The 56181-nt window shown below is 35.3% G+C and overlaps 1 long non-coding RNA gene across 1 annotated transcript; it reads right to left on the reverse strand.

The window, feature by feature from the left end:
* Positions 1-18416: 18416 nt before the first annotated feature.
* Positions 18417-34359, reverse strand: LOC143239590 (uncharacterized). The gene is made up of 2 exons (XR_013021248.1): positions 34148-34359; positions 18417-18977 (listed from the first exon to the last, which is right to left on the reverse strand). It is a non-coding gene; the product is annotated as an uncharacterized LOC143239590 (long non-coding RNA).
* Between the last annotated feature and the right edge of the window lie 21822 nt (positions 34360-56181).

Here is a 56181-nt window from a genome sequence, read left to right on the forward strand (position 1 = left end):
CAACAACTAAGGATCAGTTAGAATCTGGTAGATTGAGATATGAAGCACAAAATAAACAACAGCACAGTATCAGTTAGAACTTGGTAGATGTAGATATGTAATACAGGATGAACACCAACTAAAAAATTAGTTTAACCTGGTTGATGTACAGGATCAACAACAGCTCAGGATCAGTTAGAACCTGGTAGATTGAGATATGTAGCACAGGATAAATAACAGCCAAGAATCAGTGAGAACCTGGTAGATTAAGAGATGTATTGCAGAATGAACAACAGCTAAGAATGAGTTAGAACCTCATAGATTGAGGTAAAACGTAGAGAATGAACAACAACTAATCTAGTGTACATTATTTGCGTTGTCATTATTAATGTGTGACGGTAACCTGAAAACATTACTATGATGTTAAAACTATTGAAACCAGATTATACATGGTGTACAGCATGTACAACAACTAAGGATCAGTTAGAACCTGGTAGATTGAGATATGAAGCACAAAATAAACAACAGCTAAGTATCAGTTAGAACCTGGTAGATGTAGATAAGTAGTACAGGATCAACAACAGCTCAGAATCAGTTAGAACCTGGTAGATTGAGATATGTAATACTAAATAAACAACAACTAAGGATCAGTTAGAACCTGACAGGTTGAGATATGTACCACAGGATGAACAACAGCTAAGAATCAGTTACAAACTGGTAGATTGATATTTGAAGTTCAGGACAAACAACTGCTAAGGATCAGTTAAAGAAACCTTGTAAGTGAGATATGTAATACAGGATGAACAACAGCTAAAATCAGTTAGAACCTGGTAGATTGAGATATGTATTACAGAATGAACAACTAAGATATCACTTAGAATCTGATAGATGTAGACATGTGGTACAGAGATGAACAGCAACTAAGGCTCAGTTAGAACCTGGTAGATGTAGATACATGGTACAGGATGAACAACAGCTAAAAATCAGTTAGAACCTGGTAGATTGAGATATGTAGTACAGGATGAACAACAACTAATGATCAGTTAGAACCTGGTAGATGTAGATACGTGGTACAGGATGAACAACAACTAAGGATCAGTTAGAACCTGGTAGATTGAGATATTTAGTACAGAATGAACAAGAACTAAGGATCAGTTAGAACCTGGTAGATAAGAGATATTCAGCACAAGATAAACAGCAACTAAGGATCAGTTAGAACCTGGTAAATGTAGCTGTGTCGCATAGGATGAACAACAGTTAAGGATCAGTTAGAACTTGGTGGATTGAGATATGTAATACAGGATGAGCACCAACTAAAGATCAGTTAGAACCTCATAGATTGAAATATATAGTAAAGGATGAACAACAACTAAGGATAAGTTAGATCGCTGATCTTCGACTCTGTTCGAGGTGTTCTGAGGCCACTGCGGGTAGTCGGGCACCAGGTGATCGCTATGCCGACACGATCCTCTAGGGACGTCGAATCGAAGGACCCGCCGCCAACCGCCCGGGCACTTTTTGCAACGGCTACGTCTACACTTCCAGCACACTACTTGCCTCTCTTATGAATATATAAGCACCTATACACGCATCTAAGAAATACAACACCAGCAACCTTTTTTCCAATTTACTAATTTTGTACAAATGTAAGTAAATATGAATCTACAGGTGCATAAAAGAAATTCAACACCCTTCAGCACATCTAACAATTTATTAAAATCGCTGGAATACACGAAAAAAAGCACATATGTGTGTACAACTACAAAATCAACACCTACAAGCACATGAACAAAATAAGCACCTGCATGTTCCTCTGCGAATTTCTGGATCTGCACGAGAATTGATAAAATAATCTATACGCACAACTACAAAATAAACACTAGCAATGGCATGTGTGAAAATAAGCACCTGTTCCCGTGTTTACAAATTATGCACTTGCACGTGCTTCTACGAAGGTAAGTTCGTGTGCGTGCATTAACCAATTTGCACATTTGTGTGCAAATGTGCTAGAATAAACATTTAAACGTCCATGTACCAACTTACACAAACAAACACCTGGGCAAACAACTATAAAATAATCTGTGAGAACAAGTACCAATTTATACACCTGCACGCATATACAAATAAAGCACCTTAGGAGATACTACAAAATGAACATTTGCATATGCATTACCAATTTATGCACCAGAAATAGCATATACTAAAATAAACACATGGGCGAGTTATGAAAGGAGATATCAAAAGAAATATGTATATATGTCATATTGAAAGAAATAATGGTGTCTGTAACTGTTTGTTAACAACAGCTTAGCATTCTTATGTTAGTTTCTGTTAAACTATGTTGAAGCATACTAAATAACCCTATCCCTCTGTTAACAGGATTAAAAATTATACATTTCTATATTAGTTCCTGTTGAACAAGTCAGAAATTGTGTTATCATCAAGATTAAAAGTGATGTAACATTAACAGTTGCCTGTTGAAAAGTCTAGGAATATGTTAAACAGTTTCTTTCAAGGTTAAACATTGGTTCATGTTATACAATCTTGGAGTTAAACAGCTGATACCAAAACTAAACGTTAGTTATTTTCAACAAATTTCAGACATAGTAAACAGCTGGTTCAGAACCTAAACAAACATGAGACACACAGTTGCCACCACTTCTAAGTATTGCTTCCTGTTGAACACAAGTAACACATATTAAAAGCTGTTACCAAGATTTGTTAATTTCTTCTGTACTCTTTGTGTTGAATTTCTTTAAACAGAGAATGAGATCGTCATTGAATGGTTTGTAAAAGATGATCTCATTTTGTTTTTTCTCAGTCTCTTAAATATACAGATCTTTTTTAGACATCATTACTGGCATTTCCAGATCGACATTTGCTGCTAACGTACGTTACTAATGCACTCTGAACTCTTTCTATTTACATTTTAATTCTTTCTATCCTTCTTGGTACAAACACTACCTTTAAGGGTCAGCTCCTACATTTGAGATGTCTATACTCTGACATTACAAACGACATTACTCGTTATTTCTAGACATCAGAATTATCTCAACAACACCAATAAAAAGGCTAAACTTGCCACATTCTTTATTGCAAGCTGTCTCTGGTCTAAGGATAAACCACATAGTGACAGAGATCCTTTAGTCTTTACATACCTTCCTTCAACTTGACAGAGTAGTAGAACTCTCCAATGCAACATTACCTTACTGACAAGAGAAAACACATCTCTCAACACTTTTATTACTCTACTTTCAGTTTCTTTCAAATGTAAAAGGAATTTCAAAGACTGTCCAGTACATTCCAAATTACGGACAGAATCAATCACCTTCACTTGTACAAACTGACAGAACTGGTCTGTGTTGACAAGCTATTTGTCTTGCATGTGATTATATCACTAACTTATCACATCTCTCCAGTTCTACCTTTCATGTAAAGGCCAATTTAAAACCGACTGCATTACTTTTTTATTTGCTTTACTGGACGTAAACATCTCTGACTTGTATGCAATGACACCCTAAAACCCTCAGATCCCAAACACCTCAACTTTCCAAATCACAATGGCATTGGTGACATGAGTGTACTGGTATTATGACATGATCCCCACAAAAAAGTATCATTGCAAAATCCAAGAACATAAACTTATATTTAACTAAATTTTTGCACCACATGGAAGTAATAAATGTTTTTTAAAGTGATTATTATCTTCCTTGTATTTCACTTTTCCACTCCTGTTACCATGACATCATATACATATATTCCCTGATCAATATTCTTTTTATTATAAAATTATTTTTTTACTTGTGGAAAAATGTTATTTACAGAGTTGTGAGAGCGTCATACAGTTTTTTATATATTTTTTCGTTTGTGTATGTTATAAATGAAACTAGTAATAAACTGTCAATGACATGTATAATAGTTTTTATTTTCTTTATACAAACAGACAAAGAAAGATAAAAACTCTTGCAGATCAATTAAAAGCACAAAAAATGTTTGTTCTGAGATTTTTTTTCATATAATTTATGAACAAACTTATATAAATTAGTGACAGGTTATGAAGACTGTGGAATTAGTGTATCCAGTGTAGTTAAACTGAATGAACAATTATCAGTGTTAGATTTTACTTCTTACAGTATAGTCACCCTGGATGTAATAATGTCTCCACTAATAAAGAATATGAAATTGAAAAGTCCCCTTATTCATATAATGCTAATCATAGTACAATATATATGCACCACTTACATATTAGATTTGTTTCTTTTACATAACTTCTGTTTGTGTATGTATGTGGTTTATTAAGAAATTCCCAACTTTTAGTAATATGTGCACTGTTGCAACAAGGAAAATATATAGAGGATAATGTAATTTAAAATAATGTATTCACCACTAATTGATTCATTGTTATTGTGATATAATGCAGTTTGCAACTTAATTATTCATATATGTTTATGTGAAATTTAGTAGTAGAGTAACATTTATAAAAATAATTTATATGATCCCAGTGAATTAACATGCAAAGTCCATCCAATTTATAAGATTGAGATTGGAAAAGGTCAGCAAAGTACAGTGATGTGTTTTTAAACTATTTTGATACACCAATTGCTTCCACAAATTCCAAATAAACTTTATCATAAACCTAATTTTGTTGGTGAACAATAAAATATTAGATATAACTGCATGTGTGTGAAAGTCAGCACCTGTGTGTGTAATCTTATAGAAGAAAGTACATTTGTTTTTATTCATGACATTTACTTTTCTTGTAACGTTTACAAATACATTTGGGAACACAAACTCATCCACATAAGAAAAAGCCTCGAATTAAGACAAGTAATAATTTTGTTTTAAAATTTCTCTGATCATCTTTTCTGGTAAAATTAAAAGCATGGTCATTTCTACACATAACAAAAAAAAAAAAAAATTGTTTCCATAAAACTAAAATTCAGAGATTATACAATTAATCTGAGAGTTACCAATGGGGGTCATCAAATCCATTAGTCACAAAAAGTTGGGTACACTATAAACCAAACACCTGAGTAAACTGAGGGTTCAGTACATTATAAACAAAAATTTAGAGTATAAAGAGGGTTGGGTGCATTTTACTGAGACAATTCTGAATAATTACTTCAAGAAATGTTGCAATAACCATAGCAGATATAAAGAGCAGTTGAAAGGCATGTAAATGAAGGACATTTATGACTTGTTTGGCGTCATAGGAACAATAATGCTACCAAAAATGGTCACATTTAGAAAGGTTATTTAACACCCTTTTCTACACAAAATTTTGACATTGGAAAACAAAGGAATACATGTACAGATCAACTTGGAACGTCAAAACCATCCAAAAGAGACATGAAAGAAGTCATACCCCTCAGCCATGGTACAGAACGTGCAATATCTTGCAACAGATGAGAAAACATCAACATGGATGTCAGTCAGTAACAAAATGCATTTTCATCATCATGTAACATAATAAAGAGTATGCCCATCTCAAAAATGCCAGAAGTCACATTTGAAAAGGTACCACTATTTTATTTTATTACAAACAACCTCAATTATTACCTGTTGCAAAACTCAACGGTAATATCAATGACACTTAATACTAATAATTAACACCAGAAAACACTCAATGTTAATCAATAATTAGACATAACACCACACAACAGTAATTAATAATGACTAAATTATACTCATTAAATCAAAATGTTCGTGTAAAACGACGCCATGGATCCACTTGAAATAAAGAATCAAGTTTGCCAAATCTGAATAATGAATATACTCGTATAGTTCAGAGTTGTTAGCCAAAATTAATGTGTAATCCGAAGGTCGCGTATTCGAATTCCCGTCACACCATAATGCTCGCCCTTTCAGCCATGGGAAAATTATAATGTGATGGTCAATCCCACTATCCATTGGTAAAAGAGTTGCCCAAGAGATGGCAGTGGGTGGTGATGACTAGCTGCCTTCCCTCTCGTCTAACACTGCTAAATTAGGAACGTCTTGCGAAAATAGGCCTCGAGTAGTTTTCTCGAAATTCAAAACAAATTATATTGATTTAATTTTGGTTTTAGTTGCTGTATAAGTAAAGCTTCTTTGAATTTGCGTTTTTGTATTTGGTTCCCTTCTTAATATCTTGTTTTCTGTGGTTATGTTGTTTTAATTTCATTTGCAGTGTTCAAAAACGTGTGAAGATGTTTTCTGTTTTGTTTTTTTGTAGGTTCATTGAATCTAGTTTCCATTTTTCTTCTTGTTTCTGTAGTTTTGAAGTCGTGGCAGTTATTGCATTGTATTTTATAAATTATGTTGGTGTTGTGTTTTTACATAGTATGGACTTCAGTTTTGTACATGGTTATTGAATAGATTTGGTGTTTCCTGGAATGTTGTGTTTTGTTATGTCTTTTTCCAAATGTTGGTTATTTTTTCGCCGATGTCGGGAACATATGGTATGCAGCAGTATATGATTTTGTAGTTTGTTGTATCTTGGGATTTATTGTTTGTTCTTGGTCTATGTGTGTGCCTATTCTCAGATAGGAGACACAACAACATGTAAGGATATTTTAGAGTACGAACAAGTTTGTATAACTGCAGAGCTGAGTAGCCAGACACCATAGAATGTAAGGATGTAGTTTTGTAAGGACACTTTTTGATAACTGTTCAGCTGTCTAACGAGATACAACAGTATATAAGAAAGATGTAGTGTAACAACAAGTTTGTACAACTGTAGAGCTGAGTGACTAGACACAAGAACATGTAAGGATGTTGTAGAGTAATAACAAGTTCGTATAACTATATATCTGAGTGAATAGACACAACAACTGTACCCCGGAGTTACTAGACATAACAATATGTAAGGATTTTTAAGAGTACCAGAAAGTTTGAATATCTGTAGATCTGAGTAACTAGACACGTCATAATGTAGGGATGTTGTAGAGAGATAACACATTTGTATAACTAAAGAGCAGAGTGACCAGACATAATAGAATGTAAGGATGTAGATTTATTAGAAAAAGTTTAGATAACTGTGCAACTGACTGACTAGATACAACAGTATGGAAGGAAGTTTTAGTTTAACAACTAGTTTGGATAACTGTACAGCTTAGTGTGTTGACAAAATGGGAAGCAAGGATGTTGTATTATAAGAACAAGTATTGATAACTTTAGAGTTGAGTGACTAGACACAACAACATGTTAGGATGTTGTTCAGTAAGAACAAGTTTGGATAACTGTAAAGTTGAGTGATTAAACACAATACGTGTGGATTTGAATAAGAACTTTTTATAATTGTAGAATTAGACACAACAGTAAGATACAAATTTATAGAGTAACAACAAGTTTGGATAATTGTACAGCTTATTGATCAGAAACAACAGAATGTAATAATCTTATAATGGAAGAACAGGTTTCGATAGGTGTACAGCTATTGTACAGGTGATTGACTAGTCACAACAGTATGTAAGTATGTTGTAGTGTAAGAAATTTGGATAACTGTACATCTCAGTGACCAGACTCAACATAATGTAGGTGTTTTGAAGCGTGCCTACAAGGTTGGATAACTGTAGTTCTGAGTGAGTAGAAAGAACAACATGTAATGATATTGTAGAGTAATAACAACTTTGTATAACTGTAGACCTGAGTTACTTGATACAATAGCATGTAAGGAAGTTGCAGAGTAACATCATCTTTGGGTAAATGTAGAGCTTAATGAATACATACAACAGCAAATAAGAATATTGTTGTATAAGAACAAGTTTGAATAACAATAGAGATGAGTAACTACACACAACAATATGTTAGGATGTTGTAAAGCTACAACAAATTTGAATAACTGTAGGGTTGAATGGCTAGACACAACATTATCTAAGGATTTTGAAGAGTAACAACAAGTTTGGGTAGCTTTGGATCTCGGAAACTAGACATAATATGTAATATTGTTGTAGTGTATGAACATGCCTGGTGAATTGTACAGCTGAGCAAATAGACACAACATATAAATGTTGTAGAGTAAGAACAAATTTTGATACCTTTACAGCAGAGTGACAAGACACAGTAGTATTTGATTATTTGTACAAAAACTAAAACATTTGGATAACTGTACAGCTGAATGAATAGACACAAAAAGATGTAAGTATGTTGTAGAGTATGAACATGTTTGGATAACTGAGGAGAGAAGTGATGAGACACAATAGAATGTAATGATGTTGTTCTGTAAGAAAAAATGGGGATAAATATACAATGACTGACTAGATACAATAGTATATAAGGATGTTGTAGTGTAACAACAAGATTGTATGACTGTACTACTCAGTGAGTAAACACAACAACATATAAGGATGTTGTAGAGTAAGAACAAGTTTCTATAACTGCAGACCTGACTTACTAGACACAATAATATGTAAGGATATTGTACAGTAACAATAAGTTTGGAAAAAGTGTTGCGACTGCTCCTTGACTAAAAATAATAATATATTAGGATATTGTAAAGTAGGAACAAGTTTGTATAGCTGTACGTCCGAGTGATTAGAAACAACAACACGTAAGGATGTTGTAAAGTAACAACAAGTTTGTATAACTGTATTACTAACTGACAAGAAATAACAGTATTTAAGGATGTTGTAAAGTAACAACATTTGAACAAATGGAGAGTTGAATGACTAGAAACAATATTATGTGAGGATTTTAAAGAATAACAAGAAGTTTGGACAACTCCAGATCTGAGTCACTAGTTGTGGATTAAACAAAACTTGTGGGCTATTTGTAACTTTGAACAGATAGAATTATAATAAAAAAAAGTTTGGATAACTGTCCAGCTGAATAACAAGACACAAAAATATGTAAAGATATTGTAGTGTGAGAACACATCTGGATAGAATAGAATGTACTTTTATAAGAACAAGTTTGGATAACTGTGCAACTGACTGATTAAATACAACAGTATGGAAGGAAGTTTTAGTTTAACAACAAGTTTAGATAACTGTACAGCTGTATGACTGGACACAAAAGTATGCAAGAATGTTGTAGAGTAAGAACACATTTGTGTAATGGTGGAGAGGAGTGACCAGTTACAATATAATATAATGATGTTGTCTTCTAAGAAAAAATGTGATAAATGTACACCTCACTGACTAGATACAACAGTTTGTGTGGAAGTTATATTGTAACTATAAGTTTGTTTAACTGTACTACTGAGTGACTAGATACAACAGTTTGTAAGGAAGTTATATTGTAATTACAAGTTTGTTTAACTGTACTACTGAGTGACCAGATACAACAACATTTAATAATATTGTGGAGTAAGAACAAATTTGTACAACTATAGGCCTGAGTTACTTGACATAATAACATGCAAGGATGTTGTAGAGTAAGGACACGTTTAGATTTTGTAGATCTCTGTGACTAGACACAACAACATGTAAGGATGTCGTACAGTAAGAATAAGTTTATTTAACTGTATAGCTCAGGGTCACAAACTTTTTTCACAGGGGCCAGATTACTTGGGGAATGAGAAGAGCGGGCCACATGATAATTATGTTCAACACTCATAAGCTAGAACGAAAGCTCTCTGTAAAAGACTTAACACTAAGTTCAGGATACCACATTAACCACGTGGGAGTAGCATGCAATACACACATATAATAAAAAACAAACAGAAATAAAACCAACATTTTTATTTACCAAAAGGTTATCAAAGAAGGTCACATTAGCAAAAAACAATTGTCACATCGCACATAATGAGTACATATTTCAATTTCACTAAGCCGCAAAAGTTAGTGAGATTTATGAAATTGGCATTTAGCTTTCGAAATATCTTCAATATTCGGTTTTGAATTGCTGCACCCAATCATTAGAATTGCTTTCAAATGTTCATCAGTCAACCTTGATCGATGTACCAACTTCACATACTTCATTTTTGAAAATGCTTGTTCGCAGACATAAGTTATTCCGAACATTGATGGCATACCAAATGCGAACTGCTTCAGCTTTGGAAAATCATCTTCAGGTATGCGGCTGTAAAATGCAATAAGTTGTCCCTCTCTGTGTTTTGCTTTCAACAAGTCATTTCCTTGCAAATCGATGACCTCCAGCTGAAGTTCCACTGGCACGTCATCAATGATACAATCAAAAGGATTTTGAAAAGGAGAATGTCACTTTCGATTCTGACGATATTCGAAAATCTCTCTAAACTCACTTAAATGCATTTAAATGCTTATTTAAATCATCAATAATCTTTTTCTGAAACTTCAGGTTGACATCTTCTGTGATTCCAGCATGAAACTCATTGAAACACTGAAAATGAGAGAGGTTTTCTCCTTTCAAATGTGCTTCAAACAATGACAGCTTTCTCCGAAATCATTTAATGATTCTATAGAGAACACAGGCAAGGTTATTCTTCCCCTGAAATTTCAAGTTCAATTCATTCATGTGATGTCAACCAAAAATGAAAACTTTGACAACCAAATTGGATCCGACAGAAATGGATCGGCTGTGTATTTCTCGACAATAAATATATATATTTCTCTTCTCAGCTTATAAAAACGAGACAAGACTTTACCGCAGCTGAGCCACCTCACCGCCGTATGATAAGGCAAGTCACAGAAATCGAATCAATTTCTTCAAGAAACACCTTGAATTGGCGATGATTAAGTGCATGACTCCGTATGCAGAAATGACTGAAACCAGACCCTTCTTTACTCCAGCCATGTTTTTCCCTCCATCAACTGTTCACCTCTAAGCTGATTCCACTGAAAGTTTATAGTCTTGCAAAGTTTCATGCACTTCCATGAAAATATCCTCTCTAGTTGTTCTTTCGTGCATGCTGCAAACTGATGTCAACTCTTCCATGATCTGAAAGTCCAAATTAACTCCACGAATGAACACGAGAAGTTGTGACGTACTCGAAAGATCAGTAGACTCATCCTCTGCCAGAGAATACCATAGGGAGTTCCTAGCTTTTTTGGCGTATCTGTAATGCGATGTTTTCTCCAAATTCTTCTGCCCTCTATACAACTGAAGTTGCTGAAAGGCTAATACTTTCAAAGAAATTGGCTTTTTTAGGACACAGCTCATTTGCTGCTTCCATCACACTGTTTGATGAAGTTACCGTCAGTAAAAAGGTTTTCCTCGCTCTGCCATCCGTTTCAGTATTTTGTAACTTGTACGAGAGACAGATTCATTTTCAGCAAACTTTCTCGTGAAGAGATTCTTTTGAGATTCAAAAACACGTATCATGGATTCAAATTTCTCAGAACGGAACTTTCCTGAAAATTTCAAATATGTTGATAGATGTTTTGTTTCATAGTGACGCCGAAGACTATACTCTTTCAAAACGGCAACACTTTCGGTGCATGTCACACAAGTAGCTTTCTGGTTTTCTTGTTTCCACAAAGAAGTAGTTTCCTCCCCATTCTTCATGACACTCAGAGTCCATTTTTCTTATTTTAAAAGCAGTCATAACGATGGGTGAAAAAAAACAGGATCTGAAAATGAAAAGCACAGAGCAGTGTGAGAAAAGTGTTGTACTGGTCCAAGAACGCACAAACCAAATGTATTGAAACGTACGTTTCCCACGATACTTACCTAAGAACTAGTTACGAATAAGAGATATGAGCTTGCTGAAGCGGTTAACCCTCGGCTGCTGAATTTACAAGACGAGTCGATAGGACGAGGGTTAAGTTTGTTCATGTTTTCGAAATCCTAATGCTCTCATAGATACGTGCCTCGATATGAATAAACGGACAGCAAGGACGAAAGAATTTTCCTATTGGTTAAATATGTGCGTGACAGCCTAGTGTCTTTTTATCATAACGTCTTGTGTTTGCCAGCTTGAAGCGACAATCGGTGCGATTTATTTTGTTATGACAGTCGGACATTTGATGAAACGCCAAATTTTATTTCCAAGCGACTAGCTGCTAGCGGGCCAGACAACATGACCTCGAGAGCCGTAGTTTGGTGACCCTTGGTATAGCTTATTGATCAAACACATTAGTAGGTAAGGATGTTATAGTGACAGAACAAATTTAACTGTACAGCGTATTAACCAAACACAGTAGAATGTAAGGATAATGGTACAGCTGCGTGAATAGACACAACATCATATAAGAATGTTGTAGAGTAAGAACAATTTTGTACAACTGAAGTAGATGTCAGTTGTTTTTGAAAGTTTTTTTTTTTGTTTATGAAAAAGATTAAAGATAAGTAAGAGGCCTTTTTTTGTTCTTTAAAATCTATAGCTTGCTGTAGTTGTAATGACTAACACATCTATAAAAAGTATTTATTTCGTATAACACTGAGTATTATTTCAAATATAGCAGTGGCAGTGTTTTTTAGTGTAAGATACCAGCTTTATTATCATTCACAAGATTTACACATATGGTTTACTGTTGTTCTAGAAGTCTTTCATGTAAGCTCATCATATGACATGTGATGATTAGAGATATTCAAGACCTCTGTTTTGTTTTCTGCAAATTTAAAAAAAAATTTCTGTCAACATAAATTTTTGAAATGCAATCCCATTGTTGCTTGGCTAGTCTGAGGTACGATGAAAGCAAGAAATTTAAGTGTGTTACGTTAATGCTGTTTTATTATTTGATGTATTGTAATCTGTTACAGTTGTCATGAACTTGCAGAACAAATTCCGATGTTCTATATTCACAAATCCACCACTTAATGGCATCATGTGTCTGACCTCTTGTTGGTTCTTTGACATCAGTAACCAGGTCCTCACTACTTTACTCCAGGTGATTTAATATTGTTGGTTCTGTTTCTCTATTTGCATTTCAATTGCTTTTCATGACAAGTTGGCTCAATATTAGCAGCAAGGTTTCTTTGCATATCAATTGAAAACCAAACTAATACAGTAATGTACTGGAAACTTTTCTACAATGATATTTAAAACTAGATGTGTTTAAAACTGACAAGCTATAAACGAAAGCGATCAGAAGTTTTGTTTATCAGTAAAACTTGATTGTAGAATAACACTAGTAATTAAACAACAATGTTGAACAAGGCGTTAGAAGATGTTTGATATAGACGAGTTACACGGATTGTATACAGAGTTATAAATACCAAAGAAAATACACCTAGTTTACCTTATTTTATGCACATGTGTTAATATTTGAAATGATTTTGATTTATTTTAAATAGGTAGCTTAAAATACAAAGTATCAGCCTTTAATAAAATATAAAAAACTGTGTTTATTTGATTGTAATGAAAGCTATAAATAGATAGTCGTGTTCAACACCTCACGAGTATCGACACCTGGATTGTCATGAAACTGAACACTTACTACTGATCCACCAATAATGGGTGTGAAAGATGTCTTGTTTTTTTTCCTTTTTCACAGACAGTGGTTAAAATGATGTTCAACATAAAGCAGTGATTAGATAATTATCAATTAAATAACGTGTCTTAAAACATCGATAAATGAAGGTTTAATATCTCCTAATTAATGATATTTACGGTGTTTTGAGTTTGTTTTTTGACTCAACACAATAAATGCATATTTGTGTATGTTTTCAATCTATATTTATAATGACAAAATTCATGTTTGTTTGCACTCTTAACTTCTCAAAGTAGTCTACTGAGCCAATGCCAACCAAAATTTTTATGTCAACATTATGATATGACGGATTAGAACGCTTTATTGGTGCTTTCTTTCCTTAGTTTATTTCTTTCTTGTTTTTATTTATTCTGATAATGTAGTTTGTCATAAAGATTATTTTATAGAACATTTATGTATATATACACGTGTTTATATTGCAGAGCCTAAAGCTGATATAACAGCCGTTTGGATATTATTTTACTTCCATAAAAGAAGGTAATTAATTTGCCTTGCTCTAAGTAATAAAGTGACCCACAGTAGTTCAGGTGACGATGTGTAGAACTGGTGTACATTGTGGTATTCATTCTATTATCTCTCAAACTAGTTGTACTTAATACATTGGAGACGTGCTTGGCAAGAGATGGAATAGGTTGGGCGATGTGGGCTACCTGCCTCCACTCTAGCCTGTCTCTTCACATTTGGCGCAGATAGTATTGATGTGGCTTTTTGAGAAATCCAACGAGTAAAGTTTTGTTTAGGTTTTGTTTATTTGTCGTTAAGCACAAAGCTTAATAGGCTAATAATATAATAGTATAATACGCTATCCGTGCTTTGCCCACCACTTGTATCTAAACCCGGTTTCTGGCGTTGACAATTCACAGCCATATCTTTGTGCCACCAGGAGCCAAGAGAACTTTCAAGAGACACTGTGGTTTTAATAGAAAATCCATACCTCGCACCAGAAACACATAACTGACTTTTTTTCTCTAAATATTATTTTGTTTCTTTGTTTGGAAATTCTCATAAAGTTACAAAAGGGATATCGGTACATAGTTGCCATTAATGTCGAACCGATAGACTAGGCTTACTTGTTTCTATTGTTACTCTTTTAATACATCGATGGCCCCCGAAGCATTTTTGTAACAATTCTATTGAGCAAATGCACATTTTCGTTTTAAGTACCCTGAAGATATTTTTTCATAAACCATAGCACAAATAAAACATTTTTATGTTAAAGTTAATCATAAATGCACGTTTCTTACAGATTAAGCCCATTAATAAACCAACGTGTAATTTACTTATGTTTTGCATGAATAACAGAGAAAGTATTGTTATACGTGTAAAATTTACAATTTTGGTTTATTGTTGGAGGCTTGGCATGGCCAAGCGCGTAAGGCGTGCGACTCGTAATTAGAGGGTCGCGCGTTCGCGCCCGCCTCGCGCTAAACATGCTCTCCTTCCAAGCCGTGGGGGCGTATAATATGACGATCAATCCCACTATTTGTTGGTAAAAGTAGCCCAAGAGTTGGCGGTGGGTGGTGATGACTAGCTCCCTACCCTCTAGTCTTGCACTGCTAAATTAGGGACGGCTAGCACAGATAGCCCTCGAGTAACTTTGTGCGAGATTCCAAAACAAACAAACTTATTGATGGACTTCTTAGTGCTAAACAATATTCTATTTGTGATCTGTTACTTTATAAAAGTGGCAATTAATTCTATTATTCGGACAAAGGCTCAAACAAATATTTGGTAACAACGGAAGATTCTGGTGAACTGTTCTCTCTCTGGTCAATAGTCTAAAATTAGAAGCAAATCCAAGTTAAGTCTTAACTGGCCATTGACGAGGATATTTAATTATATGTAACGAAGGGTCCTTTTATTTTAAGGGAATTTCTTTCTGAGATATATTTTGTCAATATCCATCACATATTTTAAAACTTAACTAATCCATTATTTATTGAAATTTCAATATTAAATGTATTAAAATACTTTTTGATTTTGCTATTCACTTTCATCCAAACCGCTACGTTAGCGCCATTTCTTGCACCAAAATTAATATGAGCATATCTTAATCTTGAAAAAAAATCCTTTACATTAAAATCTAAAGTTAAAAGCGACAATATTTGATCGAAGAAGGCACGCGTGAGCAATGTCAAAATTTCTACAAACGCGTGTGATTCTTATAAAGAGCCGAGAGACGAAAAACAGAATATTGTCTGTGATATACAATCAGTATTCTATAGGCCTAAGAAGCTTTTACGTCTTTCTTGATGGCGAAAACCCACTTGAAATAAAATGCATCTCAAAACAGGTGGTATTGGTATTAACACTTTTATTGATAAGCAGAGAATAATTTCTAGTAATCGGAAAACTACAGAATAAGATTAGGAACCTTAATTGTTTTCGAGCGTACCAACCGTTCAACTTCAGACGTTATTATTTCTACAGGGACATTAAATATCTTCTCTGAAAGAAATGAATTAAGGGTATGAGACCAGTTAAAAAAAGACGGCGTAAGATTAAGCGAGGTGAAACAGTATCAACTCAGAATAAACTTTTCGGCGTGGACTTGGATCGTCGATAAAATATTCCGTTTTAAACTAGATATACGACTCAGTATTGTCTTATAAGTTTGTAATACTGTCGTATATAAATCATTTGTAATAACTGTTAGTAATAACCGTATTATAAATTGTATAATTTTGGTGTTTGTATATTAAAATATATTTGGATAAAGAAAAGAAAAATGGAAATTGTGTGTATCAATCTTGTTGGTAAATAAAAGTTAATACATATTAACTACTAATTCCAAATCGAACTTCCTGTTATTTGAGATAGTAATACGAAACGTACATAATAATAAATCGGAGAGGTAGGTTGGTTGATTTGGCGTTTTAAGGCGCAAAGCAGCTAGGCTATGTGCGACAAACAACCTGTAAGAAAACTGAAAATAAAATTGTTAAGATTCGTAAAACGGAATCATGTGAATCAAAACAAAGCCTAATTTTTGAATTAAAAACTTAAATAGTATTAAATCCATTTTAAAATCTAGTTTACAGCAGAAAGAGAGAAATAAAGTAATACAAGTTTTAAAAGACTATAACATGCCTCCCAGTGGCTCAGCGGTATATCTACGGACTTACAACGCTAAAAAACCAGGTTTCGATATCCGTGGTGGGCAGAGTACAGATAGCTCTTTGTGTAGCTTTGTGCTTAATTCAAAATAACCACTCTGTAGCATAATTTTAATTATTATAACTCGCTAGGATGACTAACGGATAGGTTCAAACATCAGTTTTAGTCATCTGTAGTTGGCTTTTCCAGTCCTGGTTTCGAGTTATTTGGCGTCACGGCCATTTCCTAATTTTGTATCGAACTAGTTTTACTTTAAATTGTAAAAAGACATGTTAAAAAAAACAGTCTAATTTGTGAATACTTAAATAGCTTTAAAAAGGCCAATGACCTTAAAAACACTAAAAACATTTGTAAGATGGACATTGTCATCATTGCCAATGACACTTTTCAGTATCAGGAATAAACCTTGGGACAAAATATGTCTTAAAATGGTGCCGTCGTTGACAAATCGGGGAGTTGTCCGAAATAAAATTGTAGTACGTAACAGTACAAACTTTTTTTTTCCAATTTACAAACCTCTTGAAGAGGCCTCATAAATCATATATATTACATACAAAACAAATACAAAAATCAAATACACAGTTACATACAATTGAATGCACCTGATACTATCTGTAATTGCTCATATTAAAGGACACTAGCAGTTTAGGCAACAAGGTAAGTATAGTTATTGACATATGCGTATCACACCCGTTTCTGTAAAATTTTTCGTGTGCACTTATATGTACCACTACATTCCTTTATCAATAATATTAGCATGATAACCACAGAAGCAGTTAAACTTCAAAACTATTCCAAACACGAATCATGAAGTTAAAGTTACCAGAAAAATTAACATTTATTAATTTAATTATTGTGGTGATACCTCATAATTTATATATATATGAATGTAAATCTCACAGATGTTTTCCTAACTTACATAGGATTACAGTAAAACAACAAACACTGGGCATGAGAGGTTCCGCTTCTTAATATTTTGGACAAAAGACATCAGATGTATAAAAACTGTTTATGTATATCTAAAGAGACGAATAGGAGTCACTGAGCGTTAATTTCCTCCCCCTCGTTAAAGTTGTAGATAATCTTTGGATTGTGATAAGGAGAATTAACTACTTAAATTATTTAAATATTTCTTCAAGACCCTGGTGTGTCTATTAGACGTACTTGTGTGGTTTATTGAATTCTATAAAAGCTATTAAATAAAATAGTTATGTTGTAAATTACTTTCTGTAAGATAGTTAACTTGAGTAAACCTTCTATCGTAATTGTATACCAACGTATATGATATTAACATGAATTCTCAGCTATGAAATTTTCAAAACATTTCACTGTAATTATTTTAAGACAGTTAAATATGCTTGTCTTTGTTGTAGATTTTAAATACTGATTTTATTTATTCCTAAATAGTTTTAAAACGTTCCGATTATTGTATATTTTTAAAACTACAAATTTTGTTTTGATATGAAAAACAAAGTACACAGTTTGCCTCTGCACTGTGCCATTCGGGACATACAGGGTTTTAAGAAAGGAAAGGCCTTGATGGCGAAATGAAACTTCGTTTGTTCGAAAGTGAAATGACTTATCTAACCATACATTATCTTGTTCCATAAAATATCTATTCTCTTATCATAATTCAGCCTCGTAATTCAAATAACATACAAAATGATAAATCATTCTTTTCAAAATTAAAAAAAAAGTTCTATAGTTGCTACAGAAAGTGTTCACAAACATCTTTCCTTCTAATATCGTATCATCAGTTGAGCTTGTACTTCTCAGTTTAGTGCATATACCTAAAATCATATCCTTACTGAAATAAATCCCTCTATGATTTAAACAGTTAGAAAGTATGGAAAACTTACATGACGCGTTTTCATCAGTAAACTATGGCATTTGGAAGGTCAGTAGTGGCAATGGTATACATCATGACAACCGAGATTGGGAAAGAGCGATTGGTTAAAATCAATAAAAACGCGTTTTTACTCAAGCTAGAAGAGCAAATTGTTTCCATTTTATTTTAAATTATTGTGCTTTTCCTGCTTTGTGGTTAAGGGTGCCATATAACACTCATAAATAAATATATTCATAACCATCACTAATTGCGTTGGAACTGTACCTTAAAACTAAAATAAAAATTCATAACTTTCATTTAGATGTACAAAATGGAATAAATTAAAAAGATGTTGATAGATATTAAACTGAAGTTTGTAATGTTTGGAAATACAAATGGAAGTTTATTTTCCACATTATTTTAATTCAGTGGTACAATTTTCCCCTCGAGGCTGTTTCTGGTTGTTAGGGCGTGAAATAAATATATATTCATTTCCTATACGAGTATAAACGTAATACACAATCTATGGTAACTACAGAAGGATGAATGTCTAGATACTGCCTCTTACTGTAACTACTGGTGGTGTCATTCATAAGTCGCTGTTTCTGTGCAGCGCACTTTCTAATACACAAAGTTATCCCTTTTCCACTTTATGACATATTACTAACAGCAGGCATAATTCATGTTGTGGTTCCACAAGGTAAACAATCTTTAAAAACCTGAGAAATAAAAAATAAACACATATGTACACAGAAAGTGAAGCCATTTTTAAATCAATAAAAACCAAAGCTAAAACTACTGTAAGAAAAGTACCAGAGAAAAGTGAGTGTTTAATTTCAAAGAGTGAAAATTTAGACGTAAACTATTAGTTTTTTTGTACTGTCGGGTTATCGATGGATCAATTTTAAGTTTATGGACTTAACACTAAAATCCAGGGTTCTATTCCCTATGTTGATCAATATTTGAGGCTTCAGCTGCTTATGAAGTAGTTTTAAATGTCATAAATCACAATTGATTCAAACTAGACCTACACCTCTTCACAGCTGCTTATCTTTCTGGTTGTGGTACATCTCTGAATAGCTATCTCACCTCGGACATCTGGACCTGCATAAGCAATTCCTCCACATCAGTGTGCTCGACCTTTATTCTATCAAACGGAGATGTTTGTATTTCTTACCAATGCTAGTAGATGGTTTGATTATTATCCATTCTGACAATTTCATGGTGGTTTTATATATCAATAATAGAGTAAGTACCAGATCTTTAACTATTTTTAAACACTCGACCTCATAAACATCTATCCAGTGAATTTGCTTTATAGATTATAATGTATTAAGAGCGATGTACCTCATAGTAAACCATCTGTACCCTCTTCCACCTATTAAATAGCCACTTCACTCACAAGTTTCCTAATGTGTATGCTTTGTTTTGGATACTTAAGACTTTTTTTCTCATCAGTAATGAAGATTCATGAGTACAGATGGAGCTAGCAAACATGGAATTGACATCACTCTCCTATTGGTAGAGAGAGGGCCTTTACTGCACAGTAACATCATTATCCAATAGTATAATTCATGAGAACTTACGAAAGTTTAGGTGGGAGTTGCCTGAAAGCTAGTGTCATGCAAATACTTAAGGAAGATGCTAACAGAAGATAGAATCTTTCTCTGAAATGCTAAGTATCTAATTGAAACAAATTTTTATGTAAGAAAATGTTAACTTTCCAAAATCAGATCCGTGGTGACTAACCAGCAGGAGATAATACAAAGGGGGGGGGGGCTTTACATTTGATGATGTGTTAAAATCTTCCTTTTTTGTTCTTTTATGTTTTGCATGTTGTTTGTTAGTGTTTCCTTTATTATATAGTTGTTAATTAACTAAAGTTTCAAAATTCACTCCAGATGAAAATGAATCTTGAAGTTCATATGAATTTTAATACCCTTTTCACTGAGGAGAATTTTCAAAACATTTCTCAACGAGGCTGAATTTTCTTCCTTTTATTTTAGGTTGATCCACTTCTGATCTGTCTTATGGTGAAGTTATTTCTATTTGGTGGAATATATAATTAGCAATCACCTGCAATAGATTAGGACATTTAAGTGTTAAGTTGGGCCAAAATGCTATCCGTTACTTTAGAATCTTTGCAACAGTTACTACTCATAATAAGGTGTGTTCCGATTCGCAAAATGGCTTCTAACATGCGCAGTCCCATACGATTACGGACCTTGTTTTTCAGGCGATATGGGTAAATATGCATTTGGCAATTGCATCACTCACTGGGGTGGTAAAACAGGATAATGCATAGGCATAAAACAATCATAAAACACGTATGTTGCATCTTGATATCTGAAATTCCTTCCCAAAACTCACCAGGATCTTTTGGATGGTTGATTTAGTGTTTTATAGCACAAAACAGCTAGTCTGTCTGCGCCAAACATCTGGTAAAAGTAAAATTACAAGTATATGTAGCAAAATTCATTAAAGGAAACTATGGTAAAACAAACGTTATTTTAGATAAAACAAAAGTAGCATAAAACCAATGTGTATATTTAGGGTACCATATAAAGAGAAAAACTAATTATCATAACCCGCCAGAAAGACTAACAGGTAAGTACGAAAACCACCGTCAGTCACCTGAAGTTGGCCTTTCCAGTCCTGGATTAGAGTTATTTAATGTTACTGCCAGTTTATAATTTCAAATCGAATGAGATGAACTGCGATTGTTAAAAAGTGAGCCACATTATAAAAGTAATATAAAAATTAAAAACTTGTATAGCATTAAAAATATCAATGGTCTTTAAAAACTGAAAATTATTATTACCATTACCAAGATGGACAGTGTTACCATCACCAATAATACTGTCTAACGTTATGGGCAAACCATGGTATAGAACATGTTTAAAATTGTGCCGTCGTTGAGTTGTAACGACAACAAAAAGTAAAATATGGCTTATTGCAATCTGAGTGTTACACGAACTACACACTGGTGCAGTTTCAGATAATAGAAAAAAAAAAACACGAAGCGTTAAAAACTGACCAACGCGTATTTTAGTTGGAAGAACTTCCTCTTTCCGATCCTTACGGAAAGACGAAAGTTCAATAGAGAGATTTATTTGGTAAAGCTCGTTTTCACGTTGCTCAATACAAGTGGACTGCTAACTGGGATGGAGCCGAGCCTTAAATATAGGATTATAGTCCATGTATTGAACAGGCACAGCAGTGATAGTGCCAGAGCAAGTAGATTTAGCTGCAGTGCGAGTGAGCTAATTCCCATGAATACCAACGTGGTCTGGTATCCAGAAAAACTAGATAGCAGTAGATGTTAAAGAGAAATGGTCTAATCAGTTTTGAATATCAGCTAGAATAGGGTGAGAAGTGATTCAAAGCTAGCAGAGAACAAAGCGAGTTACTATAAATAGTGCAATGCGAGTACTGCTTAGCTTCTGTGTAATGGAGGTCAAGAGAAATGGCATACAGTTCAAACAAGCCATGAAGAGCCCACACAGTCGCTAGATTTCCAACCATCTGTATAAATAGGAACGAAGAAGGTTCAAAAAGAATGTTTAGCAAATAACAGTATTTCCAATCGGGAGCGTCTACTTTCCTCAGATGTCCTAAAAGATACATCAATTCATCCAAATGTGCTTGGATATGAAGGCGAAAAAAAGCAGTGACCGATCGTCTGTTCTAACAAGTGTGGCCCACTGAGGAAGGAAAACACATCTGCAGCTGAGCTGTTTTGGCAAGGAACGAAGTTTTGAAGCATATAGTAAAGATAGTTGCAAATGGCAGAGGTGCAAAGAAAGTTCATGAGATTGTAAAAGCTGATGTAGGGAAGTGCAGATAGCCAAGCGCAGAGCAAAATCTTTGATGACGAATGGGGTCCATAGTCGAGTTTGGATCGAATAAGAGCACGATATATTTTAAACATAGAACCTCGATCTGCTCCTGAAGTGGCAGAAGAGAAAACAAGAAGAATGCTGGTGTTCTTGTATATTTGACCCATAGCTGCTTGACAACTTTCGAGTATCGGGGTAAGTAATGTTTTGAATCGTTTTCAAATACTGCACCTTTTTCTCCCAACCATTTAAGGCAAAAAAGTAGAATGGGTAAGAGCCATTGCAATTAATGCAATGATGGTCCGTTTTACTCATTAGGCATTGTGATCCTTGCCCTGCAACAAGCATACGTCAAGGAACGACATGACGTCTCTGAATGATTAAGCCACTGACATTGAAATAAGAGTTTTGAATGTATGGTCGTGCCCTGCAATTAAGATAACGTACCGTGATGGTAGCAAGTAGACGTGGTGATGTAAATTTCAGAATTAAGACATTGGTTGACATCAATTTGTTCCTTGCGAGTAGAGATGTGCCCTATTGCAGAAACTCCTTGGGTGGAGAAACCAGCGAGAATCTGACTGGGATGTTCTTGAAATCCCTCTCAACAATAACTCTTCGTGATGAATTCAAAGTAGCATGAGGTGTAATCTCAATAGGTATATCCCCAATCGCCTTTGAATGCAAGAGAAGTTCACTATGTTGAGATGTGGATGTTTCCATCAATATTTCACCAGAGCAAAGCTCCTTTATTGACTTTGGAGAGCCAGCAAACCCCTCTAGTCCCTTAATGAAAGAAGGAGACATTTGCCCTAAATTTTCGTCTGAAAGAGACCGTAATAAGAAAATGAGGTACAAATATTACCTATGTTAAAGATTGCTGTTCAGAATCTTCAAGACTGTCGTTTGCCTACGGGCTGTTTTCTCACTTTATTTGGGGGATGCATAATGAAAAAAAAGATTATTTCGGCGCTCATTGACCCTACCCATCATGAAGCTCTACGAGAGGATAAACTACAATTACAATATGAAACAAGGACACTGCAGCAACGCCAGGGTTTCGTGAGCTCTATACCCCAGATAGAAATGTCCACAGCACCTATTGAAAACAAACACTGGTACCTGGTTTACTGTAGCACAAGTGTATCAACTGTTTGAGCCAAGGGGCCAACCCCAAGGCTGACCGTCTACAGGAGTTTGAAGCCAAAATGGTGCATTGGGGTTATTCCACTCAACCACTAGAATCCTCACCTCCCGTTTACAGATCACCACACAGTGCAAACACGTGGGTGGATGGTTAGGTCCTATTGGAGGTAAACTCACTGAACAGAACCTTCCCTGGCAGGTCCCCCTCACCATGTACAGAAATCCACATCGAGTGGCAGGCCGAAGATTAAGAAAAATATGGTAAACTGGTTGTTTACAGGAAGTTGGGATTACTGCGTCAAATTTGACGTCATAAATATGGAAAGGAAATCACGTATCGATGGAATGGAGGAATTAGTGTTGAAGCATCAGGAAGGAACAAAACCATTGGACAAGCAGCTCTCAGAAAAAAAAAAGAACAATTTTCATGGAAGGCACAATAAAATTCAACATCAACAATATCCAGTAAACCAGTTATATTTGTAAAAGGTTGAAAATTTTGATCTGTCGCCAATAATTTTTCTCGATTTGGTCGAGTTGATAGAACAGGATGAAACTATACATGCATATCAATTAAAAAATATACATGAAGCAGGATTTGATAGTGGATATTTGAAAAATAATTTCGTCACATTCTGCTCAGATGGTTGAAGTGTGATGCTTGGTCGCAAGTCAATGGTAAGTACTGAAATTAAATATTTTTCTAATATAATTTTGCATTGCTTCTATCACCGTTTGCAACTGGTTTGGAGTGATTCACTTGTTTTCACATCGGCGAGATAATCTCAAAGTGTTCATAGATAAAATCTACACGAGCGTTGGCCAATCAAAGAAAACAAAATGGAACTTCAACGTTTCTGAAGAAATTGGACTAGAAATTCTGATGGTTGGAAGAGTTTTGGGACCAAGATGGTCTGCTTGCAGCCCGAGATCAAACATTTGCTTTTTAGCACGGTTATCCAGCATTATACAAATTTTTCTACTGAAATATATTCAGGAATGGCTAGCCGTCTTCGCAACAAGTACTTACTGGAGGAAAGGATTTCGCAATAATGATTGCTATACTACGAGTAGTTTTACTTCGTAATGCCCTTGAAGTCTGAAATTTAAATTTAGCAGGAGTTGAGAAACTAAAAAGAGCCATTAAGGCATTTAAAATACTCAAAGTAAGGGAACCTTTGAAAAAGAAAAGAAATTGATAAGACTGTTGCTTCTGACGCTTCTTGGTTTGTTTTTTGAATTTCGCGCAAAGCTACTCGAGAGCTATCTTTGCTAGTCGTTCCTAATTTAGCAGTATAAGAATAGAGGGAATAAACTAGAGGGAAGTCAGCTAGTCATCACCACCTACCGCCAACTCTTGGGCTATTCTTTTACCAACTAAAGGAATTGACCTTCATATTATAACACCCCCATGGCTGAAAAGGCGAGTATGTTTGGTGTGATGGAGATTCGAACCCGCGACCCTCAGATTACGAGTCGAACGCCTTAACCCACCATAACAATAGGAAGACAAATTAATTGTGATCAGGTTTGTCACATTTTCACTTGTAAGCCGGCTTCTTGTATCAAGTGGCAATTTGGAAATATTTCAAACATGCTAAATAAATTTTAGCAAGATTTCGGTTATTTGGTTTTGCGAATAAATGGGTGTGTGTAAAGCGAGAGAACCGGTTGTTAAAATTTTTTTGAATCCTAGCACTGAAAAGCCATATTTTCAGCATAAAAGTGAAGGTCATCTTTACCATTTCATTATGGTAGCCTCTCATTAGTACGTCTGAGGGCTTACAATGATAAAAATTGCACTTTCCATTAATTTTAAGCAGTCATAATTATATCACTATTTAAGCTTGTTTCATTTGCATAGGTTTTTTTTTTTGTTTTTTTAGGTAAATGACTGTACGTGATAAAGTTGTGACCGAATCTGGAAGTATCCCAGTTGGGGTGGGGAAATCCTAGTAGGTGGTTGTGCAAGTTCTGAATAAGTTTCTCTTAGGTCTAAACTAAGAAGTTGTGCATTTAATGCAAGAGATGCACATTCAGAAGAACATTTAATATACTAGAGTATTGCAATGTATTTTAAGAGTACTGTTACTGTTATGTAATTTCACTAGAAGTGAAAGCTTTTTTTTTTAATATATTATATACAAGTTAAGCCTTAAGACTTCAGGCACATTTTATCATCTATAAGTTTATAAAACTAAATAGTTCATAATAGTGTATCACCTATTTTACTCATTCAGAAGAGCAGTTGTCTTTTGCAACTCAAAACCTTCAAATTCTACTTTCTTTATCCCTACAACACCCCCCCCACAAACAAAAAAAAAAGATGCACACTTTGAAACGAGTAATATTTTCATTAAAAGCAATTTTAAGTGGTTCATTTTAGAAATTATTGACCGAGAGAATTGAAATAGTACTTTCTATTTCAGGCTGGTGGCTCAGGTCACGTTCACTGATCCTTTAGAGATAGTAAAAATCCATTTACAAGTAGAAAGATAATTGGCTGTATCAGGATCTAATGTTCGTTGGTAGGAGTTGCCAGCGAGCTTGTATTTAAGACTTAAGGTACCCTTCTCAAATTATGTACAAAAAAAAAACAATGGTCCTCTCCTTGTTAATGGGTTATGTTTGGTACTTAATTCACTAAAAGTTAAACTAGTATGGTATACATTGTGCAGTGTATTTAACTAATTCTTTAGTAATGGTTTTAACAAAACATTTTTCATTTTACTCATTGCTAATCACTTGCTTAGAGTTATTTTTTGAATAATAGGTTTGGTATTCTAAAGGAGTAAGAAATACTCTATATAACTGCAGATTATGTTTCTTCATTTAAAATTATAGAAAATGCAAAGTGAAACTTGTTTCCACAAAATATTTAAAATATTAAAACATGTTTGTTATTTTTACATAAGGCCTAAAGAGAGTGCTCCAAAAGATTTTCTCTGCAATTTACTTTGCTGTTTATGCTCAAACTGCTCACAGCTGATGAGAGTGGACATAATAGATCATTGTGTTAACATGTGCATTCACACCAGGTACGTAATTAATTATTGTCCAAGTTCCATTAATGTTGAGTGTAAAATGTCGCGTGTCAGTTGGGGGATTGGCAAGGAATGAATGTTTTGTAATGAATTATTCAGAAACAAAAAATATGACATGTTAGTATGCTAGCAATACATAAACATGGACTCCCAAAAATATTTCATTTGCAAGGTAGAAGCACAAATGTATATTATAAGAAAAGAGATACTAATTCTCAATACATTATACAATTTATCTAAGTAATTTTACACAGTATTCAACAAAATTTTGGTCAAATATATGTAACAGTGAAGGAAAAATGGTTCTATGTTTAGTATTTTTATTTCCAATAGGATGTTTAATGATTTTTTTTTGTCAGGAAGGTGGAGATTGCAGTAGTACATAGAACAAACAATTTATAACATTAAAAGAGGGAGATGGCAAGCACAGATGCTCTTATAACTTTGTACAAATTCAAAAAAATTAAGAGTTACTTTTCGACTTTGCATTATATGATACCCAAAACATAACGTTAAAGTAAACATATGTATGAATTAGTACTGCTGTGTTGTTCATATTTTAAATTTGTCTTGAAATTTGAATCTTATCTACCAGATATTAAACACTGAAGTATATGGTATTGAAATGCCATGCAATTGATATTTTGAATTACAAGTTTAAAACAGTATTAGGATACACTTAACCATACTTACCAGAATACAGCAATTAAAATATGGAATACAGCTAAGTAAAGAAAAAGGGTAACAATAGATTTATTGAAGTATTTGCAACTATCAAGAATTTGGAATTCTTATAATCTCAGTATTACCAGCTTGTATTAGTTAGAGGGGAATAGGGATAAACATTTATAGACTATCCTTCATAGAAAAAACAACATTTCATAATTACTTTTAAATTAATATCTAGTACTAAAACATGAATTACACTGTACAAAAGATCTAGGTACTCCTGCAGATTTCAAAAGACTAGACTGCAGGTCCAAGCCAGGAAAGGACAAACAATATACTATGGTGTATTTAAAAGCATTGAGGAAAATATTTAAGAGATTACAGTATTATTCAAGGGTGGTCAAGGTTAGCCAGGCTCTTGTGAAAATTCCAAGTATATACATAAATGTAATACTTTGACATCAATTGTTTAACCTCTGCATTGAAACGATAAAGTCAGGGATATGCAAGTGCAGTCACTATTTTAAAAGGAAACATTTGAAGGAAATATGAAAGTAATTGATAGCAAGTTAGTTGGTATATTTGTTATCAGATAAAGGTTTTTTGAACAATGTCCCATTAAACATTCAACCTTTCTTTCAGGTTAGATTTTAGGTAAAGTAGCAAAATTACAACAAATTAAGAAACCTTACAATCTTTTTTTATGGCCTTATAATTTTGTTTTCATTAACCAAGGTCTCCCATTAAATAAATAGAATGCAAGTAGTCTTAATGATGTACATAATTTGTTTTCATACCACCACAAGGCTCCAAAGTTCAAGTTTGAGTCCAGCCATCTAGAAAGAGATCTGAACATCCTTATATTAATGGCTACAAGTTTACAAGGGCAGTATTTTCTGGCATAGTCTACATTTGGTCTTTTCTTTCCAAGATATCAGATGTCTGCAAGCAATGAAGCAGTATGGTCTTGGAATAAACAGCATTAAGCTTTTATCACCATAGTTATTTATCTAAGCCCACATATACAAAAACATAGAAATAGGCATTTCATTTTGAACTGACAACTCTTCTGGCATGCAAGTTTTAGTTATTTTGGTGATTATTGGCATAACATTCCAAGTTTATTTATTATATTCTACAAACTTCGTAATGAAAACCAAAGTAACAGCAAAATGAAATATTGCAAAGACACTACTTCAGTGGTTCTTAACCTATGTTCACCCGAACCCAAGGGGTTCGGCGGCGGTCAAGAGACACACACACACACACACACACAGTGGCCTTAATATCTGTACTGCAGAGAACTTCATGCGCTAAGCAGTTGACTTGTGACAGAAGTAATCGTTCGTCATTTGCGATTTTGTTCCTAACCTTTCAATCCCTTTCTACTAACTATGTCGAGCAAAATCTGAAAGTGGTCGGACGAATACGTACAATATAGATTCACATATATAACAGAACATGATTGGAGTCGGCGTCCTCAATGTATGATTTGCAATGCCAAGTTAAGCAATTCTAGTGCAGCACCAGCAAAACTAAGAATACTCCCTAAAGCTGCATGGAGATTGGAAATACAAGAACACAACGCTTGCTGAATTCAAAGTAAAGAGCCAGGTTCGATGAAAAGGATACTTTGCCTGTTCTCGGCTTTGTACCCATCTGTTCTCACAACATCGTGCAAAGTTGAGTACTTGATTACAAAGCAGGGCAAACCACACACCATTGGTGAAGCACTCGTAAAACCAGCTGCGTTAAAAGATAGTGAATATCATGCTGGGAAAAACTGCTGAAAATAAGTTATCCCAAATTTCTCTTTCAAATAACACCGTCAGCAGCAGAATAAATGACATGAACGATGACATCTTGGCTCAAGTAGTTGCAGATCTGATTACAAGCCCAGCAAAAGTCAGCCTTCAACTCGACGAGACCACCGACGTTTCCAATCTAAGCCAGCTTGTTGTATTCGTACGCTACGTGAAGAACGACGAGATAGATTTATTTAGTAAGCCTTTTGCAACAAGAAAGGCAGCCGACGTGAAAACCTTGTGCATGACATCTGAAAATGATCTTTCGTGGGATATGGTCTGTAGTTTGTTCGAACGGAGCTCCAGTCATGCTGGGACGAAACTGGTTTTAGTGAGCTGGTGAAAGTCGATGTACCACACATCAATCTAACTCATTGTTCTGCACAAGCATGCGTTGGAAACTAAAACCTTACCTTCGAAACTGGCAGAAGTATTAAAAATGGTAGTGGAATGTATGAACTTTGTGCGAAATAGTGCCCTGAAGCACTGCATCTTCAAAGAGCTATGTAATGAAATGGGGTCCGAATTCGAGGTACTTGTATATTATTCTAACGTTTGGTGGTAATTCCCGGGAAGGTGCTGAATTGCGTTTTTGCCATGCATGTGGAATTAGCTCCGTTTTCGCCAGAGCACCAACACTGTCATGCGGAAAACTCATAGTTCATTCTCATTTTGGCGTACATAGCCGATATCTTCAATGCTCTGAATCAACATATGCAGGGCAGTGGAGTCAACCTCGTCGAAACGGAAGAAAACCTGAAGACTTTTCAAAAATAGCTATCGTTATGGAAACAATGAAGAGAGAATAACTCTGCGGATACTTCCCCACCAGAAAGTCATATCCAGCATAGATGAGACAGCTCTTCACGTTTATTATTGCGACAACATACGTCAGTTCTTATTGATTGATTTAGTGTTTTAGCACAAAGCAGCGAGGCTATCTGCGCCAAACATCCGGTAAAAATGTAAAAATAAAGTAAATGTAGTAAAAGACATAAAAGTAATTGAAGGTAAAAACAAAACGGCAATTAAAACAGAAAATTGCGTAAAAACCAATGTTGACATCCAGTCAACAAAGTTGTTAAGGACTACCTGTAGCAGAATGGTAATGATCATTACCCGCCAGGAAGACTAACAGGTAAGTATAAAAACCACCGTCAGTCACCTGAAGTTAGTCTTTCCAGTCCTGGTTCCAGGTTACGAGTCAATATGGCCAGTACTAAAAGGTAAGGTAGTAAAAGTGCGAAATTAATATACTGAGCAGTTGCTTGTATAATACAGCCAGTGACCGCTGCTAAACAGTCTATTGATGGCCGATTTACGATGGCAGGATCAAGTTCTGCGAGAGCAGTGAAAGTGGACCAGTCTGCTTGATCTAACTTCCACCGTGTCACGCGGGTAGGTGGCATCGACCACGGCCAGTCTCTCTGAAAAGGATCGGAAAATGATCACTGCCTAGTGGATTACTGTCAACCCTCCATGAAAAATGGGAGAATAATGAAGAGGAGCAAACCGAGAGATCAATAGCGGTAAAGAACTGACTAGGTGGCATAAAAATAAGTGGAAGAACCAGTATTGAAAAGAGAAAGATTGTGATCAGAGAGCATACGCTCTACAGATCGATCCCTCCCATCAATAATAGCACTTCCCCAAAAGGGATGATGTCCATTAAAATCCCCCCAGGATAAGAAATGGAGACGGCAACTGTTCAACGAGAGCATCAAGGTCTGATTGATCATATGTCTCTCCAGGGGACAGGTACAGAGAACAAACAGTGATGGTTTGACCCCAGGAAACACGGATGGCTACGGCCTCCAAGGGTGTGTTGAGTGACAAAGAAAAGGTGGGCACATGCTGATCAACCAACAGTGTCACCCCTCCATGTACTCGACCATCACACAGCCTGTCATTTCTGTACAGAGAAAACTGCCGAATGGAGACTGTATCAGCAGGTTTCAGAAATGTTTGTTGTAAGAAGACATACAGGATGGTGGGAAGCAATCAGTGTTTTGATATCATCCAGATTAGAACGTAAACCTCGACAGTTCCATTGTATCAAGGGGGCCATTTTTAAGAACGGGTAGGTGAAGTGGCTGGAGAACCCTTCTGTTTACGACCACGTCCTTTTTCTTTACTGTCTTTAGTCGGAGGAGGTCTATCAACCTCCATGGATCCTGCCCTGGGTCGAGCGGGCAGCTTTTTGTTATTGGAAGGGGGAGTCTAGTGACTGAGGATGCGAACGAATTATTGTTTTGCCTCTTCGGGTGGGAGAAAAAGATGTATCAGAAGAAATGCCTGTATTTGAAACTGAAGGACGTGGATCTTGAGGTTTGTTAGAAGGTATGGGAGGAACAGAGATGGCTGTGGAAGTTGATTCATCAACCTTTAACCACGGAGGTCAAAAGGCTTTTCATTTGTTTTGAAAACGATTTTCTTGGATGCACAGAGAAATCTGTCTGCACTCCCACTGTAGTTGTGGAATGAAGTGCAGCAGCATATATCCGAGATGGAGTGGTGGGCAGCAATTTCAGAGCCTCAGGATAACTAATGTTATGTGTCGTTTTCAAACGCTGCACCTCTTTTCCCTCCAACAAGTTTGGGCAAGAATGAAAGTAGGAGGGGTGAGGACCATCGCAGTTGACGCAATGTGGGTCCATGTCACCTTCATAGGCATCGTGGTCATTGCCACCACAACGAGTACATGTCAGGGAACCACGATATGATGTCTTTGAGTGGCCGAATCTCTGACATTGGAAACATCGAAGAGGGTTTGGAATGTATGGCCGAACCCTGCAAATGAGATAACCTGCCTTGATGGTGGCAGGTGCACGTGGTGAAGTAAATGTTGAAACGAGAGTATTTGTTGGCAGTGTAACTCCATCTTTGCGAGTGGAGATGCGCCTCACTGCAGAAACTCCTTGAGTGGAGAGACCAGCGAGAATCTCTGACTCGGGAACGTTCTTCAAATCCTCTCAACAATAAATCCTCGTGAAAAATTCAAAGTAGCATGAAGTGTAACCTCAATAGGAATATCCCCAATTGCCTTTGAATTCAAGAGGAGTTCACTGTGTTGGGGTTTCGATGTTTCAACCAATATGTATCCAGATCGAAGCTTCTTTACTGACTTTGGAGAGCCAGCTAGTCCCTCTAGTCCCTTCTGAATAAAAAAGGGGGACATTTGCCCTAAAGTTTTTCCGAAAGAGAATGTAATATAAGAAAATGAGGTACGTGTGTTACTGATGTTGAAGATTACTGTTCAGAGTCTTCAAGACGTGGTCGCTTACTCATTGACTGTTTTTTTTTTTACAATTTTATTTAAATTTTTGGAGGATCCATAGGAAAAAGGAAAAATTTCGGTACCCACTGACCCCACCCACCATAGAGCCCTACAAGGGGATGTACTACAAAAGTCATGCAAGGACAATGCAGCAACGCCAGGGTTTCGTGAACACTATACCCAAACACCAGCATCAGGCACAATGTCCACAACACCCGTTGAGAACTTCCAACACTGGTACTTGGTTGACTCTAGCCCAAGTGGACCAGCCGATTGACCCAAGGGGGCCACCCAAAGGCCGCCCGTCTACAGGAATTCGAGGACAAAGTGGTGTGTTAGGGTTGGACCCCTCAACCACCAGGATCCTCTACTCCCCTTCACGGGTCGCCACGCACGGCAAACACGTGGGTGGATGTTTAGATCCCAGAGAAGGTACCCAGACAGAACAGAACCTTCCTGGGAGGTCCCCTCACCACGTACAGGAATCCACACCGAGGGGTCAGTTCTTCATACCTCGACGAAATCGTTGAACCTCCGCAGAGCGAGGTTCAACAGCAATTTTTTAGAAGAACAACGCTCTCAACGTTTTAGTGTCACCAAATTGTAGTGTACCCTCTCATTGCTTAAGATACTCATACCGTTTATTATAACGTATCTTGGCAAGCAATTCTTTTCGATGTTTATAGACAAAAATGAAGAAAAGGAACGGACTTTGTTGCGAAAATGATGAGAGTGGCACTTGCCAAGGTTAAGTCCTGCATTTCTGAACTTGTCTCTGAAAGGCAACAGCAAAAGTCACATCGATTTGCACTAAATATTCATTGAGTTACGTTTTTGTTTTTGTGCGAAATTCACATTTTGTTGGTTTTGTTCTTTGAACACAGCGATAGTGTGCAACTGATGCATACTTCATTTTGTGCACTAATATAATATGCACTTGTTTTGAATTTGAAAATGCTTTTAGTTTTCCAATTACGAAGGATTCAGTGAATGCAAGTACGAAACTTCCGGGATTCAGTTGCTCCAATAAGGTTAAGAACCACAGCACTACTTCTTAATAGCTTCAGACTAAATTAAAAGAAAAAGTTACTCTCAATTTGTAGTTCATTTGAAACTTGAATGGTAAAGGTTGTACATTGATTCCTTTTGAGAAGTGAGAGTAAAATGTTACTTTTAAATTCTGTTACGGGATGATTGTCACAGCCTAGTTGAGAATGACTCAAATACTCTATTCAATAAAATATATGTCATTGAAGTGGCAATCACATTGAAAACCAGGAATGAGCGAAACAATCCTTCTCAAATCATATTCACGTTTCAAGTATAATTGGACTTAATATCCAAATTAAATTAAATTATTATGGTTGCAACATTTGGTACATTACTGGAAGGAAGTCTTTCCATGAACGTACAGCATGAGAACAAGATATTGATGGATAAGTTTTATTGAAGCCAGTAATGCACCACAGTTTCTTTCAGAAGGTCTATTTGTGGAATTTACTCTGGCAAGTTACCAAAATAAAACCAAATACTTTGTTATCTAATCAGAAAGTCTAAAAATACATCTTTCTAATAAATGTCAAGAGGTCAAGTAGGGTTTTGTGAATTAATGAAATTGTTACCGACATTACATATTTCGTCAGTTAGGAGATACTGAAAAAAATTTAAAAGAAAAAGTTATGATGGGTTATATTTATTATGGGAAAAAGAAAAATCAATCCTCAAATTTCATAGCTCAAAGCTTTAATCTTCCTTCCTAAACATTCAAGGGGCAAAAAATAACCTTTTACTACAGAGTTGAGTATTTCTAAATATATATTCTCATTGGGGATTTATTATTTCCCGAAATAGAAGTTTTCTTTAATTAATAGTATTGGAAATGAAAAATGTGGAGCAGCTTGGAGAACCACAACTAAACAGAAAGTGGAAATTTCAACGAAATAAGACAGCTAGTTAAGGCTCCTGTTCAGCCATTGACTACTTTAAGCAGTTGCAAAAGTCACGACCTGGAAATAGTTACGAGAATACGACTGCTTTCCAAAATAAAGAAACAAATAAATAAGAGCAGAGGTACTACAATTTAGGTGAAAGTAAGTTAAGTGGACTTACCTTTTAAAGTTAACATTCCAACCCCCATTATAATAAAAAGAAAAGTCAGTAATTCCATAAAAGAAGTATTCCAACATGAATAACTCCACCCGCCTTCCTAAACTAACGCGTATAACACCTTTAAAGCATATGCCGGAACTATCAATTTTTAAACTCTAAACAAGTCTTTATATGCGATAAGGTGTTCATCCGCATAAAGCAGTGTCAAGTTAATAAAAAACCTTATTCACAGCAAAAAATAGTTACCTGATATTTTTGGTAAAAATTTATTTCATTTTTATTTGTATATATTTATTTAATACATTTTTATATTCATTACAAAATAGTTTAATAATTTTATTTAAAGTGTCTTTATTAAATTTATTTCATTTTTATTTATATATATTTATTTAATACATTTTTATATTCATTACAGAATAGTTTAATAATTTTATTTAAAGTGTCTTTATTAAATCTATTTAATATTAATATTTGTATCAGAATTTGAATATTAGTGACAAAATATTGTCATTTATTACAAATTTTACAACATCTGAATAATTGTGAAGTTATAATAGGGTATGGTACACTACTATTAAAAGAGGGTAAACCATATATTGGAAGAGCAAAATATTGTCTTTTATCAAAGATATTTATACTGATATTTTTATTTTTATTTCTAAATCTAAATAATAAATAGTAAACCTGTTCTCATAAAAGTAAAGATATAAATTTGTGTAACAAGAAGAATAGTTATCTCCCAATGTAAGTCCTATTACTTGTTCAAAACATGGTTATTGAAAAAATATATAATTATTGTAAATGCAGAAATTTAATAAATCTTTAATGTTTTTGAGGAGAAATTTTCTTTCTTCCAGTTTTCTAAAAGGATAATAAAACTGTTCTATCAATGAATTTTAACGAAAAGTTAAATCTTTAGATGGAATTGTGGTGTACAATGTGGTGAAACCATATGTCTGAATATTATTTATTGGTTTACAACCTCCTAGATATCCAAAAATAAGTTGATTATTTTTTATTATTCAAAAAGTATGTGTTTTTCTAATTATCGCATATTTTTAATTTCATCAGATAAAATATTAAGTAATTTATTTAATAAAATATCCCATTGCTTAAGAATTGTTTTCATTAAATTACGAATAAATATAAATTTAATTGGAGATTTATGGAGTTTAAGAATAACATATAGAAAGGCAAATCTGTATAAGAATTGTGCTTAGGATAAAGTTTTAAATGGTTGTGTACTATTAATTTCTTTTATTATAATTAATGCATAATTTTTTCACAAATAATACCAAAATTACAGTCACAACAATGGAAATTATAAAATTTTTATTACAATTCTTGATTTTATTTTTTAGGTGAGGAAACGATAAATCTGTATAGTATTTCTTTAAGTTTATACGGGATAATTTAAATTTTATATTTTAAGTACATACAACTTCCATCCCAGAAACAATCTAGGTGGATAAAATGTAATATAGTGAAGTTTTAAAATATATTCAACAATATTTTTTCAATAGATTTTAAAAAAAGGATTTTATTACATTTTGTAGTTATTCGGTATTTAGATCCTTTTTTGGGTATTTCACGTACTATTTTATTTTTTATAATTTTCAAATTCTCAGTAAAAATATGCTTATGAAGAGTATCAATAAATAAATTAATTTCTTTTACCAAAGAATAGTGGAAGTGACTGTCATATAATAACGCCCTCACGGCTGAAAGGATGATCATCTTTTGTGAGATAGCAATTCCAACACACCACCCTCAAATTACGAGTCGAATGCCTTAACCACCTGGCCATGTTGGGCCTTCAGTTATACGTTAGGTTATTATTTGGTATAGGTATAAAGGTGTTTCTTTATATTGGTTTTATTTCGGTTTAGTTCTTGTATAAGTAGAGCTTCTCTGATTTTGCGTTTATTTATATTTGTTCCCCTGCTTAGTATCTGGGTGTTTTCTATGGTTACCTTGTGCTTATTTGATATGCCGAGTTCAAAAACCTGTGAAGATGTTATTTTTTAGTGTGTATGTTCTATGAATCTGGTTTCCATTTTTCTACTTGTTTCTCCGATATAGAAGTCATGGCAGTTATTGCATTGTATTTTATAAATAATGTTAGTGTTGTGTTTGTCACTGTGGTTTTTATATAGTATGGACTTTAGTTTTATGTCTGGCTTTTGAATAAATTTGATGTTTGCTGGAATATTGTGGTTGGTTACACGTTTTTTTTTCCAAATATTGGTTATTTTTCACTGATATGAGGACTATATGGTAAGCACAGTGAAAGGATTTGTAGTTTGTTGTATATTGGGATTTATTATCTTTGTTTATTGTTGATTGTCTTGTTGACCCAGCCATCTTGAGATACATTATCTAAATTACTATAAAATTCTGAAAAATCAGCCCATTTTCTCTCAAATTTTCTTATTTTTATGAAGAGGCTATCTATAAAGAAACAAATAGCAACACGGTATTTCTTACTCAAATCCAAATCAGTAGAGATATTAAAATCTTGGTTTATTCCAGAAAATTATAATGTTATTTGTTTCCAAATGTAGAAGTTTTCTCGTTGAAGTCTATTGGTATCTTCATTAACAATTTCTAATATAGTTATGTTAACAGAGGTAAAAGAGCAAATTCTAAAAATGCTTTTAAACCAACGAGAAGCCGAAACAAAAATAGCTACACAAATTGAAAGGATCCGAAGGTACAGACTATAATATTATAGAATATAGAATTTACCCTAAGTTTCGGAGGTGAATGGGAAGAAGGACTCACATTGGGTGGGGATACACCTTCTTTCAGTCTTAATCTTCATTCAGCAGCTTCATACAAAGAAGTAAATAAAAATAATAGAAATAGAACTTAGGAGAGCGAGATGTGGGTGCTCAAGCCCACAATGTCCCACATCTATATCGCCCTTCACTGCCTGCAGACCGTTGCGGGAAGGTGACTTTTCTACAAAGTAAAGAATAAGAAGGAAAATTAATAAGAATAAGATACTATCATATGTGGATAAGTATACTTACTTCTTGAAGTTAGCATTCCAGACTTTATAATGGTTGAAAGGCTCTACATTGGTAACCCAATAAACGAATTATACCAGTATGAATGGTCCCAACGACTTATCTAAGTTGCCTAGCATAACACACAACCGCCACCCATTAAATATGCTGTTAACTATTAATTTTCAAACTCTACACAAGTCTTTATTTGCGGTAATGTGTTCATCCGTATAAAGTAGTGTTAAGCTGTTGAAAGACCTTATTCGCAACTAAAATAGTTACCTGAAATTTTAGTAAAGTTTTAAATTTTATTTGTCTGTGTTTATTTAATGTTTCCGGCATGGCCGAGCGCGTTAGGCGTTCGACTTCTAATCCATGGGTTCGAATCCCGGTCGCAACAAACATGCTCGACCTTTCAGCCGTGGGGCGTTATAATGTGACGGTCAATCCCGCTATTCGTTTGTAAAGAGTAACCCAAGAGCTGGCGGTGGGTGGTGATGACTAGCTTCCTTCCCTCTAGTCTTACACTGCTAAATTAGGGACGGCTCAGGTTTCTCCTCCACCCTCCTGGTTGGGGGTTGTGCAGTAGGCTAACAATTTACTCACTTAAAAAACCAGCCTGTTAATCAATCCGCAAGCGATTGCGGCCCTAGGTCATGGAATCGAGAGGCATAATAAGAATAAATAATAATTTATTTAATACATTCTTATATTTATTACAGAATAGTTGAATAATTTTATTTAAAGTTTTTTTTTATTAAACACATTAACTATTAATTTTTGTATCAGTATTTCAACATTACTGATAAAATATTGTAATTTATTACACATTTTACAAAACGCAACAATTGTGAAGTTATAATGTTTGTTTTGTTTTACTTAACTTTTAAGTATTAATATTCTCTTGAAATATGGAAATATACACTTGTATACATTAGCCTCAACTCCGCAAATCGAAACGTTAGTAAACTTATTGTGAAAAAAGTGCACAGTAGTTTGTGTCACATGGAATGCAAAAGATAAGGAAAGTCAAATTGAAAATAAAGCAGCTTATTCACTGAAGTAAACACAGTCACCAAAGTCGCAAGAAAAAAAGCGCAAACAATAAGTACAGGAACAGGAAGAAACAAGGAAGACACAAGCAGGCTATGGCTCGAAAAGATTCAACTGCTCCTCATTAGGAAAACATTATTCTTGAAATTCCAGAATTGTATAAATAAGCAACGTTCTCCTTGCAATTAATAATTTAAGAATGGCATCGTGTTTTATATGTGAAAACTACAAGGTATCCCGCAAACTTAAAATCAAGATGGATACAATGTAACTATTTCATGAAACAATATATACTTAGAAGTTCTTTGACCGCTCAAGCAATCAACTTGAACATGCTTCTAGTGAAAGAGAAAGTTGAATAACTTATTTAAACATCTTAATGTGTCCAAAAGGAAAACGATGAAAATACAAAAAGATGTGCACGTTAACTAAGGGAGTAGAAAACACAGTACAGTCTCGTATTACAACGTGTTGTTGATGAATCAGCATTTTTTACAGTAACATAAGGTATACTGCGAGACAAAACTACCACTCAGAGACTGATTGGACTCTAAAATTCTACTGGGAGAAATCTAAAGAGGAACCATAAATATGGTATAAAATAACAAAGATACATAATTCAGAAGTAAATGTAATTTGACTTTAAATTACTAATCTTACATAGTTCGTGCGAACAGAAAGTCTGAAAATACCGATGAGTCCTTCAGAAGATAGAAAAGAGACTTCAATAGAAATGTTGATAAGTAAACACTTTTCGATGCACATCATTATCAGAAGAATTAACACACATATTAATTTAAAAGTTAACGTGATGACAATAGACGACTTATTATTTCTATATATTGTACTGACAGTACATTAATGTTGAAACTTTGTAGCCGTCCATTCAGCAAAGTTACATAATGAATACTTTGCCTAAACAATCTATCAAAGAGTACATTAGTGTATTTTTTATGTGACTTTCCAAGGCGCCGACATTTTCCCAGTGTGTCCATTGGTCAATCTGTAATTACCAGTACCTAATTTCCAAATGTTAAATAATGCTTACAACACTTATCGCCGATGGATTATAGTGAGCTGGTACAACTAAAATGTGTTCTTTGGGAGAGCCCTCAGCCCCTAGAATAGCTGGCTCTATGCAGTTGCATATCTGCTGATTGTTTGCGTTTCGGAGGTTAAATTTTTCTTTTACTTTTCACTTGCATCGATAATTTACTTGTCATATCATCTTGTTTCCTTAAAACATTTTGTTTTCCGAATTTAGAAGAGAATTACGTATTGTTAAATATACTTAATATATATACGTAATTTCATAATTTTTTTGCTTTATCTTATATTTTTCTCTTACTCCAGTTTAGCTTATTATTCGTATCATAACTTCAATTCCCTATCACAATAGTTTCCAGCTTATATAAAATCAAAACGGAGAAATAGAATACTATGACTGATTATCTAGCTTTATATTTAACTTTCTTGAGACCAGAGTCAAGACTTTTTATCCCACCTGCAATAAATCTCAAATCCGGTCCCTGCAAAAGCTATATCCATGAACTTTTTGTTATTCTGAAGACTAGATAAATTTTGTGCATGGTTAATTTCCATTGTAGTTCTAAATGTACGGTACTTTCAGTTGTTGAAAGTGATTTATTGGTAATTAATGGTGGTTTACCTCTTTAATTATACTAATTAGGGTACTTGTCTCCCATATCTCATGTGGTGTATGATGGATATCGGGTTCGTTTACAATTAGAGGAAATGATAAAATAATAAAATACAATATGAGTCGATGTGACACATTAAATAAAATAAATAAACAGATAAAGACTAGTATATGTGTATCGGAAAGAAATGGTTTGGAACGTTCCAAGTATTGTTCTTTGCTGTAAGTGTTGTATAATGTTTTGATTGGTTTATTTTGCGTATATACTATCCTTATTATGATATATTTCATATTTTAAAACCCGAATTGCACCTAATGAAGCGCTCGGACTAGATATCAGGCCAGAGACTACCATAAAGACATATAAGTCATCTCACTTAGTTAAAGAAGTGAATTGTTAAAATTCAATTAATTAATTCTGAAATCATGATCCAGTTGTTTTTATTTAAGTATTTATAAAAGGATTTACTTCTTCTTTACTTTTATTAAATCTTTACTCAATAAAAATACTTAGAATTAAAAGTTTAAGTTCTTAAAATTAAATCGTCAAATAATATGTTACAAGTATTAAAATTATTAAGAAAATATTCCATGAGACCTTCCTAATCATAGCAGGTTAAGATAAAATCTATAGAAACTAATCTCTTTGTTTGTTTCTGAATTCCGTGCAAAGCTACACGAGAGCTATTTGCACTAGCTGTCCCCAATTTAACAGAGTAAGATGAAAGGGAATGCAGCTAGTCATCATCACCCACCGCCAACTCTTGAGTTACTATCTTACCAACGAATAGTGGGATTGACTGTAATATTATAACGCCCTCACAGTTGAAAGGGCTAACATGTTTGGCGTGATGGGGATTCGAACCCGCGACTCTCGAAGTCGAGCATCTTAACCACCATGATTTCTCTCACCTGACTTTTGTTAACGTCAGAGAAGTATCAAACATATATTAATTCCATTTTCTCAATTTTGACAGCTGTCTTTGGCAACTTCTTGACTACAAATAAATAAAAAAATAAAGTGGCTAGAAATGTTTTATTTCAAGAAACAATTGATTAATTTTCTCTTTAAATATGAAGCATTAGAGAAACACATATATATACGAGGGGGCTTGCGTGAAGTATTAAACTTTTCCTATAGGGAACCTATCGGAAAGTGATATTGATTAAAGAACTTTATCTGAGTAACGCGTAAGTGTTCTTTTGATAGCGCTATATGTTTCAATAAAATTTGTGTTATTGTTTATACAATTCGAAATCTGCTTAAAAAATCATGTTTTGAAAGACAAATATAAAAATATCATCCTAGCATATTTGTTTATTGGTTAACTACTATAACGTGCTAGCGAAGCTAGGCCTAATCACTAGTATATAAAGCAGGCTTAATGTACTTACGTCGTAGTGTGCGTACACATCAAGTTAGTTTCAAGCCTCTGTGTTCATGCTTTTATGCTTAATAATTACGGTTAATAGTATTAATGATAACTTCACAATTTAAGGGTCTTCTAGAATATGTCGATTAATCAAAGTAAAAAGCTGGATAATTTACCTAGTTACTATAAACTTTTAAAAGTTTAGGGACTAAGTAATGACTGCGCAATGATGACAAGTAATATGAAATTGAAGTATGGAAAAAGATGTTTTACCTGAAGTGATTGGTTTAGATTAAACTTTTAACAGTAAATTGAGTAAATAAATTAATGACCTTTTTTAACTAGTGATAGTATATGTAATGATATAAGAAGTTTTTGCACGTTATAATTTAGTTACAATTTTATGATGATGAGAAAACCCACTTGTAGATAAAAACATGTATGTGAAAACGGCTGGTATGGGTTGAGAAAATTCTGTGTGGAGGAGTGAACAAAATAATGCAATATACCCATATTAATAAATATAATCAAACATGTGGTCCGCTATCGGTCAGTCACTTCTTTCTTTCTTTGTGAACCTAACGATGACCGAAGAAGGTCCAAATATTGTTCCCTCCTATACGTAGAATTTTCTTAATCCATACTAGTCGTTTATATGTTTTAGTTACAATTTGTATCTTAAAGTAGAGGGATTGTGCTATCAGGAGGAATAGCTTTTAAAGACCAAATGACACTTTTACACCATAATTTGTTCTATGCAAGTGTAACATTATAGAATATAGCAGAAAAGAAGGTAACCAGTAGAGACAAAGGAAGATTGAAATTATGTTGTTAGTAATGATTGCATAATTTAACAGTACTGCTGATCTTTTAATACGTTTCATCAGTACATTCGTGCGATACCATATTTGTCCCATATGAGAGAGATTCTCTGTTGACTGTATTCTATGGTAGAAGCCATTTATTTGCTCAGTAATTTTATTATTACTTTATTTACAGAATAGATGACATGGGTGATGACATCTTTGCTCAGGTAGTTGCAGATTTGATTTCAAGCTCTGCAAAATTCAACCTTCAACTCGAAGAGACCACCGACGTTTCCAATCTAAGCCAGCTTGTTGCAGTCGTACACTATATGAAGAACGACGAGATAAAAGAAGATTTGTTTTTTATTTTGTAAGCCTCTTACAACAACTAAAGCAGCAGACGTGAAGAAACTTGTGGATGACTTCTTCAGAGACAGCGATCTTTTGTAGGATATGGTTTTTGCAGTTTGTTCGGACGAAGCTCCAGTCATGCTGGGACGAATCTCTGGTTTTGGTGCGCTGGTGAAAGCCGATGCACCACACATCATTGTAACGCACTGTGTTTTGCACAAGCATGCGTTGGCAACAAAAACTTTGCCTTCAAAACTGGCAGAAGTATTACAAATTGTAGTGGAATGTGTGAACTTTGTGCGAAATAGTGCCCTGAAGCACTGCATCTTTAAATAGCTGTGTAATGAAATGGACTCTGAATTCGAGGTACTTCTGTACCATTCTAACTTTCGGTGGTTATCCCGGGGAAAGGTGCTGAATCGTGTTTTTGCTATGCGTATGGAATTAGCTCTGTTTTTTGCGAGAGCACCAACATTGTCATGTAGATTGCTTTGAAAAATCTGAGTTCATTCTCATTTTGGCGTACATGGCAGTGGAGTCAACATCATTGAAGTGGAAGAAAACCTGAATGCTTTTCAAAAAAAGCTACCGTTATGGAAACAACGAACAGAGAATGATAACTTCGCAAACTTTCCCCTGCTGGACGACTGTGTAAGTAAGATCGAAGATGTGTCTGAAATCGGAGACATTTCTGCACCCGGGGAACTGAAGCAAGCAATTGCCATGGACTTAGATAAGCTCGCAGTCTTTCGACGGTACTTCCCCATTCGAGAGTCTTATCCAGCATTGGTGAGACAGCCGTTCGCGTTTAGTGAATACCTCGACGAAATCATTGAACTTCAGCAGAGCCAGGTTCAACAGCAACTTTTCAGAACAACAACGCTCTCAACGTTTCGATGTCACCAAATTGTAGCGACCCTCTTATTGCTAAGAAAGCCCTTGAGATACTCATACCGTTTGTTACAACGTATCTTTGCGAGCAATCCTTTTCGAGGATGGCAGACATAAAAACGAAGAAAAGGAAAAGGCTTTGCTGCGAAAATGATATGAAAGTGGGACTTGCCAAAGTGAAGCCGCGCATTTCTGAACATGTCTCTGAAAGGCAACATCAAAAGTCACATTGATTTGCAGTAAATATTTCCACCACTTACTACAAAAAGATATTTATTTCTGAGAGTTCTGTCATCAAGATTTATCATGAGATGTTATATAACAGTATTTAATATAGAACTACGGTTTTCTATAATATTCCACTTAGTTGTTAGAAGCCATGACGTGCATGTTGTCTCCACGTGTAAACATTGTTTTTGTAAGAAATACAAACCAAGCCAAAAATCTTCGTTCAGTGTTTCAAGTCCCACACTGTACTGATACCAAGATTAACTGAAATCTTGAGATTCATTGTTGTAATATTCACGATGTTGAATTATGTCCAGAAAAGAAAATTTATCAAGATTTTGCTTTTTAATCAATCGTTAATACAATTTGAGGTAAAGATAATAACCCAAACATAAATTGTCTAAAGACACGTCGGTGACTTATTTAATTATTTTTTAATAGTAGTTTAAATAAACATAGAAATCATAAAAGTGTTAAATTAAGTTCATACGTTATTAATACTGCAAACCTCTTCAAAATGTAACAAGAAATTTACAAACATAGCACGCACTCCTGACGTCCGCCCACCACCTTCTGTGTCACATACGGTATCCTGACATTTCGCAGCCGCAATTTTGCACCCGACTCTTGGCAGCCAACAATTTGACAGCCGAGCTCGTTGGCAGCGGACATTTTCGCACCCAGGAAAATTGTCAGCGGATGATTACCCAGCCGAGTATTTACATCAACATTGCAGTTTAAGAAAAGACTCATATATCATACAGTCATGTAGCCACATTTATTCACAGTCAAAATCATACAACCATGCTGCCACATCTGTTCACAGTTTAAACCAGTAGCTAATTCCTCGAAGGAATTGAATATTCTTGATATTCGTTAACTATACGTTGGACTCTTTGATTTACAGTCTCGTACTTTGCCTTCTTCCTTGGCGGTTCATGACCTGCACTCATTTGTTCCAGAAGATTTAGATTCATTTTATTCATTCTTTTTTCAGATGTTTACGAACAGGTTGGGGGCTCGGATTCCTACTAGCTTGTTCATTTTGTGATGCCACCCTTCTATTATATTGTTCGTGCGTCCGAGACCTTGGATTGTCCTTTCGCGCACGTTCTAGAGGCGAATCGGGAAGGGTAGGTTTTTCCGCCCACAAGCGCGTCGTCGATAAGGTCTACCGATCCAGGTGTCCTCGAAATAGTCCACCAGATCTTGTGCTCTCTCCCCTTCAACTCGATGAAAGTCATTGTTGGCAATCAATGTTTCAAAACTTGCGACAACATCATCAACGGGCTCGTAAGCCAGCGATAGTATGCAACGTCCCCAAGTCGCAAACTCTCCGTCTTCTTCTTGATATGCGGATGTATAGCCGAGGGTCTGAATTTTGCACCACAAACACTGGCTCAGATGAAAAAAGCATTCAGTGATATTGGCATCTGGAAAATTGGCGCGGGAAGCGTTTACCGCCACTAGTTCAAAGTCGCACATGATGGTTTGTGGATTAAGTCTTTCTTGTAAGTTCTTCATAGCATTAAATAACATGTTGTAACATTGCTCACTTTTTGCAGGTAATATGACATAGAACGCTAGTATCGTGCAATTCATCGACGTGAAATGGATGGTGAATAGTTGATGAAACAGTGTTGGTGCAATGTCGAAGGTCCGTCAAAGCTCCAGTCAGATGAGTTGCGGAGAACTTGCAACAATGTTCTTGTGCTGAATATGAGTAGCCGATTGGCGCCTGGCCTCGAGTCATATAATGGAAACAGTTCTGTTTCGAGGCGAGTGAAGTGTTCAGGTAAGACCAGAGTTTCCAGGGGATCAGGCTGTCGTGGAATGTGCTGTTGTCTTAAGCGGCTCCGCTGTATCATGCGCTTGAGATTGTCCGCACGTGGTAGGCATGTTGCAACAGCTGGCGCTACTGTGGTGGTGTTGTGAGCCAAAATGGAAATAGGCAGCTCCGCTGTAGCACTTGCCTTTGTTTTAATTACAGATAGAACTTCCAGGACGGATTTTTCTCGGTCCATTGGGTGCGTGGCTGTGCAACTTGAGTAATTGAGAGCTGTAATTGTATCGTCTCGGACATGAATCTGCGCTGGACAGTGAAAAGTTCTGTAATTTTCACACATGTAGAATAAGGTGCGAAATTGCGGCTGCGAAATGTCGTAGAGCATTTATGTGTTAACAAATAAAACCAACCTACATATTCTACATAAACGAATCCAAATTTTATGAAACAGATGCAAGACTTCACGATACATCTATCTGTTTAGTTTGTAAAGAAAAGTGAATTATAAATATTCTTAAATTTGATTTGATGAGAAGGTGAGAAATTTTGGGTAAATTTTTAATCAGTTTTTCTGCGAGGTGCACTTTTAACATTCTAAACATTTTAAAATGAAAACGTTATTTCTTATTCTACGTTGAAATTGATCAAATTTTATGATTGACTTTTATCTGTTGATTTATATATTAAGTTATGTTAAGAAACAAAGAGCACCAGTTTCATCAATACATTCAATCCTTCAAAATCAGGTTTATACGTTTGATATTCAGTTATATCATATATTTATTATTAAAAACACATTATGGCTCACGTGGTATTTTACAGAGAATTTAAATTGTGCTTGTCAAGTTCATTGGAAATTTCATCAGTTAAATTATTAAGAAAGACAAATAATTTATTTATTTACTGAATTTATATTATTATTTAAAACATATTGAAAAGGCTGAATATTTCAGTTTTTGTCAGTTGTGATAAAGTAAAGCTATTCTCCTATATATTTTAATATTTATGGTATGTTATTGTGTACAAAGCTACACAATGAGCTATTCATCGCTGGTATCAAAACCCGAATTTTATCTTTTTAAGTTGTGAGACTTCCAGCTAAGCCATGAGAGGAAGGTATCTTATTATTTAATATATTTTATAGCGAGTAAGAAATAAAAATAATAAACTTTTAGATCTGTCATCAAAATGTTACTATTTCTTCTTCATGTAAACCATGTCTATCTGAAAGTAGAATGTAGCATTTAATAAACATGTTAAAGAAGATATGGAAATCAAGATTATCTCCCCATCTTTGTACACACACGTCTAGTGTTTATTGTTAGTCTTCTGGGAATCAAGATTATCTGCCCCTCTCTTTACACACACATCTAGTGTTTATTGTTTGTCTTCCGTAAATCAAGATTATCTGCCCCTCTCTCTACACACACATCTAGTGTTTATTGTTTGTCTTCCGGAAATCAAGATTATCTCCCCCTCTCTCTACACACACGTCTAGTGTTTATTGTTTGTCTTCTGGAAATCAAGATTATCTCCCCCTCTTTCTACACACACGTCTGGTGTTTATTGTTAGTCTTCTGAAAATCAAGATTATCTTCCCCTCTCTCTACACACACGTGTGATGTTTATTGTCAGTCTTCTGGAAATCAAGATTATCTCCCCCTCTCTCTACACACACGTCTAGTGTTTATTGTTTGTCTTCTGGAAATCAAGATTATCTCCCCCTCTTTCTACACACACGTCTAGTGTTCATTGTTAGTATTCTGGAAATCAAGATTATCTCCCACCTCTCACTACACACACGTCTAGTGTTTATTGTTTGTCTTCTGGAAATCAAGATTATCTCCCCCGACCTCTACAAACACGTCTGGTGTTCAATGTTAGTCTTCTAGAAAATTACCAATAGTTTTTATCATATTTTAGACTCCTACGTTGGTGGTGTTTGGAGAGTATGATCGTGGGAAAAATTCCGCTGTTATGCTTGTTACCCAGAAGTCAAGGAGTTGAGATCCCCAGAGGAAACCATCCGGCTTATCTAACTAGCCCTGGGCTTTGGCATAAACTTCTTTACAATTTCCTTCGTTATGCTAACAAGCTTGCACTTGAGACTCAATGAAACAAAGCCAGCAGAAGCCAAAAAGACATTATGCGTATTTGTAATATATCTCACGATTTGTCAATTCTTGGCTGTGGATTGTGACAAAGAAAAAAAAACGGATATTAAGAAATATATTGCAATTCATGTTTTAAAGTAGTTTTATGTAGTGAGAACGTTTTTTTTCTTTTCTGCACTTGACTTGCAGATTCCATATTAATGATGTTGAGAAAAAATGTGCTATAAACCTATTCATGAAATGATAATAATAAATTTTATAACTATGTATACTGTTATACTGCTTATGGGACATACAACAGTGGAAATAATTTGGAAATGTGCAAATGATTCACACTGATGAGTAAAAGGAATGAATAGTTATATTTAAATGTGTAGCTTGTCACTCTTACAATAAATACAAACAAAAAGTAGATACGTTCTATAATGTAGTAATTTTATATTTGTTTTAAGCCTATCAGTACATTTTGTTCTTACGATAACACATGTCCATTAATGTGTCTTTGTTAATTTTTACTTCAAACCGTTATACCACATAAATCAGCTAAATTCTCAACTTTCCAGTTTCATATTAGTCTATACAGCCTCTTAAAATGTTTCTATCTGGACATCTAGCTGGTCAAGACATGATTGAGAGTGATTTTCCTCCTATTTCTTATTCCCTCACATTTTCTGCATGTCTGGGGTCTCAGTTTGTCTGGATTATGAAACTCTGTCCAACAGGTCTCGTCTTTGAAAGCTGACACGATGAACAATATTATGTTGTACTTGTTATCTGTCAGGATGCTATCTAACATCATTGGCTGAGATGTGTAGTACTTACTTCACTGAACATGCCATATATTGATACCACTTCCCTATTCACGACTAAAGAAGCTGTCACAAACTTTTGTCAAATGATTTGAATTTGGGTGCATTCGTCAGGACAATCTCCTCAAGCCTTCTAGCGTTTTCGTTTGGTTATTCCATCTAAGCAGTGGGTTTGGGACAACAAAACATCGACTGAGGCCATACGTATTGTACTGTTCTAGAGGTAACACTCACACTTATATCAGTGTCATTACAAAAAATATCTAATATTTTAATTTTATTCACTCTTTACACAATTATTACCAGTACAGCTCAAATAGCGTAGTAAGCAAATCATTTAAGAGTTAATTATTAGTTACATATAGCTTAAAAGGGTCGTGATAGTAGAATGATAACTGGGTCACTGAACACACCACTTAAAACTTTAATTCGTTCAGACGGAAAGTTATGAAGTGACTTCCTAAAAATCAGTTGGTTGGTCTACTGAGTGTCAATGTCAAATGTCTTTAATGGATGTTGAGGACGTTATGTCTAGAATTTGTGTTTGCGTATAGAGATTATTATATCCCAATGTTGCTGCATTCTTTAAATACGACAGTGTAGCATGTCAGCTTGTAAGACTCCTTGGTGGGTGAGTCAGTCGGCACCAAATTATATCTCATTTTTATGAATACTGTCTTATCTTGTTTACGATCTGTTTCACAGTTTCAGATTCTTCTTCTTTGTTGGACAAAACTTCAATCCTTATTGGGTAAAATGATATCATTATTTATCCAATAGGACTTAGGGGAACTCCCTAAATGTGTTAAAAAACTGTCATCAACAGACATTGTTGTTATTGAAACATCAAAGCTCGTTTTATAGGTCCAATATGGTCCAAGCCACAGGACCAAGGTGTTTGATAAACTGATGCACACCAACCAGCACCATTATTTTCAGTCTGTTTTCTTCCTATTATTCTGAAAACATTAAGTCAGGTTTATAAAAAACCACTTCAATTAATGTGGTTATTAGAATACTTTATATTACGTAGCTTTAACCTGTGTTTGCTACGGAAATAATAACTATGATAGCAGTAATTGTGAACCTTTATGTTTAAACTGTCAGGGACCACCCCTTCTTATTTGCAATCATACTGCCACTGGAAGGAAGATATTACGAAAATTGGTTGTGTTATTAATGGAAGCGAGTTAGTCTTCAGCTGTGCATTTCACTATTTTGTTTGGGTTTAGACATTGATATCTGTACAACATTCTGTGTGTTTTGCCTTATCTCAGTATTTTGTAAACTCCTGAATTTCCCTTTGCTGATAAAGTTATTTCAGATGAGACTTCTCCCTCTAGAGATACGGCATAATTATATGCCTTAGGCCAAACTGTTTGGATGTTGATTTGTTCATTTTGACTTGTTCCATCCATTAAATGGATGATAACCTATGATCCAACCTACGAGAGTGATAATGTTCTCACCAATCTAAGAGAGGTTGAATGCAGCTTAAGCCAACTATTCCTATGCTTTAATGAAACTTGGAGGAGGCAAAGTATCCTTCCTTACTATTCTAAGCATGCATTGGTGTTATGGTTAGGAGTCTCCACTCACAATATGCAGGTCAGGGGTTCGAACCCTATGATCAAACATTTCGCCCTTTCACCCTTTTAATTCCACTATTCATTGATAAAAGAGAAGCCTAAGAGTTGGCGGTAAGTTGACTAAGTGTCTTTCCTCTAGTCTATCATTTCTAAATTAGAGGCATTTAGTGCAGATAACTCTCAAGTAGCTTTGCGCAAAATCCAATAATTTACCTCTTCTTTCAAACTTCATCCTGCTATTGTTAACAACAGTATATGTCATCCTAAAGAATACTGACTGTCAAAAAGTACATCATAGACACTTTCTTTTACCAACCTCACAGCGTTCTGTAAGCCATACATGGTAAATCATGTATTAAATTATAAAAAAATAATACCAGGTTCTCTTTCACCACCACCACCACTTTAAAAGTTTTCTGGTATGAAATTCGAAAGTATATATCTATTCTATTTTCTATCTTGTAAACTAGTGGCCAAAAAGTGTTCTGTCTTGTAACCTAGTATCCAAAAATTGTTCTGTCTTTTAAATTAGTAGCTAAGAAGTGTTCTCTCTTATAACCTAGTGGCCAAGAAGTGACTAACTTACAGGCGATTAGCAGTACTCTCAGAGAGCGCTTTTCGTATAATTCTGGTGAGTACCAAGTTCTTCCGGAGTTTGGGTCAACAAAATAAATACTGAAATTAATTGTTCTTTCTCACTTTACTACGACTGAACTCAAACTATCTATCTAAGTTGTCTATTACGGCTACTGGACAAGATGTTGAGTTCTTCATTTTTGGTAACTTTTAACTCGTTAGTGGAGTTTGGTCACGCTACAGTTCAGCTGGCTCTTGTCGGTCATTTCGTTTGTAAGTGTACATAATACGTTCCAATGTTTGAAAGACGAGACATATAACTTGTAGCACTGTTTAACTTGGATTTAACGTGGTTAAAAAGTGATAAATATTCCCCAAAACATCAAAATTTGATTTCTTTATTCTACGTATATTACACAATTTTAAGAATAAATAATTCTTTGCACTTTAAAATATTCAAATTATTACATAAAAGTATAAGAGTAATTTTAAAACAATAATATTCTTTTTATCTGATTTCTTTAGGGAATTTAGTCTTTCCTTGTTACTTGACGTGTCCATAATTGTAACATTGGTTTCAATATAGCTACAAAATACATTTGACAAATTGTCACATATCTAAAGTAAAAAAAAAAGAAAAAAAGTTTGACAGTCGACGAGAATGTAGGATCCACCTTCATGATTATGACTTCATTTGATGGGAGTTTCTGGTTACTTAGAAGATAAAAAAATATGTAATTATAAAACACTGTACGACGCTACCAAAACTGTTTTGTTTTTCACAGATTTCGTCTAAACGATAACACCGTTGTTTCGTTTCACCAGAACCTTCATTATAATTCATAAACGTCACAAAAATGTGAAGTATTAAATATATTTATAAACTATCTATATATAATATACGTAATAATGATGAAATCTGAAAACAGAAATAGCCAAAAATGTGTTCGTTGTCAACTCACGCGGGAGCTTTGGTTTCTTTCGAATTTCGCACAAAGCTACAAGAGGTTATCTGCGCTAGCCATCACTAATTTAGCAGTGTAAGACTAGAGAAAAGGCAGCTAGTCATCACCACCCACCGCCAACTCTTCGACTACTCTTTTACCAACGAATAGTGTGATTGACCGTCGCATTATAACGTCCCCACGACTGAAAGGGCGAGCATGTTTGGTGTAATGGGGATTCGAACCCACGAACTTCAGATTAGGAGTCGAGTGCTTTAACCACCTGGCCATGCTGGGCTCACACGAGAGTTACAAATTTACATAAAATTTAGAGATCTATAGAAATATCTGAGACAAAACAGAAACCTACGATAACACACAGAACAATATTTATTAGAAATACAGGGTGTTCGGAAAGTCATTGTGCACTCATATATTTATTAACAGACGTGTTTCGATATAAAATACAGGAGGTAAATATGAATGACAATTATAAACAATATTGAAAGTGACCCCCGTTGGCATCAATACAGGCTTGGATCCTTCTTATTTTGTTTCTAAACACCGCTATCAGTTGCTGGCTTGAAATAGACTGAATGAATGCTGTTGTCGCTGTTTTCAAAACTACACAGTGACTTTCCGAACACCCTGTATAATCTCACAAAAAATGCAAATTACTATTGTAGTGTGTTATAAAATAGAAGGAAAGATAGTTTCACTTGATAACGAACCAGTAGACAGTAGAGATCAAACTTTAACAGAAACTGAACGGCGGTCTTTAACAGGATAATTACAATGTGGTTGGCACAGAGAAATAGCAAGCTTTTCGTGGAACTGTTGATAGTTTAATCCACTGAAATACAAAGATGAAGGTAATATTGTTTGTTTGGGAATTTCGCACAAAGTTACTCGAGGGCTATCTGTGCTAGCCGTCTCGAATTTAGCAGTGTAAGACGAGAGGGAAGGCAGCTAGTCATCACCACCCACCGCCAACTCTTGGGCTACTCTTTAACCAACGAAAAGTGGGATTGACCCTCACATTATACACCCCCACGGCTGGGAGGGTGAGCATGTTTAGCGCGGGCGCGAACCCGCGACCCTCGGATTACGAGTCGCACGCCTTACGCGCTCGGCCATGCCAGGCCCTACGTAATATTGACAACAGTAAGATACACATTTAGTACGAAGTAATCCAAATGGGTGTATAGCCACTATAAAACGCAGATATTTCATGACTTCCTTATATACAAAAAAAGATTTTCCTTTCTCTCCTATTACACTATTTTTTCTAGTGATGGTGAGCTTTTGGTAAGATAACACTGGTATTGTGGCAAAACTTTGTTTTGGAATACTTAAATTCTTTTTTTTCTCTCAATATTATCTTAATCATTGGGATAAAGTATAATGGTATGGTAATCTATACTCTAACATACTCCATTAATAATTAGAAATTAAACAGTAGGATCAAATCATATGGCATGATAATCTATACACTAACATACTGCATTAATAGTTAGAGAGTTAAACAGAAGGATAAAATCATATGGTATGGTAATCTATACTCTAACACACCCCATTAATAATTAGAGTTGGTGCAACAATTTATGAAACAAGTTTTAAAGTAGCAAATTCTCACAGCTGTGTACCTGTTCCATATATTGTCTTTTTTGTTCTTCTCTTTGCCTTCTACAACCTCTGCATATTCAAGATTGAAAATTAAGCGATAATATACAAAGTTTCTGATGCTGGATACAAAAATCAGCAAGCCATATGACAAACAGCCGATACAAAATTGCGATAGAATGGTATATATGAAACTATAATTTGTCATTGTTTGGTAATACGTAGTAGCGTGATGCTGTTCTAAATCTGATTCCTTTTGAGAACAATAAGTAACAGTTCTTTCAAATGTAAATTATTAATACGTTAAAATGATAGACTGGGGACTTACAATTTTGAAGAAAGGAACCATGGTGTCGTCAGAAGTAAGTTCCTGGACGTATAAAGCCATATTCTGGGGTTTGATAGCTTGTGGTACAGATTGGGGCAATGTACGCTATTTAATGGCATTATGAAACAAAATAATATGGATCAACTTGGCAGTCTAGAACTAACGAGAAAGAGATTCGTAATAAAAGTCACACCTCAGACATGAGAAGAAAATTGTAGCGCTTTTTAACAGGCAAGAATTCACAAATACAAAGGACAATGACAAAAGCTGTCTACATGACCCAGGCAACAGCAGGCAAAAGAATCAAAAGGATCTCTCTATGAATAAACTATACAAGTTGCTTCAATGAAATATCCAGGATTAGAGATCCATTTGTTGAAGACTCTATGAATATATCTATTCAAGACAAATGCAGTACGTCACGACACCCTACAAAGAGTATGTGCACTTTGTTAACTATGAAAACTGGTGTAATTTTGTATTAGGAGACTGGTGAATCAAATTTTCAAAAGGTACATGACATACCGCGAAACTTTGTTGAAAAGATTCACGATTATTAGTGGAATTGCACCAGAGGTAAGTTATGAATCAAGAGGGTAGGTACAAAGGTCAAAGTATTTTAGTTCTGGAACTTCGTGCAAAGCTATTCGAGAGCAATCCTTTATTTAGTAGTGTCAGACTAGAGGAAAACCACCTAGTCAACAACACCCACTGCTTACTCTTGGGCTATTCTTACCAGCGAAAACTGGGATTGACTATTACATCATAATATCCTCCTTTGACTGAAAGTTCGAGCGTCGTAACCACCAGAACAGGTCAAAGTATACTCTCGTTACAATCAAATCAATCTTCTTCTTACTTTGTACAGCATATAAATACAGAATTTGTAAGGAAAAGAGGCCTAATCAAGGACATGGACGATTTTCTTTTATTAAATATTATTCAAAATCGAGTCCTTTCCCCAGATATCGATTTCATGCAGTTCCATTATTGGCTCTTCGGTCACTGAGCGGTAAATTTGTAGGTTAAAATAGCCCAATTTGTAACTTTGCGCTTGACAATAAACACGGCCTTTAGTGTATGTGTTAGTTTTATCGACAGTTTAGGTAACATATGAGAGGTTCATGTTTATTTGATGGTTTGAACTGCATATCTAGTATTTCTGTGGAAATATAAAATGGTATAAATCTGTTTCAAGTTTATCTTAAATGCTAGGGACACTCCACACACTGCTTACCCTCCGTTGCCAGCGACATTTCCCCAACTACTAACACCCCCGTTGCTAGGAACATTTCCCACACTGCTTACCTCCTTTGCTAATGACATTTCCCTCACTGGTTACTCAACGTTGCTGGGGACATTTTCCACATGGCTTACCCCCGTTGCTAGTGAAATTTCACCCACTGCTTACCCCCGTTGTTAGGGGCATTACCCCCACTAGTTACCCCACGTTCCTAGGGAAATTTCCCCAATAGAATACCCCTTGCTAGGGAAATTTCACCCACTGCATACCCTCCGTTGTTAGGGACATTTCCCACATTGATTACACAAGTTGCAATTGACATTTCCCACATGGCATACCCCCATTACTTGGGACATTTCTCCCACTGCTTACCCACGTTGCTATGGACATTTCCCCTACAGCTTGACCCCGAGTTGCTAGGGACATTTCTCACACTGCTTACTCCTTTTCTGGGGTCATTTTTCCATTGCTTACACTTCGTTGCTAGGGATATTTCTCCCACTGCCTACTGTCGTTGCTAGGGACATTTCCCACTTCTTATCCCCGTTGCTGGAGGCACATTTCCTTCACTGCTTACCCCCGTTGCTAGGAAGATTTCCCATACTGCTTACCTCCGTTGCTAAAGGCATTACCCCCACTGTTTATCCCCCGTTGCTAGGAAAATTTCCCCAATTGAATACCCCCTTGCTAAGGAAATTTTACCCACTGCTTACCCCCGTTGCTAAGGACATTTCGAATCACCGCTTACCCCTGTTGCTAGGGACATTTCCGACATTGCTTACTCCCGTTGCTAGGGACATTTCCCACATTGGTTACCCAAGTTGCAAAGGATAATTCCCAGACTGCTTACCTCACGTTGACACGGACATTTCTCCCACTGTTACCCCCATTGCTAAGGACATTTCCCCCTCTTCTTACACCCCGTTGCTACAGATATTTCCCACATTGTTTACCCCTTGTTGCTAGGAACATTTCCCACATGGCTTACCCCCGTTGCTAGTGACATTTCACCCACTTTTTATACCCCCTTGCTTTGGGAGATTTCCCACACTGCTTACCTCACGTTGCTACAGACATTTCCCCACTGCTAACCCCCCGTTGCTGGGACATTTGCCCCTCCTCTTACACCCCTTTGCTACGGACATTTCCTACATTGCTTACCTTCGGTTGCTAGGGATGTTTCACCCACTTCTTCTCCCCATTGCTAGGGACATTTTCCCCACTACATACGCCCCATTGCTAAGGACATTCCCATCACTGCTTACCCCGTTGCTATGAAAATTTCCTTCACTGCTTACCCCAGTTGCTTGGGAAGTTTCCCCTTTGCTAGGGACATTTCCCCCACTGCTTACCCCCGTTGTTAGGGACATTTCCGAAACTGCTTACCCCCCGTTGCTTGGGGCATTTCCCGAACTGCTTACACCTGTTGCTAGGGACATTTCTCTCTGCTTTTCCCCGTTGCCAGGGACATTTCCCACACTGCTTACCCTTCCCCCTTTGCTTGGGAGATTACCAACATGGCTCACCCCCGTTGCTAGGGACATTTCCGAAACTGCTTACACCCTATTGCTAGGGACTTTACCCCACTATTTACCCCCGTTGGTTGGGAGATTTCTCCCATTGCTTAACCTCAGTTCCTAGGGACATTT

The sequence above is a fragment of the Tachypleus tridentatus genome, chromosome 13 (assembly GCF_004210375.1).
Source record: "Tachypleus tridentatus isolate NWPU-2018 chromosome 13, ASM421037v1, whole genome shotgun sequence".
In the NCBI taxonomy this organism is placed as follows: Eukaryota; Metazoa; Arthropoda; class Merostomata; order Xiphosura; family Limulidae; genus Tachypleus; species Tachypleus tridentatus.